The 72089-nt window shown below is 42.5% G+C and overlaps 4 protein-coding genes across 10 annotated transcripts in view; 2 read left to right on the top strand and 2 right to left on the bottom strand.

Moving 5' to 3' along the window:
• Positions 1-21703: 21703 nt before the first annotated feature.
• Positions 21704-26499, bottom strand: LOC110487826 (uncharacterized). Its single transcript, XM_021559742.3, has 2 exons — positions 26122-26499; positions 21704-25585 (listed from the first exon to the last, which is right to left on the bottom strand). The coding sequence occupies exons 1-2, from the start codon at positions 26297-26299 to the stop codon at positions 23997-23999; spliced, it is 1767 nt and encodes a 588-aa protein (XP_021415417.3). The 5' UTR covers positions 26300-26499; the 3' UTR covers positions 21704-23996.
• A 5871-nt stretch (positions 26500-32370) lies between these two features.
• On the top strand, positions 32371-46138 carry LOC110487827 (uncharacterized protein C6orf62 homolog). Its single transcript, XM_036971288.2, has 5 exons — positions 32371-34625; positions 34780-34956; positions 38555-38680; positions 38979-39113; positions 43669-46138. The coding sequence occupies exons 1-5, from the start codon at positions 34497-34499 to the stop codon at positions 43792-43794; spliced, it is 693 nt and encodes a 230-aa protein (XP_036827183.2). The 5' UTR covers positions 32371-34496; the 3' UTR covers positions 43795-46138.
• A 6130-nt stretch (positions 46139-52268) lies between these two features.
• tdp2b (tyrosyl-DNA phosphodiesterase 2b) lies at positions 52269-60271 on the top strand. Of its 6 annotated transcripts, none has more exons than XM_036971295.2 (7): positions 52269-52538; positions 53523-53653; positions 54022-54237; positions 55448-55539; positions 58518-58636; positions 58738-58908; positions 59372-60271. In XM_036971295.2, the coding sequence occupies exons 2-7, from the start codon at positions 53553-53555 to the stop codon at positions 59651-59653; spliced, it is 981 nt and encodes a 326-aa protein (XP_036827190.1). In that variant the 5' UTR covers positions 52269-52538; positions 53523-53552; the 3' UTR covers positions 59654-60271. The 6 variants fall into 6 exon arrangements, 5 of the variants coding, with proteins under 5 accessions (XP_036827190.1, XP_021422849.1, XP_036827191.1 ...); XM_021567174.3 differs by lacking the exon at positions 52269-52538 and adding an exon at positions 52723-52983; XM_036971296.2 differs by lacking the exon at positions 52269-52538 and adding an exon at positions 52727-53365.
• Positions 60272-68065: 7794 nt separating this feature from the next.
• The window catches only part of LOC110487823 (transmembrane protein 64), a 35347-nt gene continuing 31323 nt past the window's right edge, over positions 68066-72089 (bottom strand). Inside the window, exon 3 of one of the 2 annotated variants that reach the window (XM_021559739.3) lies at positions 68066-69924. In XM_021559739.3, coding sequence (XP_021415414.3) covers positions 69736-69924 — 189 coding nt within the window. In that variant the 3' untranslated portion in view covers positions 68066-69735. The other variant, XM_021559740.3, reaches the window with a different exon arrangement.

The raw sequence follows: 72089 nt of genomic DNA, 5'->3' as shown, positions 1-72089 counted from the left end.
TCTGTCAGAGATACAAACCAGAGACAGATCCTGACCAAATACAGGCTCAGCGACCAACAATTGGCTACGGAAAAAAGGAGACACAAAAAGACATGGCTGCCCATAGAGCAGCGTCTATGCGGTCACTGAACGACAGGGGAGGAAGAGATGCACTGCCTCCTCTACTGTGAGAAATACTCCCAAATAAGATTATATTGTTTAAAGAAAATATCTCAATCATTTCCCAACTTCTCTGCATTTAATAATAACATAAACCTAGGATTTATTCTGGATGAGGGAGAAACAGCTAATATTACTGACAGACATGTACAATATATGATTACCGTATCCAGAGGGACATCCCATGACCATTAATTCCCTGAAGAATTTACATTGTTTATAACTGACAGTAATACACAGTGGAACCATCATGTTGTTGTATATAACTGACAGTAATACACAGTGGAACCATCATCATGTTGTTGTATATAACTGACAGTAATACACAGTGGAACCATCATCATGTTGTATATAACTGACAGTAATACACAGTGGAACCATCATCATGTGGTATATAACTGACAGTAATACACAGTGGAACCATCATCATGTTGTTGTATATAACTGACAGTAATACACAGTGGAACCATCATCATGTTGTTGTATATAACTGACAGTAATACACAGTGGAACCATCATCATGTTGTATATAACTGAGAGTAATACACAGTGGAACCATCATGTTGTTGTATATAACTGACAGTAATACACAGTGGAACCATCATCATGTTGTTGTATATAACTGACAGTAATACACAGTGGAACCATCATCATGTTGTTGTATATAACTGACAGTAATACACAGTGGAACCATCATCATGTTGTTGTATATAACTGACAGTAATACACAGTGGAACCATCATCATGTTGTATATAACTGACAGTAATACACAGTGGAACCATCATCATGTTGTATATAACTGAGAGTAATACACAGTGGAACCATCATCATGTTGTTGTATATAACTGACAGTAATACACAGTGGAACCATCATCATGTTGTTGTATATAACTGACAGTAATACACAGTGGAACCATCATCATGTTGTATATAACTGACAGTAATACATAGTGGAACCATCATCATGTTGTATATAACTGACAGTAATACACAGTGGAACCATCATCATGTTGTTGTATATAACTGACAGTAATACACAGTGGAACCATCATCATGTTGTATATAACTGACAGTAATACACAGTGGAACCATCATCATGTTGTATATAACTGACAGTAATACATAGTGGAACCATCATCATGTTGTATATAACTGACAGTAATACACAGTGGAACCATCATCATGTTGTTGTATATAACTGACAGTAATACATAGTGGAACCATCATCATGTTGTATATAACTGAGAGTAATACACAGTGGAACCATCATGTTGTTGTATATAACTGACAGTAATACACAGTGGAACCATCATCATGTTGTTGTATATAACTGACAGTAATACACAGTGGAACCATCATCATGGTGTATATAACTGACAGTAATACACAGTGGAACCATCATCATGTTGTATATAACTGAGAGTAATACACAGTGGAACCATCATGTTGTTGTATATAACTGACAGTAATACACAGTGGAACCATCATCATGTTGTTGTATATAACTGACAGTAATACACAGTGGAACCATCATCATGTTGTATATAACTGACAGTAATACACAGTGGAACCATCATCATGTTGTATATAACTGAGAGTAATACACAGTGGAACCATCATCATGTTGTTGTATATAACTGACAGTAATACACAGTGGAACCATCATCATGTTGTTGTATATAACTGACAGTAATACACAGTGGAACCATCATCATGTTGTATATAACTGACAGTAATACACAGTGGAACCATCATCATGTTGTAAATAACTGACAGTAATACACAGTGGAACCATCATCATGTTGTATATAACTGAGAGTAATACACAGTGGAACCATCATCATGTTGTTGTATATAACTGACAGTAATACACAGTGGAACCATCATCATGTTGTTGTATATAACTGACAGTAATACACAGTGGAACCATCATCATGTTGTATATAACTGACAGTAATACACAGTGGAACCATCATCATGTTGTTGTATATAACTGACAGTAATACACAGTGGAACCATCATCATGTTGTTGTATATAACTGACAGTAATACACAGTGGAACCATCATCATGTTGTATATAACTGACAGTAATACACAGTGGAACCATCATCATGTTGTATATAACTGACAGTAATACACAGTGGAACCATCATCATGTTGTATATAACTGAGAGTAATACACAGTGGAACCATCATCATGTTGTTGTATATAACTGACAGTAATACACAGTGGAACCATCATCATGTTGTATATAACTGAGAGTAATACACAGTGGAAACATCATGTTGTTGTATATAACTGACAGTAACACACAGTGGAACCATCATCATGTTGTTGTATATAACTGACAGTAATACACAGTGGAACCATCATCATGTTGTTGTATATAACTGACAGTAATACACAGTGGAACCATCATCATGTTGTATATAACTGACAGTAATACACAGTGGAACCATCATCATGTTGTATATAACTGAGAGTAATACACAGTGGAACCATCATCATGTTGTTGTATATAACTGACAGTAATACACAGTGGAACCATCATCATGTTGTTGTATATAACTGACAGTAATACACAGTGGAACCATCATCATGTTGTATATAACTGACAGTAATACATAGTGGAACCATCATCATGTTGTATATAACTGACAGTAATACACAGTGGAACCATCATCATGTTGTTGTATATAACTGACAGTAATACACAGTGGAACCATCATCATGTTGTATATAACTGACAGTAATACACAGTGGAACCATCATCATGTTGTGTATAACTGACAGTAATACATAGTGGAACCATCATCATGTTGTATATAACTGACAGTAATACACAGTGGAACCATCATGTTGTTGTATATAACAGACAGTAATACACAGTGGAACCATCATCATGTTGTATATAACTGACAGTAATACACAGTGGAACCATCATCATGTTGTATATAACTGACAGTAATACATAGTGGAACCATCATCATGTTGTATATAACTGACAGTAATACATAGTGGAACCATCATCATGTTGTTGTATATAACTGACAGTAATACACAGTGGAACCATCATCATGTTGTTGTATATAACTGACAGTAATACACAGTGGAACCATCATCATGTTGTTGTATATAACTGACAGTAATACACAGTGGAACCATCATCATGTTGTATATAACTGAGAGTAATACACAGTGGAACCATCATGTTGTCGTATATAACTGACAGTAATACACAGTGGAACCATCATCATGTTGTTGTATATAACTGACAGTAATACACAGTGGAACCATCATCATGTTGTATATAACTGACAGTAATACACAGTGGAACCATCATCATGTTGTATATAACTGAGAGTAATACACAGTGGAACCATCATCATGTTGTTGTATATAACTGACAGTAATACACAGTGGAACCATCATCATGTTGTTGTATATAACTGACAGTAATACACAGTGGAACCATCATCATGTTGTATATAACTGACAGTAATACACAGTGGAACCATCATCATGTTGTTGTATATAACTGACAGTAATACACAGTGGAACCATCATCATGTTGTATATAACTGACAGTAATACACAGTGGAACCATCATCATGTTGTATATAACTGACAGTAATACATAGTGGAACCATCATCATGTTGTATATAACTGACAGTAATACATAGTGGAACCATCATCATGTTGTATATAACTGACAGTAATACACAGTGGAACCATCATCATGTTGTTGTATATAACTGACAGTAATACACAGTGGAACCATCATCATGTTGTATATAACTGACAGTAATACACAGTGGAACCATCATCATGTTGTATATAACTGACAGTAATACATAGTGGAACCATCATCATGTTGTATATAACTGACAGTAATACACAGTGGAACCATCATCATGTTGTTGTATATAACTGACAGTAATACATAGTGGAACCATCATCATGTTGTATATAACTGAGAGTAATACACAGTGGAACCATCATGTTGTTGTATATAACTGACAGTAATACACAGTGGAACCATCATCATGTTGTTGTATATAACTGACAGTAATACACAGTGGAACCATCATCATGGTGTATATAACTGACAGTAATACACAGTGGAACCATCATCATGTTGTATATAACTGAGAGTAATACACAGTGGAACCATCATGTTGTTGTATATAACTGACAGTAATACACAGTGGAACCATCATCATGTTGTTGTATATAACTGACAGTAATACACAGTGGAACCATCATCATGTTGTATATAACTGACAGTAATACACAGTGGAACCATCATCATGTTGTATATAACTGAGAGTAATACACAGTGGAACCATCATCATGTTGTTGTATATAACTGACAGTAATACACAGTGGAACCATCATCATGTTGTTGTATATAACTGACAGTAATACACAGTGGAACCATCATCATGTTGTATATAACTGACAGTAATACACAGTGGAACCATCATCATGTTGTAAATAACTGACAGTAATACACAGTGGAACCATCATCATGTTGTATATAACTGAGAGTAATACACAGTGGAACCATCATCATGTTGTTGTATATAACTGACAGTAATACACAGTGGAACCATCATCATGTTGTTGTATATAACTGACAGTAATACACAGTGGAACCATCATCATGTTGTATATAACTGACAGTAATACACAGTGGAACCATCATCATGTTGTTGTATATAACTGACAGTAATACACAGTGGAACCATCATCATGTTGTTGTATATAACTGACAGTAATACACAGTGGAACCATCATCATGTTGTATATAACTGACAGTAATACACAGTGGAACCATCATCATGTTGTATATAACTGACAGTAATACACAGTGGAACCATCATCATGTTGTATATAACTGAGAGTAATACACAGTGGAACCATCATCATGTTGTTGTATATAACTGACAGTAATACACAGTGGAACCATCATCATGTTGTATATAACTGAGAGTAATACACAGTGGAAACATCATGTTGTTGTATATAACTGACAGTAACACACAGTGGAACCATCATCATGTTGTTGTATATAACTGACAGTAATACACAGTGGAACCATCATCATGTTGTTGTATATAACTGACAGTAATACACAGTGGAACCATCATCATGTTGTATATAACTGACAGTAATACACAGTGGAACCATCATCATGTTGTATATAACTGAGAGTAATACACAGTGGAACCATCATCATGTTGTTGTATATAACTGACAGTAATACACAGTGGAACCATCATCATGTTGTTGTATATAACTGACAGTAATACACAGTGGAACCATCATCATGTTGTATATAACTGACAGTAATACATAGTGGAACCATCATCATGTTGTATATAACTGACAGTAATACACAGTGGAACCATCATCATGTTGTTGTATATAACTGACAGTAATACACAGTGGAACCATCATCATGTTGTATATAACTGACAGTAATACACAGTGGAACCATCATCATGTTGTGTATAACTGACAGTAATACATAGTGGAACCATCATCATGTTGTATATAACTGACAGTAATACACAGTGGAACCATCATGTTGTTGTATATAACTGACAGTAATACACAGTGGAACCATCATCATGTTGTATATAACTGACAGTAATACACAGTGGAACCATCATCATGTTGTATATAACTGACAGTAATACATAGTGGAACCATCATCATGTTGTATATAACTGACAGTAATACATAGTGGAACCATCATCATGTTGTTGTATATAACTGACAGTAATACACAGTGGAACCATCATCATGTTGTTGTATATAACTGACAGTAATACACAGTGGAACCATCATCATGTTGTTGTATATAACTGACAGTAATACACAGTGGAACCATCATCATGTTGTATATAACTGAGAGTAATACACAGTGGAACCATCATGTTGTTGTATATAACTGACAGTAATACACAGTGGAACCATCATCATGTTGTTGTATATAACTGACAGTAATACACAGTGGAACCATCATCATGTTGTATATAACTGACAGTAATACACAGTGGAACCATCATCATGTTGTATATAACTGAGAGTAATACACAGTGGAACCATCATCATGTTGTTGTATATAACTGACAGTAATACACAGTGGAACCATCATCATGTTGTTGTATATAACTGACAGTAATACACAGTGGAACCATCATCATGTTGTATATAACTGACAGTAATACACAGTGGAACCATCATCATGTTGTAAATAACTGACAGTAATACACAGTGGAACCATCATCATGTTGTATATAACTGAGAGTAATACACAGTGGAACCATCATCATGTTGTTGTATATAACTGACAGTAATACATAGTGGAACCATCATCATGTTGTTGTATATAACTGACAGTAATACACAGTGGAACCATCATCATGTTGTATATAACTGACAGTAATACACAGTGGAACCATCATCATGTTGTTGTATATAACTGACAGTAATACACAGTGGAACCATCATCATGTTGTTGTATATAACTGACAATAATACACAGTGGAACCATCATCATGTTGTTGTATATAACTGACAGTAATACACAGTGGAACCATCATCATGTTGTATATAACTGACAGTAATACACAGTGGAACCATCATCATGTTGTATATAACTGACAGTAATACACAGTGGAACCATCATCATGTTGTATATAACTGAGAGTAATACACAGTGGAACCATCATCATGTTGTTGTATATAACTGACAGTAATACACAGTGGAACCATCATCATGTTGTATATAACTGAGAGTAATACACAGTGGAAACATCATGTTGTTGTATATAACTGACAGTAACACACAGTGGAACCATCATCATGTTGTTGTATATAACTGACAGTAATACACAGTGGAACCATCATCATGTTGTTGTATATAACTGACAGTAATACACAGTGGAACCATCATCATGTTGTATATAACTGACAGTAATACACAGTGGAACCATCATCATGTTGTATATAACTGAGAGTAATACACAGTGGAACCATCATCATGTTGTTGTATATAACTGACAGTAATACACAGTGGAACCATCATCATGTTGTTGTATATAACTGACAGTAATACACAGTGGAACCATCATCATGTTGTATATAACTGACAGTAATACATAGTGGAACCATCATCATGTTGTATATAACTGACAGTAATACACAGTGGAACCATCATCATGTTGTTGTATATAACTGACAGTAATACACAGTGGAACCATCATCATGTTGTATATAACTGACAGTAATACACAGTGGAACCATCATCATGTTGTGTATAACTGACAGTAATACATAGTGGAACCATCATCATGTTGTATATAACTGACAGTAATACACAGTGGAACCATCATGTTGTTGTATATAACTGACAGTAATACACAGTGGAACCATCATCATGTTGTATATAACTGACAGTAATACACAGTGGAACCATCATCATGTTGTATATAACTGACAGTAATACATAGTGGAACCATCATCATGTTGTATATAACTGACAGTAATACATAGTGGAACCATCATCATGTTGTTGTATATAACTGACAGTAATACACAGTGGAACCATCATCATGTTGTTGTATATAACTGACAGTAATACACAGTGGAACCATCATCATGTTGTTGTATATAACTGACAGTAATACACAGTGGAACCATCATCATGTTGTATATAACTGAGAGTAATACACAGTGGAACCATCATGTTGTTGTATATAACTGACAGTAATACACAGTGGAACCATCATCATGTTGTTGTATATAACTGACAGTAATACACAGTGGAACCATCATCATGTTGTATATAACTGACAGTAATACACAGTGGAACCATCATCATGTTGTATATAACTGAGAGTAATACACAGTGGAACCATCATCATGTTGTTGTATATAACTGACAGTAATACACAGTGGAACCATCATCATGTTGTTGTATATAACTGACAGTAATACACAGTGGAACCATCATCATGTTGTATATAACTGACAGTAATACACAGTGGAACCATCATCATGTTGTAAATAACTGACAGTAATACACAGTGGAACCATCATCATGTTGTATATAACTGAGAGTAATACACAGTGGAACCATCATCATGTTGTTGTATATAACTGACAGTAATACATAGTGGAACCATCATCATGTTGTTGTATATAACTGACAGTAATACACAGTGGAACCATCATCATGTTGTATATAACTGACAGTAATACACAGTGGAACCATCATCATGTTGTTGTATATAACTGACAGTAATACACAGTGGAACCATCATCATGTTGTTGTATATAACTGACAATAATACACAGTGGAACCATCATCATGTTGTATATAACTGACAGTAATACACAGTGGAACCATCATCATGTTGTATATAACTGACAGTAATACACAGTGGAACCATCATCATGTTGTATATAACTGAGAGTAATACATAGTGGAACCATCATCATGTTGTTGTATATAACTGACAGTAATACACAGTGGAACCATCATCATGTTGTATATAACTGACAGTAATACATAGTGGAACCATCATCATGTTGTATATAACTGACAGTAATACACAGTGGAACCATCATCATGTTGTTGTATATAACTGACAGTAATACACAGTGGAACCATCATCATGTTGTATATAACTGACAGTAATACACAGTGGAACCATCATCATGTTGTATATAACTGACAGTAATACATAGTGGAACCATCATCATGTTGTATATAACTGACAGTAATACACAGTGGAACCATCATCATGTTGTTGTATATAACTGACAGTAATACATAGTGGAACCATCATCATGTTGTATATAACTGAGAGTAATACACAGTGGAACCATCATGTTGTTGTATATAACTGACAGTAATACACAGTGGAACCATCATCATGTTGTATGTAACTGAGAGTAATACACAGTGGAACCATCATGTTGTTGTATATAACTGACAGTAATACACAGTGGAACCATCATCATGTTGTTGTATATAACTGACAGTAATACACAGTGGAACCATCATCATGTTGTATATAACTGACAGTAATACACAGTGGAACCATCATCATGTTGTAAATAACTGACAGTAATACACAGTGGAACCATCATCATGTTGTATATAACTGAGAGTAATACACAGTGGAACCATCATCATGTTGTTGTATATAACTGACAGTAATACACAGTGGAACCATCATCATGTTGTTGTATATAACTGACAGTAATACACAGTGGAACCATCATCATGTTGTATATAACTGACAGTAATACACAGTGGAACCATCATCATGTTGTTGTATATAACTGACAGTAATACACAGTGGAACCATCATCATGTTGTATATAACTGACAGTAATACACAGTGGAACCATCATCATGTTGTATATAACTGACAGTAATACATAGTGGAACCATCATCATGTTGTATATAACTGACAGTAATACATAGTGGAACCATCATCATGTTGTTGTATATAACTGACAGTAATACACAGTGGAACCATCATCATGTTGTTGTATATAACTGACAGTAATACACAGTGGAACCATCATCATGTTGTTGTATATAACTGACAGTAATACACAGTGGAACCATCATCATGTTGTATATAACTGAGAGTAATACACAGTGGAACCATCATCATGTTGTTGTATATAACTGACAGTAACACACAGTGGAACCATCATCATGTTGTTGTATATAACTGACAGTAATACACAGTGGAACCATCATCATGTTGTGGTATATGACTGACAGTAATACACAGTGGAACCATCATGTTGTTGTATATAACTGACAGTAATACACAGTGGAACCATCATCATGTTGTTGTATATAACTGACAGTAATACACAGTGGAACCATCATCATGTTGTATATAACTGACAGTAATACACAGTGGAACCATCATCATGTTGTATATAACTGAGAGTAATACACAGTGGAACCATCATCATGTTGTTGTATATAACTGACAGTAATACACAGTGGAACCATCATCATGTTGTTGTATATAACTGACAGTAATACACAGTGGAACCATCATCATGTTGTATATAACTGACAGTAATACACAGTGGAACCATCATCATGTTGTAAATAACTGACAGTAATACACAGTGGAACCATCATCATGTTGTATATAACTGAGAGTAATACACAGTGGAACCATCATCATGTTGTTGTATATAACTGACAGTAATACACAGTGGAACCATCATCATGTTGTTGTATATAACTGACAGTAATACACAGTGGAACCATCATCATGTTGTATATAACTGACAGTAATACACAGTGGAACCATCATCATGTTGTTGTATATAACTGACAGTAATACACAGTGGAACCATCATCATGTTGTTGTATATAACTGACAGTAATACACAGTGGAACCATCATCATGTTGTATATAACTGACAGTAATACACAGTGGAACCATCATCATGTTGTATATAACTGACAGTAATACACAGTGGAACCATCATCATGTTGTATATAACTGAGAGTAATACACAGTGGAACCATCATCATGTTGTTGTATATAACTGACAGTAATACACAGTGGAACCATCATCATGTTGTATATAACTGAGAGTAATACACAGTGGAAACATCATGTTGTTGTATATAACTGACAGTAACACACAGTGGAACCATCATCATGTTGTTGTATATAACTGACAGTAATACACAGTGGAACCATCATCATGTTGTTGTATATAACTGACAGTAATACACAGTGGAACCATCATCATGTTGTATATAACTGACAGTAATACACAGTGGAACCATCATCATGTTGTATATAACTGAGAGTAATACACAGTGGAACCATCATCATGTTGTTGTATATAACTGACAGTAATACACAGTGGAACCATCATCATGTTGTTGTATATAACTGACAGTAATACACAGTGGAACCATCATCATGTTGTATATAACTGACAGTAATACATAGTGGAACCATCATCATGTTGTATATAACTGACAGTAATACACAGTGGAACCATCATCATGTTGTTGTATATAACTGACAGTAATACACAGTGGAACCATCATCATGTTGTATATAACTGACAGTAATACACAGTGGAACCATCATCATGTTGTGTATAACTGACAGTAATACATAGTGGAACCATCATCATGTTGTATATAACTGACAGTAATACACAGTGGAACCATCATGTTGTTGTATATAACTGACAGTAATACACAGTGGAACCATCATCATGTTGTATATAACTGACAGTAATACACAGTGGAACCATCATCATGTTGTATATAACTGACAGTAATACATAGTGGAACCATCATCATGTTGTATATAACTGACAGTAATACATAGTGGAACCATCATCATGTTGTTGTATATAACTGACAGTAATACACAGTGGAACCATCATCATGTTGTTGTATATAACTGACAGTAATACACAGTGGAACCATCATCATGTTGTTGTATATAACTGACAGTAATACACAGTGGAACCATCATCATGTTGTATATAACTGAGAGTAATACACAGTGGAACCATCATGTTGTTGTATATAACTGACAGTAATACACAGTGGAACCATCATCATGTTGTTGTATATAACTGACAGTAATACACAGTGGAACCATCATCATGTTGTATATAACTGACAGTAATACACAGTGGAACCATCATCATGTTGTAAATAACTGACAGTAATACACAGTGGAACCATCATCATGTTGTATATAACTGAGAGTAATACACAGTGGAACCATCATCATGTTGTTGTATATAACTGACAGTAATACATAGTGGAACCATCATCATGTTGTTGTATATAACTGACAGTAATACACAGTGGAACCATCATCATGTTGTATATAACTGACAGTAATACACAGTGGAACCATCATCATGTTGTTGTATATAACTGACAGTAATACACAGTGGAACCATCATCATGTTGTTGTATATAACTGACAATAATACACAGTGGAACCATCATCATGTTGTTGTATATAACTGACAGTAATACACAGTGGAACCATCATCATGTTGTATATAACTGACAGTAATACACAGTGGAACCATCATCATGTTGTATATAACTGACAGTAATACACAGTGGAACCATCATCATGTTGTATATAACTGAGAGTAATACACAGTGGAACCATCATCATGTTGTTGTATATAACTGACAGTAATACACAGTGGAACCATCATCATGTTGTATATAACTGAGAGTAATACACAGTGGAAACATCATGTTGTTGTATATAACTGACAGTAACACACAGTGGAACCATCATCATGTTGTTGTATATAACTGACAGTAATACACAGTGGAACCATCATCATGTTGTTGTATATAACTGACAGTAATACACAGTGGAACCATCATCATGTTGTATATAACTGACAGTAATACACAGTGGAACCATCATCATGTTGTATATAACTGAGAGTAATACACAGTGGAACCATCATCATGTTGTTGTATATAACTGACAGTAATACACAGTGGAACCATCATCATGTTGTTGTATATAACTGACAGTAATACACAGTGGAACCATCATCATGTTGTATATAACTGACAGTAATACATAGTGGAACCATCATCATGTTGTATATAACTGACAGTAATACACAGTGGAACCATCATCATGTTGTTGTATATAACTGACAGTAATACACAGTGGAACCATCATCATGTTGTATATAACTGACAGTAATACACAGTGGAACCATCATCATGTTGTGTATAACTGACAGTAATACATAGTGGAACCATCATCATGTTGTATATAACTGACAGTAATACACAGTGGAACCATCATGTTGTTGTATATAACTGACAGTAATACACAGTGGAACCATCATCATGTTGTATATAACTGACAGTAATACACAGTGGAACCATCATCATGTTGTATATAACTGACAGTAATACATAGTGGAACCATCATCATGTTGTATATAACTGACAGTAATACATAGTGGAACCATCATCATGTTGTTGTATATAACTGACAGTAATACACAGTGGAACCATCATCATGTTGTTGTATATAACTGACAGTAATACACAGTGGAACCATCATCATGTTGTTGTATATAACTGACAGTAATACACAGTGGAACCATCATCATGTTGTATATAACTGAGAGTAATACACAGTGGAACCATCATGTTGTTGTATATAACTGACAGTAATACACAGTGGAACCATCATCATGTTGTTGTATATAACTGACAGTAATACACAGTGGAACCATCATCATGTTGTATATAACTGACAGTAATACACAGTGGAACCATCATCATGTTGTATATAACTGAGAGTAATACACAGTGGAACCATCATCATGTTGTTGTATATAACTGACAGTAATACACAGTGGAACCATCATCATGTTGTTGTATATAACTGACAGTAATACACAGTGGAACCATCATCATGTTGTATATAACTGACAGTAATACACAGTGGAACCATCATCATGTTGTAAATAACTGACAGTAATACACAGTGGAACCATCATCATGTTGTATATAACTGAGAGTAATACACAGTGGAACCATCATCATGTTGTTGTATATAACTGACAGTAATACATAGTGGAACCATCATCATGTTGTTGTATATAACTGACAGTAATACACAGTGGAACCATCATCATGTTGTATATAACTGACAGTAATACACAGTGGAACCATCATCATGTTGTTGTATATAACTGACAGTAATACACAGTGGAACCATCATCATGTTGTTGTATATAACTGACAATAATACACAGTGGAACCATCATCATGTTGTATATAACTGACAGTAATACACAGTGGAACCATCATCATGTTGTATATAACTGACAGTAATACACAGTGGAACCATCATCATGTTGTATATAACTGAGAGTAATACATAGTGGAACCATCATCATGTTGTTGTATATAACTGACAGTAATACACAGTGGAACCATCATCATGTTGTATATAACTGACAGTAATACATAGTGGAACCATCATCATGTTGTATATAACTGACAGTAATACACAGTGGAACCATCATCATGTTGTTGTATATAACTGACAGTAATACACAGTGGAACCATCATCATGTTGTATATAACTGACAGTAATACACAGTGGAACCATCATCATGTTGTATATAACTGACAGTAATACATAGTGGAACCATCATCATGTTGTATATAACTGACAGTAATACACAGTGGAACCATCATCATGTTGTTGTATATAACTGACAGTAATACATAGTGGAACCATCATCATGTTGTATATAACTGAGAGTAATACACAGTGGAACCATCATGTTGTTGTATATAACTGACAGTAATACACAGTGGAACCATCATCATGTTGTATGTAACTGAGAGTAATACACAGTGGAACCATCATGTTGTTGTATATAACTGACAGTAATACACAGTGGAACCATCATCATGTTGTTGTATATAACTGACAGTAATACACAGTGGAACCATCATCATGTTGTATATAACTGACAGTAATACACAGTGGAACCATCATCATGTTGTAAATAACTGACAGTAATACACAGTGGAACCATCATCATGTTGTATATAACTGAGAGTAATACACAGTGGAACCATCATCATGTTGTTGTATATAACTGACAGTAATACACAGTGGAACCATCATCATGTTGTTGTATATAACTGACAGTAATACACAGTGGAACCATCATCATGTTGTATATAACTGACAGTAATACACAGTGGAACCATCATCATGTTGTTGTATATAACTGACAGTAATACACAGTGGAACCATCATCATGTTGTATATAACTGACAGTAATACACAGTGGAACCATCATCATGTTGTATATAACTGACAGTAATACATAGTGGAACCATCATCATGTTGTATATAACTGACAGTAATACATAGTGGAACCATCATCATGTTGTTGTATATAACTGACAGTAATACACAGTGGAACCATCATCATGTTGTTGTATATAACTGACAGTAATACACAGTGGAACCATCATCATGTTGTTGTATATAACTGACAGTAATACACAGTGGAACCATCATCATGTTGTATATAACTGAGAGTAATACACAGTGGAACCATCATCATGTTGTTGTATATAACTGACAGTAACACACAGTGGAACCATCATCATGTTGTTGTATATAACTGACAGTAATACACAGTGGAACCATCATCATGTTGTGGTATATGACTGACAGTAATACACAGTGGAACCATCATCATGTTGTGGTATATAACTGACAGTAATACACAGTGGAACCATCATCATGTTGTATATAACTGACAGTAATACACAGTGGAACCATCATCATGTTGTTGTATATAACTGACAGTAATACACAGTGGAACCATCATCATGTTGTGTATAACTGACAGTAATACACAGTGGAACCATCATCATGTTGTATATAACTAACAGTAATACACAGTGGAACCATCATCATGTTGTTGTATATAACTGACAGTAATACACAGTGGAACCATCATCATGTTGTTGTATATAACTGACAGTAATACACAGTGGAACCATCATGTTGTTGTATATAACTGACAGTAATACTCAGTGGAACCATCATCATGTTGTATATAACTGACAGTAATACACAGTGGAACCATCATCATGTTGTATATAACTGACAGTAATACGCAGTGGAACCATCATCATGTTGTATATAACTGACAGTAATACACAGTGGAACCATCATCATGTTGTTGTATATAACTGACAGTAATACACAGTGGAACCATCATCATGTTGTTGTATATAACTGACAGTAATACACAGTGGAACCATCATCATGTTGTATATAACTGATTGTATATAACTGACAGTAATACACAGTGGAACCATCATCATGTTGTTGTATATAACTGACAGTAATACACAGTGGAACCTTCATCATGTTGTATATAACTGACAGTAATACACAGTGGAACCATCATCATGTTGTATATAACTGACAGTAATACACAGTGGAACCATCATCATGTTGTTGTATATAACTGACAGTAATGCACAGTGGAACCATCATGTTGTTGTATATAACTGACAGTAATACACAGTGGAACCATCATCATGTTGTATATAACTGACAGTAATACACAGTGGAACCATCATCATGTTGTATATAACTGACAGTAATACATAGTGGAACCATCATCATGTTGTTGTATATAACTGACAGTAATACACAGTGGAACCATCATCATGTTGGTGTATATAACTGACAGTAATACACAGTGGAACCATCATCATGTTGTGTATAACTGACAGTAATACACAGTGGAACCATCATCATGTTGTGGTATATAACTGACAGTAATACACAGTGGAACCATCATCATGTTGTTGTATATAACTGACAGTAATACACAGTGGAACCATCATCATGTTGTATATAACTGACAGTAATACACAGTGGAACCATCATCATGTTGTATATAACTGACAGTAATACACAGTGGAACCATCATGTTGTTGTATATAACTGACAGTAATACACAGTGGAACCATCATCATGTTGTATATAACTGACAGTAATACACAGTGGAACCATCATCATGTTGTATATAACTGACAGTAATACATAGTGGAACCATCATCATGTTGTATATAACTGACAGTAATACACAGTGGAACCATCATCATGTTGTTGTATATAACTGACAGTAATACACAGTGGAACCATCATCATGTTGTTGTATATAACTGACAGTAATACACAGTGGAACCATCATCATGTTGTATATAACTGACAGTAATACATAGTGGAACCATCATCATGTTGTTGTATATAACTGACAGTAATACACAGTGGAACCATCATCATGTTGTTGTATATAACTGACAGTAATACACAGTGGAACCATCATCATGTTGTTGTATATAACTGACAGTAATACACAGTGGAACCATCATCATGTTGTTGTATATAACTGACAGTAATACACAGTGGAACCATCATCATGTTGTTGTATATAACTGACAGTAATACATAGTGGAACCATCATCATCTTGTTGTATATAACTGACAGTAATACACAGTGGAACCATCATCATGTTATTGTATATAACTGACAGTAATACACAGTGGAACCATCATCATGTTGTATATAACTGACAGTAATACACAGTGGAACCATCATCATGTTGTAAATAACTGACAGTAATACACAGTGGAACCATCATGTTGTTGTATATAACTGACAGTAATACATAGTGGAACCATCATCATGTTGTTGTATATAACTGACAGTAATACACAGTGGAACCATCATCATGTTGTTGTATATAACTGACAGTAATACACAGTGGAACCATCATCATGTTGTTGTATATAACTGACAGTAATACACAGTGGAACCATCATCATGTTGTTGTATATAACTGACAGTAGTACACAGTGGAACCATCATCATGTTGTATATAACTGACAGTAATACACAGTGGAACCATCATCATGTTGTATATAACTGACAGTAATACACAGTGGAACCATCATCATGTTGTTGTATATAACTGACAGTAATACACAGTGGAACCATCATCATGTTGTATATAACTGACAGTAATACACAGTGGAACCATCATCATGTTGTATATAACTGACAGTAATACACAGTGGAACCATCATCATGTTGTATATAACTGACAGTAATACACAGTGGAACCATCATCATGTTGTTGTATATAACTGACAGTAATACACAGTGGAACCATCATCATGTTGTATATAACTGACAGTAATACACAGTGGAACCATCATCATGTTGTATATAACTGACAGTAATACACAGTGGAACCATCATCATGTTGTTGTATATAACTGACAGTAATACACAGTGGAACAATCATCATGTTGTTGTATATAACTGACAGTAATACACAGTGGAACCATCATCATGTTGTTGTATATAACTGACAGTAATACACAGTGGAACCATTATCATGTTGTTGTATATAACTGACAGTAATACACAGTGGAACCATCATCATGTTGTTGTATATAACTGACAGTAATACACAGTGGAACCATCATCATGTTGTTGTATATAACTGACAGTAATACACAGTGGAACCATCATCATGTTGTATATAACTGACAGTGAAACACAGTGGAACCATCATCATGTTGTTGTATATAACTGACAGTAATACACAGTGGAACCCTCATCATGTTGTATATAACTGACAGTAATACACAGTGGAACCATCATCATGTTGTTGTATATAACTGACAGTAATACACAGTGGAACCATCATCATGTTGTTGTATATAACTGACAGTAATACACAGTGGAACCATCATCATGTTGTTGTATATAACTGACAGTGAAACACAGTGGAACCATCATCATGTTGTATATAACTGACAGTAATACACAGTGGAACCATCATCATGTTGTTGTATATAACTGACAGTAATACACAGTGGAACCATCATCATGTTGTATATAACTGACAGTAATACACAGTGGAACCATCATCATGTTGTATATAACTGACAGTAATACACAGTGGAACCATCATCATGTTGTTGTATATAACTGACAGTAACACACAGTGGGACCATCATCATGTTGTATATAACTGACAATAATACACAGTGGGACCATCATCATGTTGTTGAGCCGTTAAATTCTACAACCACCTAAAATGAAGTGATTCCCAAACCTTCCATAACAAAGCCATCACCTAAAGAGAGATGAACCTGGAGAAGAGTCCCCTAAGCAAGCTGGTCCTGGGGCTCTGTTCACAAACACAAACACACCCTACAGAGCCCCAGGACAGCAGCACAATTAGACCCAACCAAATCATGAGTAAACTAAAAGATAATTACTTGACACATTGGAAAGAATTTACAAAAAACAGAGAAACCTGGAATGCTATTTGGCCTTAAACAGAGAGTAGAACAGTGGCAGAATACCTGACCACTGTGACTGACCCAAACATAAAGAAATCTTGTACAGACTCAGTGAGCATAGCCTTGTTATTGAGAAAGGTCGCCGTAGGCAGACATGGCTCTCAAGAGACTATAGGCTATGTGCTCACTGCCCACAAAATGAGGTGGAAACTGAGCTGCACTTCCTAACCTCCTGCCCAATGTATGACCATATTAGAGAGACATATTTCCCTCAGATTACACAGATCCACAAAGAATTCGAAAACAAATCCAATTTTGATAAACTCCCATATCTACTGGGTGAATTACCACAGTGTGACATCACAGCAGCAAGATGTGTGACCTGCTGTCACAAGAAAAAGGCAACCAGTGAAGAACACACACCTTCATAAGTACAACTGTCTCTATTATCTTGGAACTTGTGTGAGTGGAAAGTTTACTGTTGTATTTTTGGGTTTATTATCTATTTCACATGCTTTGGCAATGTTAGCATGTGTCCTCTACCAATAAAGCTCTGTAATTGAATTGAGAGTGTAGAGAACGAGAGAGAGCACACAGAGGTAGCAGAGTAGAGAGGGAGAGAGAGAGAGAGAGAGAGAGAGAAGGGAGAACAGAGAGTTGAGGGTGAGAAAGAGCGATAGCAGAGAGAAAGCCTCAACCGTGTTTTCCTAGCTTGTTACATGACTTTGGGGAAGAGAGGGGGGGGGACACAGTGGGAAGCCAAACCTTTGATGAATTATGTTCAATGTTCACCAGTGAGTCTGCTATTGAATGTTGATATTTCCACGTCTCTATTTGTCTTTGGTTTTAATGTGTTATTTTAGTAACCAGTGTTTTGCATGGCTTCGGTGATGTTCATGTCAATTAAAGTGTTCCAGTACATCACAGTAGGCTACAATACAGTACAGAACAAGGTAACTTTATTAGTCCTCTCCGGGGAACATTCAGTCAGGCAGGACTGGTTCTATGGTAAATACAACATTTAATATTATTAAACAAGAACTATACTGACTAACGTTTACAGAGGGCCATTTCCTGCAGAACAGATGTTTGTATCTGAACATGAGCAATGTAAACTTAAAGAGTTGTGGTGCCCTCTGGTGAAAATAACACCTCTGCCTGCCAGCTTCATCAATAGTCCATTTTGAATACCTCTGGATGACAAAATACAGAAATCTCAACTGATTGAACTCCAACCCACCTGCTCAGTGACTTTGGCGCCATCTTCTGGATAAAACAAGGACAGGCACAGCATAGAGAGTTCTCTTTTGTAAATGTAATACCGATCAAATTCACTAGGGGGACATCCACTATCCTTGGATTGTCTCAGCACCATATATACTATACCTTTATTTAACTAGGCAAGTCAGTTAAAGAACAAATTCTTATTTACAATGAAAGTCTAGGAACAGTGGAGGTTAACTGCCTGTTCAGGGGCAGAACGACAGATTTTTACCATGTCAGCTCTGGGATTCGATAAAAGCAACCTTTCGGTTACTAGTCCAACACTCTAAACACTAGGCTACCTGCCATCCCATGTAAGGAACGGAGCAGTATGATCTAGAACAGTAGATGTGTAAATGTGTAGAACTGCAGAAAATATAAGTTCAACCCTGCAAAGTTCTCTCTGCAAACAAGAGGGAACCAAGAGGGACGGGAACAGTTTGTTGTGAACATGAAGCTCGTACCCATGGAAACCACGAGGCGGATGTGGGATATCCCCCAACGGTGGGAGAGGAGTTAAACAGTTTGGGAATCCCTGAAACCCCGATACGGAAAATATGGTTTTCCACATAAGGACGACATCTAGTCTGACAAATGTGTTGGTTTGTAATAGGGCTTTCCATCTTGTTACTGAAGAAAATGACACCAGGTTTGTAATAGGGCTTTCCTTCTTGTTACTGAAGAAAATGACACCAGGTTTGTAATAGGGCTTTCCATCTTGTTACTGAAGAAAATGACACCAGGTTTGTAATAGGGCTTTCCATCTTGTTACTGAAGAAAATGACACCAGGTTTGTAATAGGGCTTTCCATCTTGTTACTGAAGAAAATGACACCAGGTTTGTAATAGGGCTTTCCATCGTGTTACTGAAGAAAATGACACCAGGTTTGTAATAGGGCTTTCCATCGTGTTACTGAAGAAAATGACACCAAGTTTGTAATAGGGCTTTCCATCTTCTTACTGAAGAAAATGACACCAGGTTTGTAATAGGGCTTTCCATCGTGTTACTGAAGAAAATGACACCAGGTTTGTAATAGGGCTTTCCATCGTGTTACTGAAGAAAATGACACCAGGTTTGTAATAGGGCTTTCCATCTTTTTACTGAAGAAAATGACACCAGGTTTGTAATAGGGCTTTCCATCGTGTTACTGAAGAAAATGACACCAGGTTTGTAATAGGGCTTTCCATCGTGTTACTGAAGAAAATGACACCAAGTTTGTAATAGGGCTTTCCATCTTCTTACTGAAGAAAATGACACCAGGTTTGTAATAGGGCTTTCCATCGTGTTACTGAAGAAAATGACACCAGGTTTGTAATAGGGCTTTCCATCGTGTTACTGAAGAAAATGACACCAGGTTTGTAATAGGGCTTTCCATCTTTTTACTGAAGAAAATGACACCAGGTTTGTAATAGGGCTTTCCATCTTTTTACTGAAGAAAATGACACCAAGTTTGGCACATTGAACAAAAAGAGGAATAGGTAAATACATATATTAGTTTAGTTTGTGGTCACGTAAACATTACAAAGTTAAACATGTTTTCACAGTGTTAAAATTCCAGCAAATCATATTAGCCTTGGACCAATGAGTTTCCAAACCCCTCCTGGATGTGACCGTCACAACGGCTGTGGAAACGTTTCCAAACCCCTCCTGGTTGTGACCTTCACAACGGCTGTGGAAACGTTTCCAAACCCCTCCTGGATGTGACCGTCACAACGGCTGTGGAAACGTTTCCAAACCCCTCCTGGATGTGACCGTCACAACGGCTGTGGAAACGTTTCCAAACCCCTCCTGGATGTGACCGTCACAACGGCTGTGGAAACGTTTCCAAACCCCTCCTGGATGTGACCGTCACAACGGCTGTGGAAACGTTTCCAAACCCCTCCTGGATGTGACCGTCACAACGGCTGTGGAAACGTTTCCAAACCCCTCCTGGATGTGACCTTCACAACGGCTGTGGAAACATTTCCAAGCTGATACACCCATTAAAAACATTTACAAATGCAGTACCAGTCAAAAGTTTAGACACACCTACTCAATCAAGGGGTTTGTCTTTATTTTTTTACTATTTTTGTAACTGTAGAATAGTAGTGAAGACATCAGAACTATGAAATAACACATGGAATAGACAAAAAAGTGATAAACAAATTAAAATATATTTTATATTTGAGATTCTTCAAAGTGGCCACATTTTGCCTTGATGACAGCCCTGCGCACTCTTGGCATTCTCTCAACCAGCATTCAAGGCACACTTAACCAGCATGGCTACCACAGCATTCTGCAGCGATACGCCATCCCACCTGGCTTGCGCTTAGTGGGAATATAATTTGGCTTAGTGGGACTAACATTTGTTTTTCAACAGGACAATGACCCAACACACCTCCAGGCTGTGTAAGGGTTATTTGACCAAGAAGGAGAGTGATGGAGTGCTGCATCAGATGACCTGGCCTCCACAATCTCCCGACCTCAACCCAATTGAGATGGTTTGGGATGAGTTGGACCGCAGAGTGAAGGAAAAGCAGCCAAAAAGTGCTCAGCATATGTGGGAACTCCTTCAAGACTTTTGGAAAAGCATTCCAGGTGAAGCTGGTTGAGAGAATGCCAAGAGTGTGCAAAGCTGTCATCAAGGCAAAGGGTGGCTATTTTGAAGAATCTCAAATATAAAACATATTTTGATTTGTTTATCACTTTTTTTGGTTACTACATGATTCCATGTGTTATTTCATAGTTGTGATGTCGTCATTATTATTCTACAATGTAGAAAATAGTAAAAATAAAGAAAAACCCTGGAATGAGTAGGTGTCCAGATTTCTCGTACTGTTCATACTGTATGTATGTATACTGCCTTTCAAAAGTTTGGGGTCACTTAGAAATGTCATTGTTTTTGAAACAAAATCAAATGTTTTGTCCATTAAAATAACATCAAATTGATCAGAAATACAGTGAAGAAATTGTTAATGTTGTAAATGAATATTGTAGCAGGAAACGGCAGATTTTTTATGGAACATCTACATAGGAGTACAGAGGCCCATTATCAGCAACCATCACTCCTGTGTTCCAATGGCACGTTGTGTTAGCTAATCCAAGTCTATCATTTTAAAAGGCTAGTTGATCCTTAGAAAACCCTTTAGCAGTTATGTTAGTTGCTATGAAACTGTTGTCCTGATTAAAGAAGCAATAAAACTGGCCTTCTTTAGACTAGTTGAGTATCTGGAGCATCAGCATTTGTGTGTTCGATTACAGGCTCAAAATGGCCAGAAACAAAGACCTTTCTTCTGAAACTCGTCAGTCTATTCTTGTTCTGAGAAATGAAGGCTATTCCATGCGAGAAATTGCCAATAAACTGGAGAATTTCTAAATGACCCCAAACTTTTAAAAGGTAGTATGTACGTGTATATATATATATATATATATATATATATCTGTTGTGTCAGATGAGTTGCACATCTATTGTTGAACCTTAATCAAGGTGTTAGAGTATACCATATATTCCTTCATAGATTCTATGTCCTAACGGTTGTTCTACATCTGCCACCAAAAAGACACTATAAAGCCACAATGGTGTAATGATGTTCTTCTGGTTCTGGTTTGACAGACACGTCATTTAAAGGCCACCGTCGTAATGGTGAATCGTGTTCAAGTGATATTTAAGACTAGCAAAACCTGTAAAGCATCTCCCACACAGTTTACAGCGGTAGGGTTTCTCTCCGGTGTGAATCCGCTGGTGAACTTTCAGGTTGCCTTGGGTGCTGAAGCCCCGTCCACACACAGTGCACGTGAAAGGTCTCTCCCCTGTGTGAACCAGCTTATGTCTGGCCAGATGGTAAGTGTCTTTAAAGCATTTGCCACACTCTATGCAACCATATGGCTTCTCCTCCGTGTGAGTTGACTGGTGCTGTTCAAGGTGTTCCCTCTGGTCGAAGCCTTTCCCACAGTCCTTACACTGGTAGGATTTCTCCCCTGTGTGGAACAGCGTGTGTTTGGTCAGGTATTGCTTGGTAGGGAAGCCTTTGTCACATTCTTTGCATTGGAATAGTTTCTCTCCAGTGTGAATCCTCAAGTGCACCTTCATATATCCCTTAGATCGGAAGCATTTACCACATTCTCTGCATTTGAACGGTCTCTCGCCTGTGTGAGTGCGCATGTGTAGTTTCAGATTATGATTGTAAGGGAAACACTTGCCACAAACATGACAAGTAGGTTTGGCTGCAGGTTGAAGTTGAGGAGTGGGCATCCCTTTAGTGAAGGTTTGCCGGTGAGCAGTAGGCCTAGGTTTTGGTTCAGTGAGGGTTTGCCGGTGAGCAGTAGGCCTAGGTTTTGGTTCAGTGAGGGTTTGAGGGTGAGCACTGGGCCTGGGTTTTGGTTCAGTGAGGGTTTGAGGGTGAGCACTGTGCCAAGGTTTTGGGTCAGTGAAGATTTGAGGGTGAGCACCGGGCCAAGGTTTTGGTTCAGTGAGGGTTTGAGGGTGAGCATTGTGCCAAGCTTTTGATTCAGTGTGGGTTTGAGAGTGAGGAGTAGTTCTCTCTTTAGTGTGGGTTTGAGAGTGAGGAGTAGTTCTCTCTTTAGTGTGGGTTTGCACGTGGACTGTCAGATTTTCTTTTGAGTCCAAGACTCCTTCACACACACCACAACGGTATTGTTCAGCATGCTTTGTGTGTGTTCTTTGCACATGGTTAACTAAAAAACCCATACGAACAAAAGTCCTCCCACACAGCTTGCAGCAATAAGGAGAAGCATCTTCAACAACGCTTGTTCCTTTCTTCGCCTGTTTTCTTTGTGATTTCCGTGGCTTTGACCCCGGCGGTAGCTCCATGCTCTCGCCATCGGTGTCCCTCCCACTGTTTTCACTCTGAGCTGCAGGACTGGATGGTTCTGATACTATGTAGTCTATATAGTCTTCATCACCGGGCTCTGTCTGTATCCCTCCAGTTGTGTTATTGAATGGCGAACCTCCGTCTCTACTCCCCACAGTGTGGGATGCATGACGTGTGTTCACGCCCTCACAGTCACTCACCACACAGACAGTTATGAAGTCTTTGGTATCAGACTCTTGAAGCAGCTCTTCCTCCTGTTCATCTTTAATCTGTGTGGGCTCTGGGACCTGCTGCCCCATACGGGGACACTCTTGTTCACAGTGCTGCTGCTCAGGGGGAACCTCCTCTTTAGAGACTGTGAAGGTGAGCTGTTGGGGGTCTAAATTAGAACAAAGAAGATAAATACAAAAATTAAGTAGTGTTATCATTAAATATATAGTTAGACGTTTGTAATCTAAAATTATACCCATAGTTCTCATAAACACGAGCAGTTGCTGTTTACATAGCTTGCTACATGTTTAGCAAACTAGCTAGCTACTTTACGGTGGGATACATTCATCAAGTTGTGCTAGCATAGTTAGCATGGCTAGCATAGCTAGAATAGTTAGCATGGCAGGCATAGCTAGAATAGTTAGCATGGCAGGCATAGCTAGAATAGTTAGCATGGCAGGCATAGCTAGAATAGTTAGCATGGCAGGCATAGCTAGAATAGTTAGCATGGCTAGAATAGTTAGCATGGCTAGAATAGTTAGCATAGCTAGCTAACGTTAGGTAGATAGTAAATTAGCTAGCTATCTAGCCAAGTTGCGACTGGTGAATGGATGTGAATCGGTTGTCGATAATACTAAGGGAGAGAGGCAGGCCATCATTATCTCATTCCTTATCAGATTGATATAGCTAGCTAGGGCAACATACCTAAGTGTAAATGTGGTTTGAAATCCAGCATCAGTCGTAACCGTTCGTTGTCCTCCTTGTAACGGGAGATTTCGTCCTGATAGTCTGTTATCGTTCTCTCTACTGCCGATGTTATCTCCCTCGCCGCCGCAGTCAGCCGTTCACTGAGATACGCGTTGAACAACTCCAGTTTAGACATTTTGAGATTTTATTTATTTTTTTATTAAAACGTTATGAAATTCGATAGCTTTAAGTTGTTCTTCTGCTCAATGTGATGTGATTTTATTCCCTTGTTGTGCCCATTGATGTATATAAAATAACTGTAGACCGCATTTCGAAGATGAACGACCAGCATCTTCCACTTCCGCTACTCGTTTGCGTAGTCTCTTACGTAATCACGTTTCACAGTGGCCACGTCCCTCAACTGGGTTATGAACTCAGAATCTGCCTTTGGCTTCCAGTCAAATTAGACTCAAATTTGACTTGTTAAAGTCTTGCTCATACTCTTATTAAATGAAATACCATGACTGTCTTCTCTTTAGGTTTGGTTTGCTGAGCTAGATGCTGGTAGGCTATAGCCCCCGATAGGCCAACAGCCCAACATCTAATTTCAGGGAAAAGTCCACAATGGAACTAATATTAAATGTGGGTAATGATACATTTGCGATAGAGCTGTGAGCACAATCACAATTGATATCAACTAAATTCAATCAACTAAACATGTTCCTTAGTAATTGCATAATAACACAAGGCTACAACAACAAAATGAGTTACAGGCTATATTTATTATATCCGTTTCCCAGCACCACACAAGTGGCACAAATTAATTTGCAATGACTCCAGTCATATTGTCATTTCAATATACATTTATTGTATCAAACGTATAGGCTACAGTAGTCTACAATGGCCTATAAATGAATAGAATACCTGATCGATTATTCTATTATTCTACACATGTAATGTCAGTTCCATTGGGTCTTTTCCCCATCTAAAAGAACCACACAAAGGAGTTCCAGAACTTTCATTTCAACTGATCATAAAGCGCTTCTCTTGATACCCTGTTCTTAAAGCAGTCAACATTAGAATGCAGTTTCAAACCAACTCCAAGCAAATGTATTGTATGTAATGAGTTCTAGTTGCGCCCAGTCGTATTCCACTGCTTTGACTCCGTTATTTATTGATCTGCATCAGTTCTTATCAAATGGGGTTGGAAATGCAGTAGGTCTCTCCATAATGACTCAGCAACAGTCTGCCTCACTGCCATAACAGGCAGGAATATGTATGTCACCCACCTGATAGGGCCTGTGATTGGCTGACCACCTAGTCCCTAAAACAGAGGTGTGATGTGCCCCACTGCACAGGGTGAGAAAAATGGTCAGAGTGGGGTGTTCTCTCATTTGTGTCTAGAAGTAGCTAGCAAGCTAGCCAATTAGCTTGGGTGCTAGAACTGTTGGATCAACCCTACTCCTCGGCCATAGTGTCCAGTGTGTCATAGTGTCCTCGGCCATAGTGTCCAGTGTGTCATAGTGTCCTCGGTCATAGTGTCCAGTGTGTCATAGTGTCCTCGGCCATAGTGTCCAGTGTGTCATAGTGTCCTCGGCCATAGTGTCCAGTGTGTCATAGTGTCCTCGGCCATAGTGTCCAGTGTGCACTCTGAATTTACAAAGGGAAAACCTGACAACACTCTGAATTGATGAATGCCCACAGCGCACTCTGGCATCTCCACATTGACTTTACGAACACACAGGGCATCATTTGATAGAATGTTTCCAAAATGGAAATGATTGTGTGTCGGTCCGGACCATGCGATTCACAACCCATCTATCTACCTACCTCATCCCCATACTGTATTTATTTATCTTGCTTCTTTGCACCCCAGTATCTCTACTTGCACATTCATCTTCTGCACATCTACCATTCCAGTGTTTAATTGCTATTTTGTAATTACTTCGCCACCGTGGCCTATTTATTCCCTTATCTTACCTCATTTGCACTCACTGTATATAGACTTTTTGTTTTCTTTTGTTCTACTGTAATATTGACTGTATGTTTGTTTATTCCATGTGTAACTCTGTGTTGTTGTTTGTGTCGCACTGCTTTGCTTTATCTTGGCCAGGTCGCAGTTGTAAATGAGAACTTGCTCTCAACCAGCCTACCTGGTTAAATAAAGGTGTTCTCAACCAGCCTACCTGGTTAAATAAAGGTGTTCTCAACCAGCCTACCTGGTTAAATAAAGGTGTTCTCAACCAGCCTACCTGGTTAAATAAAGGTGTTCTCAACTAGCCTACCTGGTTAAATAAAGGTGTTCTCAACTAGCCTACCTGGTTAAATAAAGGTGTTCTCAACTAGCCTACCTGGTTAAATAAAGGTGTTCTCAACCAGCCTACCTGGTTAAATAAAGGTGTTCTCAACCAGCCTACCTGGTTAAATAAAGGTGTTCTCAACTAGCCTACCTGGTTAAATAAAGGTGTTCTCAACCAGCCTACCTGGTTAAATAAAGGTGTTCTCAACTAGCCTACCTGGTTAAATAAAGGTGTTCTCAACTAGCCTACCTGGTTAAATAAAGGTGTTCTCAACTAGCCTACCTGGTTAAATAAAGGTGTTCTCAACTAGCCTACCTGGTTAAATAAAGGTGTTCTCAACTAGTCTACCTGGTTAAATAAAGGTGTTCTCAACCAGCCTACCTGGTTAAATAAAGGTGTTCTCAACTAGCCTACCTGGTTAAATAAAGGTGTTCTCAACTGGCCTACCTGGTTAAATAAAGGTGTTCTCAACCAGCCTACCTGGTTAAATAAAGGTGTTCTCAACTGGCCTACCTGGTTAAATAAAGGTGTTCTCAACTAGCCTACCTGGTTAAATAAAGGTGTTCTCAACTAGCCTACCTGGTTAAATAAAGGTGTTCTCAACTGGCCTACCTGGTTAAATAAAGGTGTTCTCAACTGGCCTACCTGGTTAAATAAAGGTGTTCTCAACTAGCCTACCTGGTTAAATAAAGGTGTTCTCAACTAGCCTACCTGGTTAAATAAAGGTGTTCTCAACTAGCCTACCTGGTTAAATAAAGGTGTTCTCAACTGGCCTACCTGGTTAAATAAAGGTGTTCTCAACTAGCCTACCTGGTTAAATAAAGGTGTTCTCAACTAGCCTACCTGGTTAAATAAAGGTATTCTCAACTAGCCTACCTGGTTAAATAAAGGTGTTCTCAACTAGCCTACCTGGTTAAATAAAGGTGTTCTCAACTAGCCTACCTGGTTAAATAAAGGTGTTCTCAACTGGCCTACCTGGTTAAATAAAGGTGTTCTCAACTAGCCTACCTGGTTAAATAAAGGTGTTCTCAACTGGCCTACCTGGTTAAATAAAGGTGTTCTCAACCAGCCTACCTGGTTAAATAAAGGTGTTCTCAACTAGCCTACCTGGTTAAATAAAGGTGTTCTCAACTGGCCTACCTGGTTAAATAAAGGTGTTCTCAACCAGCCTACCTGGTTAAATAAAGGTGTTCTCAACTAGCCTACCTGGTTAAATAAAGGTGTTCTCAACTGGCCTACCTGGTTAAATAAAGGTGTTCTCAACTAGCCTCCCTGGTTAAATAAAGGTGTTCTCAACTAGCCTCCCTGGTTAAATAAAGGTGTTCTCAACTGGCCTACCTGGTTAAATAAAGGTGTTCTCAACTAGTCTACCTGGTTAAATAAAGGTGTTCTCAACTAGCCTACCTGGTTAAATAAAGGTGTTCTCAACTAGCCTACCTGGTTAAATAAAGGTGTTCTCAACTAGCCTCCCTGGTTAAATAAAGGTGTTCTCAACTAGCCTACCTGGTTAAATAAAGGTGTTCTCAACTAGCCTACCTGGTTAAATAAAGGTGTTCTCAACCAGCCTACCTGGTTAAATAAAGGTGTTCTCAACTAGCCTACCTGGTTAAATAAAGGTGTTCTCAACCAGCCTACCTGGTTAAATAAAGGTGTTCTCAACCTGCCTACCTGGTTAAATAAAGGTGTTCTCAACTAGCCTACCTGGTTAAATAAAGGTGTTCTCAACCTGCCTACCTGGTTAAATAAAGGTGTTCTCAACTAGCCTACCTGGTTAAATAAAGGTGTTCTCAACTAGTCTACCTGGTTAAATAAAGGTGTTCTCAACTAGTCTACCTGGTTAAATAAAGGTGTTCTCAACTAGCCTACCTGGTTAAATAAAGGTGTTCTCAACCTGCCTACCTGGTTAAATAAAGGTGTTCTCAACTAGCCTACCTGGTTAAATAAAGGTGTTCTCAACTAGCCTACCTGGTTAAATAAAGGTGTTCTCAACTAGCCTCCCTGGTTAAATAAAGGTGTTCTCAACTAGCCTACCTGGTTAAATAAAGGTGTTCTCAACTAGCCTACCTGGTTAAATAAAGGTGTTCTCAACTAGCCTCCCTGGTTAAATAAAGGTGTTCTCAACTAGCCTACCTGGTTAAATAAAGGTGTTCTCAACTAGCCTACCTGGTTAAATAAAGGTGTTCTCAACCAGCCTACCTGGTTAAATAAAGGTGTTCTCAACTAGCCTACCTGGTTAAATAAAGGTGTTCTCAACCAGCCTACCTGGTTAAATAAAGGTGTTCTCAACCTGCCTACCTGGTTAAATAAAGGTGTTCTCAACTAGCCTACCTGGTTAAATAAAGGTGTTCTCAACCTGCCTACCTGGTTAAATAAAGGTGTTCTCAACTAGCCTACCTGGTTAAATAAAGGTGTTCTCAACTAGTCTACCTGGTTAAATAAAGGTGTTCTCAACCTGCCTACCTGGTTAAATAAAGGTGTTCTCAACTAGCCTACCTGGTTAAATAAAGGTGTTCTCAACTAGTCTACCTGGTTAAATAAAGGTGTTCTCAACTAGTCTACCTGGTTAAATAAAGGTGTTCTCAACTAGCCTACCTGGTTAAATAAAGGTGTTCTCAACTAGCCTACCTGGTTAAATAAAGGTGTTCTCAACTAGTCTACCTGGTTAAATAAAGGTGTTCTCAACTAGTCTACCTGGTTAAATAAAGGTGTTCTCAACCTGCCTACCTGGTTAAATAAAGGTGTTCTCAACTAGCCTACCTGGTTAAATAAAGGTGTTCTCAACTAGTCTACCTGGTTAAATAAAGGTGTTCTCAACTAGTCTACCTGGTTAAATAAAGGTGTTCTCAACTAGCCTACCTGGTTAAATAAAGGTGTTCTCAACTAGCCTACCTGGTTAAATAAAGGTGTTCTCAACTAGTCTACCTGGTTAAATAAAGGTGTTCTCAACTAGCCTACCTGGTTAAATAAAGGTGTTCTCAACTAGCCTACCTGGTTAAATAAAGGTGTTCTCAACTAGCCTACCTGGTTAAATAAAGGTGTTCTCAACTAGCCTACCTGGTTAAATAAAGGTGTTCTCAACTAGCCTACCTGGTTAAATAAAGGTGTTCTCAACTAGTCTACCTGGTTAAATAAAGGTGTTCTCAACCAGCCTACCTGGTTAAATAAAGGAGAAATAAAAAATAACAACACTGTTTCACAACTCCCTCCCTACAGTTCTCAAAAATTGAATATACATTTATTTTAGGCAACAGTCATATACAACAAAATACACAATGTGGACCCAGAGGATATTACTTGAAAGTATGAATTAAAACACTTATTTCCAAAGTGGTCCTCAATAGTAAAAACAATAACACACATAATGATTAAAAGACAAGACAAAATTACACACAACCATAAACACATTCATTTATATTGGCATCCTAAAAATAGACACTATTCACTGCACGTCTGCCTAACCTTAAAAATCAACGATATTAATTTCACATTAAAACAATGTATTAACTGCACATCATACCGATCCTTCAAAACAACGCCCCTGACCAGCAGTAGGGGGCACAAGAGGCAGTGGAGTGGTTTCTGTTAGACAACCTTGTTCAAATGAAAGAACTTTGCCTGCTTTTTAAAGCTATTTGTACTTTTTAATACTCCAGACCTTACCGATGGTCCTTCCCTAGTACTCATCATTACTCCAGGTCTTACTAATGACCATTGTGAGTGTACCAGTCTGAGTTTGAGCTTCTAAACCCATTTATATTCATTATTTTTTTTCTATGCTTGTAAACAACTTTTAAGCATTACAAAACTTATAATTGATCAAATAAAACTCACGTAGTCAAATATGCCATTAATCTTAAAAAAATAAAATAATTGTCGACCAAATTCGACATCCTCTCATTATCAAACCTCCATATAAAAAGTCCTTGCTTGAAACAACGAAAAGACGCCACCTGCTGGAGGGAGATATATTCTCCGCGGTGTTGGGCCTCTCTCTCTCCGTCTCCGGTAATATCTCTGTGTGGCTGTCTGACGCAGTTCAGACATTTTGGGTAGATTATTCAACCACACCGGGCCGAAGACTAACAAGAAACTGAACAAAAGACGTTTTTTACAACAACAACAACAAACATCGTTCAATATGGGTCCACCAGGAGACAACCCACGTCGCGTGTCCTCTGAAAGAACGGAGGATTTCAGTTGGTTTGTCCATTTATCTTGACATGGCATGCAAAGGGTTAGTTTTGGTGGCTGTGACGACTGAAGAGAAAACGCAGATAAATAGCTAACACCTCCCCACAAAAATCAGCGTGTGAAAGATATTTATGACTGCGTTTATTGGTGTCGGGTAAATAAAATCAAGTTGGTTCTCTCGACGGGAATCCTTAACATCATGATGATATTGGAAGGAAATGTTCATGTAAAATGACAGGATACAACAGTTAAATCTGTTCCGATATTAAATAGCAAACCAGTCGGAAATGTAAAATGGTTAGATGTCTCTCAGCTGGCTGGCTAACCGCACCACATACAGGCCTCAATTACTCCAAGTAACAAACATATATGATGTAGCTAACTAGTTAATCCACTAACTAGTTAGTGTATGCATACTATATAACTCATGTTATCTAGTCAGCTAAAAAAAATACTGCCGTCACGATGAGTATAGACAAAGGCAAGGCTCCAAGCCAGTTCAATGGAAGTAAACGAGGCACCAGGCCAGTTCAATGGCAGTAAACGAGGCGCCAGTTCAATGGAAGTAAACGAGGCACCAGGCCAGTTCAATGGCAGTAAACGAGGCGCCAGTTCAATGGCAGTAAACGAGGCGCCAGTTCAATGGAAGTAAACGAGGCACCAGGCCAGTTCAATGGCAGTAAACGAGGCCCCGGGCCAGTTCAATGGAAGTAAACGAGGCACCAGGCCAGTTCAATGGAAGTAAACGAGGCCCCGGGCCAGTTCAATGGCAGTAAACAAGGCCCCGGGCCAGTTCAATGGCAGTAAACAAGGCCCCAGGCCAGTTCAATGGAAGTAAACGAGGCCCCAGGCCAGTTCAATAGCAGTAAACGAGGCCCCAGGCCAGTTCAATAGCAGTAAACAAGGCCCCGGGCCAGTTCAATGGCAGTAAACAAGGCCCCGGGCCAGTTCAATGGAAGTAAACGAGGCCCCGGGCCAGTTCAATGGCAGTAAACAAGGCCCCGGGCCCGTTCAATAGCAGTAAACAAGGCCCCAGGCCAGTTCAATGGAAGTAAACGAGGCCCCAGGCCAGTTCAATAGCAGTAAACGAGGCCCCAGGCCAGTTCAATAGCAGTAAACAAGGCCCCAGGCCAGTTCAATGGCAGTAAACAAAGCCCCGGGCCAGTTCAATGGCAGTAAACAAGGCCCCAGGCCAGTTCAATGGCAGTAAACAAGGCCCCGGGCCCGTTCAATAGCAGTAAACGACGCCAAGGCCCCGGAGATGTCAGGTTATTTTGGTAAACGTCAATGTTGTAAACTCAAACCTGGTGCCAACATCTGGTGTTACTTTCCATGATGGTTGTCTGTACCCCCCCAGTCTGCCAGTATTACGCTCATAACGCGTCAGTCATGGACGAAGCTTTGAGTTTGACAAGACGACAGTATGAATTGTGTCTGCTAGTTGTGAGTAGTAGCCTTGTATTTCAGTAGTGAGAAGTAGTGTTGGTATGTTTCTTGTTGTTGAAATAGCTATTCTTTCTGTTAGTAGTTTGTTGTCATTAACAGGAAGGAGAAAGGTGCACCTAAATACGATTTGTTCATGTTATCACTAGGCCAATGACGTGTTGAATTAAAGTTTAATTTGGCCTGTATTCGAATGTCATGCTTTTAATCACATGGCTTCTTGAATAACTCATGAAACAAATGCAGCGAAATATTAAGAACCCCTTCCACCCATGTACAACTTTCATAGTTTGATATTTCATGAATTCCCCCTTCAGTTAGTAGGCATTTCAAAAGAGAATAATTTGATTTCTCGTTTCTGAAAGGGATGGTAGCTACATCTCAAAAGCAAAATAGACAACTCGAAAGTATAGGCAAAATATTCTGTAAAAGAGAAGACACTAGCATCAAAATCTAATAATGGGAGACCCAATCTCGAGAAGAAACCAAACTAGGAATCGACTCCGTGCTCAGATTCAGAAGAAAAGGGAATCTTTGGCTGACCAGTTTGACTTCAAGATCTACATAGCCTTTGTTTTCAAAGACAAAGTAAGTATTATAGAGAAGTACCCTATGGACCCTGCCCAAAAGTAGTGCACTACATAGGGAATAGGGTGCCATAGGGCCCTGCCCAAAAGTAGTGCACTATAGAAGAAGTCTGCATTGTTATTCTCATCCATTCCCTCTCTTTCTGCTCCTTCAGAAGAAGAAGTCTGCACTGTTCGAGGTAGCTGAAGTGGTACCAGTGATGACCAACAACTATGAAGACAATATCCTGAAAGGTGTGCAGGCTTCCAGCTACTCCCTCCAGAGTTCCATGGAACTTCTGCAGAAAGATGTCGTGCAGTTGCACGCCCCACGCTACCAATCAATGCGCAGGGTAAGTCAAAAACTGCATTCCTTCCATTGGGATAACCTAAAAACCACACCCACAGAGAGAGTTGGGCATTCCTCCTTATTGTTGTTAAGGAAATGTCAACAATGAAGGTTCCTAATTTCTACCTAGTATGACTCACACTGGAGCCTTTCAGCTAGCAGGCCCACACTGGGGCCTTTCAGCTAGCAGGCCCACACTGGGGCCTTTCAGCTAGTATGGCCCACACTGGGGCCTTTCAGCTAGTAGACTCACACTGGAGCCTTTCAGCCAGCAGGCCCACACTAGGGCCTTTCAGCTAGTAGACCCACACTGGGGCCTGTCAGCCAGCGGACCCACACTGGGGCCTTTCAGCCAGCGGGCCCACACTGGAGCCTTTCAGCTAGTAGACCCACACTGGGGCCTTTCAGCTAGTAGACCCACACTGGGGCCTGTCAGCCAGCGGACCCACACTGGGGCCTTTCAGCCAGCGGGCCCACACTGGAGCCTTTCAGCTAGTAGACCCACACTGGGGCCTGTCAGCCAGCAGACTCACACTGGAGCCTTTCAGCTAGTAGACCCACACTGGGGCCTTTCAGCCAGCGGGCCCACACTGGAGCCTTTCAGCTAGTAGACCCACACTGGGGCCTTTCAGCTAGTATGGCCCACACTGGGGCCTTTCAGCCAGCAGACCCACACTGGGGCCTTTCAGCCAGCAGACCCACACTGGAGCCTTTCAGCCAGCAGACCCACACTGGGGCCTTTCAGCCAGCGGGCCCACACTGGGGCCTTTCAGCTAGCAGGCCCACACTGGGGCCTTTCAGCTAGCAGGCCCACACTGGGGCCTTTCAGCTAGTATGGCCCACACTAGGGCCTTTCAGCTAGCAGGCCCACACTGGGGCCTTTCAGCTAGTAGACCCACACTGGGGCCTGTCAGCCAGCAGGCCCACACTGGAGCCTTTCAGCTAGCAGGCCCACACTGGGGCCTTTCAGCTAGCAGGCCCACACTGGGGCCTTTCAGCTAGTATGGCCCACACTGGAGCCTTTCAGCTAGCAGGCCCACACTGGGGCCTTTCAGCTAGTAGACCCACACTGGGGCCTGTCAGCCAGCAGGCCCACACTGGGGCCTTTCAGCTAGTATGGCCCACACTGGGGCCTTTCAGCTAGTATGGCCCACACTGGAGCCTTTCAGCTAGCAGACCCACACTGGGGCCTTTCAGCTAGCAGGCCCACACTGGGGCCTTTCAGCTAGCAGGCCCACACTGGGGCCTTTCAGCTAGCAGGCCCACACTGGGGCCTTTCAGCTAGTAGACCCACACTAGGGCCTTTCAGCTAGCAGGCCCACACTGGGGCCTTTCAGCTAGTAGACCCACACTGGGGCCTGTCAGCCAGCAGACCCACACTGGTGCCTTTCAGCTAGCAGGCCCACACTGGGGCCTTTCAGCTAGTAGACCCACACTGGGGCCTGTCAGCCAGCAGACCCACACTGGTGCCTTTCAGCCAGCGGGCCCACACTGGAGCCTTTCAGCTAGTAGACCCACACTGGGGCCTTTCAGCCAGCGGGCCCACACTGGAGCCTTTCAGCTAGCAGGCCCACATTAGGGCCTTTCAGCTAGTATGGCCCACACTGGGGCCTATCAGCTAGCAGGCCCACACTGGGGCCTTTCTGCTAGTATGGCCCACACTGGGGCCTTTCTGCTAGTAGACCCACACTGGGGCCTTTCAGCTAGCAGGCCCACACTGGGGCCTTTCAGCCAGCAGACCCACACTGGGGCCTTTCAGCCAGCGGGCCCACACTGGAGCCTTTCAGCTAGTAGACCCACACTGGGGCCTTTCAGCTAGTATGGCCCACACTGGGGCCTTTCAGCTAGTATGGCCCACACTGGGGCCTTTCAGCTAGCAGGCCCACACTGGAGCCTTTCAGCTAGCGGGCCCACACTGGAGCCTTTCAGCTAGCGGGCCCACACTGGAGCCTTTCAGCTAGCAGACCCACACTGGGGCCTTTCAGCTAGCGGGCCCACACTGGAGCCTTTCAGCTAGCGGGCCCACACTGGAGCCTTTCAGCTAGCGGGCCCACACTGGAGCCTTTCAGCTAGCAGACCCACACTGGGGCCTTTCAGCTAGCGGGCCCACACTGGAGCCTTTCAGCTAGCAGGCCCACATTGTCCATTGTCCTTGGGTAAACACTGACAGTGACCTGTTGTTTATTGATGCCCACAGACATAATGTGTTGTTTATTGATGCCCACAGACATAATGTGTTGTTTATTGATGCACACAGACATAATGTGTTGTTTATTGATGCACACAGACATAATGTGTTGTTTATTGATGCACACAGACATAATGTGTTGTTTATTGATGCCCACAGACATAATGTGTTGTTTATTGATGCACACAGACATAATGTGTTGTTTATTGATGCCCACAGATATAATGTGTTGTTTATTGATGCTCACAGACATAATGTGTTGTTTATTGATGCTCACAGACATAATGTGTTGTTTATTGATGCCCACAGACATAATGTGTTGTTTATTGATGCCCACAGACATAATGTGTTGTTTATTGATGCCCACAGACATAATGTGTTGTTTATTGATGCCCACAGACATAATGTGTTGTTTATTGATGCTCACAGACATAATGTGTTGTTTATTGATGCACACAGACATAATGTGTTGTTTATTGATGCCCACAGACATAATGTGTTGTTTATTGATGCTCACAGACATAATGTGTTGTTTATTGATGCTCACAGACATAATGTGTTGTTTATTGATGCTCACAGACATAATGTGTTGTTTATTGATGCTCACAGACATAATGTGTTGTTTATTGATGCTCACAGACATAATGTGTTGTTTATTGATGCCCACAGACATAATGTGTTGTTTATTGATGCCCACAGACATAATGTGTTGTTTATTGATGCCCACAGACATAATGTGTTGTTTATTGATGCCCACAGACATAATGTGTTGTTTATTGATGCTCACAGACATAATGTGTTGTTTATTGATGCACACAGACATAATGTGTTGTTTATTGATGCCCACAGACATAATGTGTTGTTTATTGATGCCCACAGACATAATGTGTTGTTTATTGATGCCCACAGACATAATGTGTTGTTTATTGATGCTCACAGACATAATGTGTTGTTTATTGATGCACACAGACATAATGTGTTGTTTATTGATGCACACAGACATAATGTGTTGTTTATTGATGCTCACAGACATAATGTGTTGTTTATTGATGCCCACAGACATAATGTGTTGTTTATTGATGCTCACAGACATAATGTGTTGTTTATTGATGCACACAGACATAATGTGTTGTTTATTGATGCACACAGACATAATGTGTTGTTTATTGATGCTCACAGACATAATGTGTTGTTTATTGATGCCCACAGACATAATGTGTTGTTTATTGATGCTCACAGACATAATGTGTTGTTTATTGATGCACACAGACATAATGTGTTGTTTATTGATGCCCACAGACATAATGTGTTGTTTATTGATGCCCACAGACATAATGTGTTGTTTATTGATGCTCACAGACATAATGTGTTGTTTATTGACTGTCTCGTTCCTCGGTTGTTGTTGTTGTTGCAGGATGTCATAGGATGCACCCAGGAGATGGACTTCATCCTGTGGCCGCGCAACGACATAGAGAAGATAGTCTGTCTCTTGTTCTCTAGATGGAAGGGGGCTGAGAACGAACCCTTCAGGCCTGTTCAGGTAAAACGTTTAGCTTCCTTCACCAAATGGCTACACACCTGGGTCCTATTCACTAGATCACACTGTAGGAAAAAGGTTTGAGAGAGAGTGTTTATTGGATAAAATCAGGTAGTCCTTCCCTGTTTTGGTTTATTAGCTGTTTTGTGTGTTCCTCGTGAATATGCCCCTGAAATCAAATTATATTCAACTAATATTCTGTACTGTTCCGTTGATGTCACGGTGAACGTAGTGGAGCCTATTGAACTTGAGCTGTTTTTACAAAGTGTTGTATCCCATATCCTGTTTTGTTTATCCACAGGCCAAGTTTGAGTTTCATCATGGAGACTACGAGAAGCAGTTGTTGCATGCTGTCGGCCGGAGGGACAAGGCTGGAATGGTTATGAACAACCCAACTCAGTCGGTCTTCCTCTTTATGGACCGACAGCTCTTACAGGTCAGTCCGTTCACACAGCACCGCTGAGCTTACCACCCACGGGGCTCTGGTCAATAGGGTGTATCTTTCGACCAATAGGCAAAATGATAATTGTGTAGATACTCCTATAAGAACCAATGGTCCATCCCTCACCGTCAAAAGTTGTTACGAGTTTTAACCCTTTGTAGGAGAACGCTGTTCATTGGCTACAGCTCAGCGTTCAACACCATACTGCCCTCACAGCTCATCACTACGCTAAGGACCCTGGGACTAAACCCAATCTAAATCAATGGAGGCCAGAGGAAAAAGTGGTCCAAAAAATCTGGAAAATGGCATTGAGTTGTGCTGTGGCACCGGCGCACTGAGTGTATACTGAGCGTACACTGAGCGTACACTGAGCGTTTTTATTTTCAAAGCCTTTTACATTTCATTCCGTGTGTTAATTTGTCTTTTTGCGTCCTCGGGGAAACAACTCAGACCACCACAACGTGAAGTCGATGCTAGAAAGCGGCTCTGTCAAGACCTCAGTGATAATTATCCGATGTATTACGTTGCGAAATCCTACTTTTGGGATATAACGTGTTTTTACGATGACCACTATCATTCCTGTCCCTCAAGAACTTCTAATGCTTCATGCCGATGACTAACTTCCTGTCACTTCTGTAATCAGGAAGTACTTTGAGAGACACCCTAGATCCACTCCCAATTTGCATACTGTTCCCAACAGATTCACAGATGATGCAATCTCTATTGCACTCCACACTGCCCTTTCCCACCTGGACAGAAGGAACACCTATGTGAGAATGCTGTTCATTGACTACAGCTCAGCGTTTAACACCATAGTACCCTCAAAGCTTATCACTAAGCTAAGGATCCTGGGACTGAACATCTCCCTCTGCAATTGGATCCTGGACTTCCTGACGGGCCGCCCCCCAGGAGGTAAGGATAGGTAACAACACATATGCCACCCTGACCCTCAACTGGGGGGCCCCTTAGTCCCCTCCTGTACTCTGTTCACCCACAATTGCGTGGCCATGCACGATTACAACACCATCAAGATTGCTGACGACATGACGATGGTAGGCCTGATCACCTGCCACAATGTGTCAGCTGACAGGGAGGAGGTCCGTGACCTGGCAGTGTGGTGCCAGAACAACCATCTCTCCTTTAAAGTAGTCGAAACACACGCAGTTGTAAAGAACGCCGGATGTTCTTCCCCCTCAGGAGGTTGAAAAAGTTTAACTACCCAAGCCATAGACTGTTCTCTCTCTGCTTCCACAAGCAGTACCGGTGCCAACAGACTCTTGAACAGCTTCCATCCCTAACCAGTAAGACAGATTAAATAGCTAACCAAATAGCTACAAGGACTATCTGAGTCTATTTGACTATTCTCTGTCTCTATGCACACAAACACTCACTCCATCATCTGATCACTCACACAAACACTCACTCCATCATCTCCATCGTCTGATCACTCACATAAACACTCACTCCATCATCTGATCACTCACACACAGTGGTGGAAAAAGTACCCAATTGTCATTCTTGAGTAAAAGCGAAGAGAACTTATTTACATACAGTTGAAGTCTGAAGTTTACATCCACTTAGGTTGGAGTCATTAAAACTAGATTTTCAACCACTCCACACATTTCATGTTAACAAACTATAGTTTTGGTAAGTCGGTTAGGAGATCTACTTTGTGCATGACACACGTCATTTTTCCAACTATTGTTTACAGACAGATTATTTCACTTATAATTCACTGAATCACAATTCCAGTGGGTTAGAAGTTTACATACACTAAGTTGACTGTGCCTTTAAACAGCTTGGAAAATTCCAGAAAATGATGTCATGGCTTTAGGAGCTTCTGATAGGCTAATTGACATCATTTTAGTCAATTGGAGGTGTACCTGTGGATGTATTTCAAGGCCTACCTTCAAACTCAGTGCCTCTTTGCGTTACATCATGGGAAAATCAAAAGAAATCAGCCAAGACCTCAGAAAACAAAGTGTAGACCTCCACAAGTCTGGTTCATCCTTGGGAGCCATTGTTAAATGCTTGAAGGTACCATGTTCATCTGTACAAACAATAGTACGCAAGTATAAACACCATGAGACCACGCAGCCGTCATACCGCTCAGGAAGGAGACGCGTTCTGTCTCCTAGAGATGAACGTACTTTGGTACGAAAAGTGCAAATCAATTCCAGAACAACAGCAAAGGACCTTTTGAAGATGCTGGAGGAAACAGGTACAAAGGTATCTATATCCACAGTAAAACGAGTCCTATATATCGATATAACCTGAAAGGCCGCTTAGCAAGGAAGAAGCCACTGCTCCAAAACCGCCATAAAAAAGCCAGACTACGGTTTGCAACTGCACGTGGGAACAAAGATTGTACTTTTTGGAGAAATGTCCTCTGGTCTGATGACACAAAAATATAATTGTTTGATCATAATGACCATCGTTATGTTTGGAGGAAAAAGGGGGATGCTATGTAGGGAATAGGGTGCCATCTGTTTAGGGAATAGGGTGCCATCTTTTTGGGACGTAGAGAAGCAGACAGACCACTCATTTGTGTTTTCATGTGTGTTTGTGTCTGACTTCAGACTCCCCCTTAATTCAAACATAATGCCACTCAACCAAGTGCAGCCACACAATGGCTTTGGGGAAGCTAATAGCCAATTGAGTTGTAGTACTCCGTTGGGAGCCATTGATTCAATGAGGTGATCATTCAGACAATGTTGCTAAACCACGGCGTAGTACCTTTTTTATTTCTACAGGGTTAGACAGTTGCTCCAGGAGACGTGTAGCTCCAGGCGACGTGTAGCTCCAGGAGACGTGTAGCTCCAGGAGACGTGTAGCTCCAGGAGACGTGTAGCTCCAGGAGACGTGTAGCTCCAGGAGACGTGTAGCTCCAGGAGACGTGTAGCTCCAGGAGACGTGTAGCTCCAGGAGACGTGTAGCTCCAGGAGACGTGTAGCTCCAGGAGACGTGTAGCTCCAGGCGACGTGTAGCTCCAGGCGACGTGTAGCTCCAGGCGACGTGTAGCTCCAGGCGACGTGTAGCTCCAGGAGACGTGTAGCTCCAGGAGACGTGTAGCTTCAGGAGACGTGTAGCTCCAGGCGACGTGTAGACGTGTAGCTCCAGGAGACGTGTAGCTCCAGGAGACGTGTAGCTCATGGAGACGTGTAGCTCCAGGCGACGTGTAGACGTGTAGCTCCAGGCGACGTGTAGCTCCAGGAGACGTGTAGCTCCAGGAGACGTGTAGCTCCAGGAGACGTGTAGCTCCAGGAGACGTGTAGCTCCAGGAGACGTGTAGCTCCAGGAGACGTGTAGCTCCAGGAGACGTGTAGCTCCAGGAGACGTGTAGCTCCAGGAGACGTGTAGCTCCAGGAGACGTGTAGCTCCAGGAGACGTGTAGCTCCAGGCGACGTGTAGCTCCAGGCGACGTGTAGCTCCAGGCGACGTGTAGCTCCAGGCGACGTGTAGCTCCAGGAGACGTGTAGCTCCAGGAGACGTGTAGCTTCAGGAGACGTGTAGCTCCAGGCGACGTGTAGACGTGTAGCTCCAGGAGACGTGTAGCTCCAGGAGACGTGTAGCTCATGGAGACGTGTAGCTCCAGGCGACGTGTAGACGTGTAGCTCCAGGCGACGTGTAGCTCCAGGAGACGTGTAGCTCCAGGAGACGTGTAGCTCCAGGCGACGTGTAGCTCCAGGAGACGTGTAGCTCCAGGAGACGTGTAGCTCCAGGAGACGTGTAGCTCCAGGCGACGTGTAGCTCCAGGCGACGTGTAGCTCCAGGAGACGTGTAGCTCCAGGAGACGTGTAGCTCCAGGAGACGTGTAGCTCCAGGAGACGTGTAGCTCCAGGCGACGTGTAGCTCCAGGCGACGTGTAGCTCCAGGCGACGTGTAGCTCCAGGCGACGTGTAGCTCCAGGAGACGTGTAGCTTCAGGAGACGTGTAGCTCCAGGCGACGTGTAGACGTGTAGCTCCAGGAGACGTGTAGCTCCAGGAGACGTGTAGCTCATGGAGACGTGTAGCTCCAGGCGACGTGTAGACGTGTAGCTCCAGGCGACGTGTAGCTCATGGAGACGTGTAGCTCATGGAGACGTGTAGCTCCAGGCGACGTGTAGCTCCAGGCGACGTGTAGCTCCAGGCGACGTGTAGCTCCAGGAGACGTGTAGCTCCAGGAGACGTGTAGCTCCAGGCGACGTGTAGCTCCAGGCGACGTGTAGCTCCAGGAAACGTGTAGCTCCAGGCGACGTGTAGACGTGTAGCTCCAGGAGACGTGTAGCTCCAGGAGACGTGTAGCTCCCGGCTAACATTCCTTCTCTTTGTGGCAGACTCCCCTCAATGCTAACCTGTCACCACTGCACTAGTCACACAATGGCTTTGGTAAAGCTGAGCGCTCTAACGTAGGTGGTAGAGAATCATTCTTCCTGTCATGGGGCGATGATGTCTTACCCACAGAAATATAATGTATAAGTGGAGTTACTAATTGTTACTAGATTTTATTTCTGTGGTCTAAACTGTCTCTTCCATGTTTTCTCTTGTCATCCCTTCTCTCCCCTTTCAGACTCCTAAAACCAAGGCCACAGTTTTTAAGTTGTGCAGCCTTTGCCTGTACCTGCCCCAGGACCAGCTAACGTGCTGGGGCGTTGGCGACATCGAAGACCATCTCCTCCCGTACATGCCTGACTAGGGCCAGCCGGCCTCCATGGCTTTCACCCACAACACAAGGAAGATTGACCCACAAGCCACCGAAGCAAGTTGATGTCTCTCTCTCATCCACCACACATCCTTCCTTTTGAATAGAATTGAACTGGTGCTTGGATCTCCATTTTTGTTGTTAAACACTTGTTCATTCATTAATTTCCGTCCTCCTGAAGCACATTTGTTTTTCCTTACCAAGCTTCCTCCTCCGATCAGTTTCGGCTTGGTTTTCCCTTTTATCCTCCATCTTGTTTATTTTGAACCTACACAAACATTGATTTTGAGTGGTTGGTTATTCCCTGAAGGAACTCTTTATGTTGCTACCAAGCAGGAACAAAAGCCACACAGGCTTTCATGACGTTCAGTCTCTGCTGGACACATTGTAACCCAAAGATTGTAAAAGCTTCTGTCATTTGAAAGATGTGTTTTTAAAGAGGAAAAGATGCCCAGGGGGGTTCTAGAATGACATCTATGATGTGTTTTTAAAGAGGAAAAGATGCCCAGAGGGGTTCTAGAATGACATCTATGATGTGTTTTTAAAGAGGAAAAGATGCCCAGAGGGGTTCTAGAACGACATCTATGATGTGTTTTTAAAGAGGAAAAGATGCCCAGAGGGGTTCTAGAATGACATCTATGATGTGTTTTTAAAGAGGAAAAGATGCCCAGAGGGGTTCTAGAATGACATCTATGATGTGTTTTTAAAGAGGAAAAGATGCCCAGGGGGGTTCTAGAACGACATCTATGATGTGTTTTTAAAGAGGAAAAGATGCCATGGGGGGTTCTAGAACGACATCTATGATGTGTTTTTAAAGAGGAAAAGATGCCCAGGGGGGTTCTAGAACGACATCTATGATGTGTTTTTAAAGAGGAAAAGATGCCCAGAGGGGTTCTAGAATGACATCTATGATGTGTTTTTAAAGAGGAAAAGATGCCCAGAGGGGTTCTAGAATGACATCTATGATGTGTTTTTAAAGAGGAAAAGATGCCCAGGGGGGTTCTAGAACGACATCTATGATGTGTTTTTAAAGAGGAAAAGATGCCCAGGGGGGTTCTAGAACGACATCTATGATGTGTTTTTAAAGAGGAAAAGATGCCCAGGGGGGTTCTAGAACGACATCTATGATGTGTTTTTAAAGAGGAAAAGATGCCCAGAGGGGTTCTAGAATGACATCTATGATGTGTTTTTAAAGAGGAAAAGATGCCCAGAGGGGATCTAGAATGACATCTATGATGTGTTTTTAAAGAGGAAAAGATGCCCAGAGGGGTTCTAGAGTGACATCTATGATGTGTTTTTAAAGAGGAAAAGATGCCCAGGGGGGTTCTAGAACGACATCTATGATGTGTTTTTAAAGAGGAAAAGATGCCCAGAGGGGTTCTAGAACGACATCTATGATGTGTTTTTAAAGAGGAAAAGATGCCCAGAGGGGTTCTAGAACGACATCTATGATGTGTTTTTAAAGAGGAAAAGATGCCCAGGGGGGTTCTAGAATGACATCTATGATGTGTTTTTAAAGAGGAAAAGATGCCCAGAGGGGTTCTAGAATGACATCTATGATGTGTTTTTAACGAGGAAAAGATGCCCAGGGGGGTTCTAGAATGACATCTATGATGTGTTTTTAAAGAGGAAAAGATGCCCAGGGGGGTTCTAGAATGACATCTATGATGTGTTTTTAAAGAGGAAAAGATGCCCAGAGGGGTTCTAGAACGACATCTATGATGGGTTTTTAAAGAGGAAAAGATGCCCAGAGGGGTTCTAGAATGACATCTATGATGTGTTTTTAAAGAGGAAAAGATGCCCAGAGGGGTTCTAGAATGACATCTATGATGTGTTTTTAAAGAGGAAAAGATGCCCAGAGGGGTTCTAGAGTGACATCTATGATGTGTTTTTAAAGAGGAAAAGATGCCCAGGGGGGTTCTAGAACGACATCTATGATGTGTTTTTAAAGAGGAAAAGATGCCCAGAGGGGTTCTAGAATGACATCTATGATGTGTTTTTAAAGAGGAAAAGATGCCCAGGGGGGTTCTAGAACGACATCTATGATGTGTTTTTAAAGAGGAAAAGATGCCCAGAGGGGTTCTAGAACGACATCTATGATGTGTTTTTAAAGAGGAAAAGATGCCCAGAGGGGTTCTAGAATGACATCTATGATGTGTTTTTAAAGAGGAAAAGATGCCCAGAGGGGGTTCTAGAACGACATCTATGATGTGTTTTTAAAGAGGAAAAGATGCCCAGGGGGGGTTCTAGAACGACATCTATGATGTGTTTTTAAAGAGGAAAAGATGCCCAGAGGGGTTCTAGAACGACATCTATGATGTGTTTTTAAATAGGAAAAGATGCCCAGAGGGGTTCTAGAATGACATCTATGATGTGTTTTTAAAGAGGAAAAGATGCCCAGAGGGGGTTCTAGAACGACATCTATGATGTGTTTTTAAAGAGGAAAATATGCCCAGGGGGGGTTCTAGAACGACATCTATGATGTGTTTTTAAAGAGGAAAAGATGCCCAGAGGGGTTCTAGAACGACATCTATGATGTGTTTTTAAAGAGGAAAAGATGCCCAGAGGGGTTCTAGAACCACATCTATGATGTGTTTTTAAAGAGGAAAAGATGCCCAGGGGGGTTCTAGAACGACATCTATGATGTGTTTTTAAAGAGGAAAAGATGCCCAGAGGGGTTCTAGAACGACATCTATGATGTGTTTTTAAAGAGGAAAAGATGCCCAGAGGGGTTCTAGAATGACATCTATGATGTGTTTTTCAAGAGGAAAAGATGCCCAGAGGGGTTCTAGAACGACATCTATGATGTGTTTTTAAAGAGGAAAAGATGCCCAGAGGGGTTCTAGAACGACATCTATGATGTGTTTTTAAAGAGGAAAAGATGCCCAGAGGGGTTCTAGAACGACATCTATGATGTGTTTTTAAAGAGGAAAAGATGCCCAGAGGGGTTCTAGAACGACATCTATGATGTGTTTTTAAAGAGGAAAAGATGCCCAGAGGGGTTCTAGAACGACATCTATGATGTGTTTTTAAAGAGGAAAAGATGCCCAGGGGGGTTCTAGAACGACATCTATGATGTGTTTTTAAAGAGGAAAAGATGCCCAGAGGGGTTCTAGAATGACATCTATGATGTGTTTTTAAAGAGGAAAAGATGCCCAGAGGGGTTCTAGAACGACATATTTTTAAAGATGCATATGAACAGTATTTAAAAATCATTTGGTGTAGGTATTTCTTCTTTGTTTTCCTTTTTAAGAAGCCTCCTTAGTTTGAAGCTGGGTGTTTGTTTTGTTTTTTTAATTGATTTTGGCCGTCATTTGCATTCCTGTGAAATATTCCAGGCAGATTTTTGTTAAGAGCTGGAGTATAGATGAGAACAGTTGGGAGGGAGTTTTGAGACCAGTGTTGTGAATCGCATGGTGCGGACAGACACACAGTGTCGATGTTGGTTAGATGTTAACACGCAAGCCGTTCAAGCTACTGAAATCTGATGTTTTTTTTTCCCCCCCAAGTGGGTTGGCAAGGGTGAATGCTGGAACTGGTGTTAAAAAGATAATGTACCTAACAATGGAACAGATTGTGGAGTTGAAATGAATGTGATCGCCAGATTTATGTTCCTTAATTTGACAAACAACAGTATCCTAAGAGTACTAATTGATGCGGTGCTTATAAAATGGGTGTGTTTAAAAATAAAATAATAATAATAATGTTTTGCAAGCTTGCTTTGCCGGGGGAAATAAGGCACAGTCTGTACATTTCAAGGCAGGTCAATGTGTTCACCTGAAGGCAGGTCAATGTGTTCTCCTGAAGGCAGGTCAATGTGTTCTCCTGAAGGCAGGTCAATGTGTTCACCTGAAGGCAGGTCAATGTGTTCACCTGAAGGCAGGTCAATGTGTTCTCCTGAAGGCAGGTCAATGTGTTCTCCTGAAGGCAGGTCAATGTGTTCACCTGAAGGCAGGTCAATGTGTTCACCTGAAGGCAGGTCAACCTGAAGGCAGGTCAATGTGTTCACCTGAAGGCAGGTCAATGTGTTCTCCTGAAGGCAGGTCAATGTGTTCTCCTGAAGGCAGGTCAATGTGTTCACCTGAAGGCAGGTCAATGTGTTCACCTGAAGGCAGGTCAACCTGAAGGCAGGTCAATGTGTTCACCTGAAGGCAGGTCAATGTGTTCACCTGAAGGCAGGTCAACCTGAAGGCAGGTCAATGTGTTCTCCTGAAGGCAGGTCAATGTGTTCTCCTGAAGGCAGGTCAATGTGTTCACCTGAAGGCAGGTCAATGTGTTCACCTGAAGGCAGGTCAACCTGAAGGCAGGTCAATTTGTTCTCCTGAAGGCAGGTCAATGTGTTCACCTGAAGGCAGGTCAATGTGTTCACCTGAAGGCAGGTCAACCTGAAGGCAGGTCAATGTGTTCTCCTGAAGGCAGGTCAATGTGTTCTCCTGAAGGCAGGTCAATGTGTTCACCTGAAGGCAGGTCAATGTGTTCACCTGAAGGCAGGTCAATGTGTTCACCTGAAGGCAGGTCAATGTGTTCACCTGAAGGCAGGTCAATGTGTTCACCTGAAGGCAGGTCAATGTGTTCACCTGAAGGCAGGTCAATGTGTTCACCTGAAGGCAGGTCAATGTGTTCACCTGAAGGCAGGTCAATGTGTTCACCTGAAGGCAGGTCAATGTGTTCTCCTGAAGGCAGGTCAATGTGTTCACCTGAAGGCAGGTCAATGTGTTCACCTGAAGGCAGGTCAATGTGTTCTCCTGAAGGCAGGTCAATGTGTTCACCTGAAGGCAGGTCAACGTGTTCACCTGAAGGCAGGTCAATGTGTTCACCTGAAGGCAGGTCAACCTGAAGGCAGGTCAATGTGTTCTCCTGAAGGCAGGTCAACCTGAAGGCAGGTCAATGTGTTCTCCTGAAGGCAGGTCAACCTGAAGGCAGGTCAATGTGTTCACCTGAAGGCAGGTCAATGTGTTCACCTGAAGGCAGGTCAACCTGAAGGCAGGTCAATGTGTTCTCCTGAAGGCAGGTCAATGTGTTCACCTGAAGGCAGGTCAATGTGTTCACCTGAAGGCAGGTCAACCTGAAGGCAGGTCAATGTGTTCTCCTGAAGGCAGGTCAATGTGTTCACCTGAAGGCAGGTCAATGTGTTCACCTGAAGGCAGGTCAACCTGAAGGCAGGTCAATGTGTTCTCCTGAAGGCAGGTCAATGTGTTCTCCTGAAGGCAGGTCAATGTGTTCACCTGAAGGCAGGTCAATGTGTTCACCTGAAGGCAGGTCAATGTGTTCACCTGAAGGCAGGTCAATGTGTTCACCTGAAGGCAGGTCAATGTGTTCACCTGAAGGCAGGTCAATGTGTTCACCTGAAGGCAGGTCAATGTGTTCACCTGAAGGCAGGTCAATGTGTTCACCTGAAGGCAGGTCAATGTGTTCTCCTGAAGGCAGGTCAATGTGTTCACCTGAAGGCAGGTCAACGTGTTCACCTGAAGGCAGGTCAATGTGTTCTCCTGAAGGCAGGTCAACCTGAAGGCAGGTCAATGTGTTCTCCTGAAGGCAGGTCAACCTGAAGGCAGGTCAATGTGTTCTCCTGAAGGCAGGTCAACCTGAAGGCAGGTCAATGTGTTCACCTGAAGGCAGGTCAATGTGTTCACCTGAAGGCAGGTCAATGTGTTCACCTGAAGGCAGGTCAATGTGTTCTCCTGAAGGCAGGTCAATGTGTTCACCTGAAGGCAGGTCAATGTGTTCACCTGAAGGCAGGTCAATGTGTTCACCTGAAGGCAGGTCAATGTGTTCACCTGAAGGCAGGTCAATGTGTTCACCTGAAGGCAGGTCAATGTGTTCACCTGAAGGCAGGTCAATGTGTTCTCCTGAAGGCAGGTCAATGTGTCACCTGAAGGCAGGTCAACCTGAAGGCAGGTCAATGTGTTCACCTGAAGGCAGGTCAACGTGTTCTCCTGAAGGCAGGTCAATGTGTTCACCTGAAGGCAGGTCAATGTGTTCACCTGAAGGCAGGTCAATGTGTTCACCTGAAGGCAGGTCAATGTGTTCACCTGAAGGCAGGTCAATGTGTTCACCTGAAGGCACGTCAATGTGTCACCTGAAGGCAGGTCAATGTGTTCACCTGAAGGCAGGTCAATGTGTTCTCCTGAAGGCAGGTCAACCTGAAGGCAGGTCAATGTGTTCACCTGAAGGCAGGTCAACGTGTTCTCCTGAAGGCAGGTCAATGTGTTCACCTGAAGGCAGGTCAATGTGTTCACCTGAAGGCAGGTCAACGTGTTCACCTGAAGGCAGGTCAATGTGTTCTCCTGAAGGCAGGTCAACGTGTTCTCCTGAGTTGATTCTTTATTTTGAAATGAATCTAGAAAACAACACTGCTGAACATATCCCAATACAATGCCAACTTAAAGTATTTCCTGGTGTTTTATTTATACAAAGTGTGTAGATATATATTTACTGCACAATTAGATACACAAAATAATCATCTTTCTTCACCCCTCCACAGACTTGCTGACTAACACAGTGGCACAGTAGCAGTGTGACAATTCCTGATTGGCTGACAGTGGCTCCGGGGTGAAGTTTCCCCCTAGCAACATGATCTAAGGTTCAGCTTCCGCTCCCCCAATCCTAACCTTTGGTGGGGAAATGCAAAACTGACCCAAGGTCAGCGTTTTGGGAAAGCACCCACCCTACATCAAGTAGCTACCAAGGTGCTTTTGAGTGTCTTTTGTGCGATGAGTTTTCCCAGAGGCTTTGCCAGTGAGGTCGACAGTAGCGAATGCCAGGGGTCCGTCCTTGCTTCAACACTGTGGCTGTGATCAGCACGTCTTCACCCACCTCGGCAGCCTTCATGTACCTGTCGGGAAACTGGTTCCATTCAGTGGCTGTGATCAGCACGTCCTGTTGAGGTCTGATTTTTATCTTTAGCTATTTTTTTTTATGTAAAAAAATAAAACACCTTAACTCGATCCAACCCCTGAGTGTCCAACATATGCCAACATTTTTGTTTTAACTACTTCAAAGTTAGAGAAAACATATTTAACGACGCTGTACGCAATTTAATTCTCAATCGCATTAGTGGAACCAAACTTCCCTCAAAACAGTCTGCTTCTCCGGGTCGCTGATTGGTCAGTTCACGTTGCTGCTAACCCTTGTATTATATTGGCTAGCTTCGCGAGGTGCGCTTGGCTAGCTTCACGAGGACGTGAAGTCTTTGCCCATCTAAGTGATGTTAGGATATATAAGTTATCCCGTATGAGCTTTTGTGCCGACTACATTATGTTGTTACAGGTGTCAAGATTATGGGCAAGTGACAGCAGTGTGTCGGAGGACCGTTCCAAGGTGTGAGAAGTGTGCAGAAGGGCATGGGATGGAGGAATGTGTAGTATTGGGGAAAGTAGTGGTATGTGTTAACTGCAGGGGTGCCCATGTGGCTGGGGATCAGAAATGTCCCGTGTGAGAGAGGCAGGTTGAGGTTTCCAGGGTTAGAGTAGTGCAGAAGTTGTCATATGCTGAGGCAGTGAAGAAAGCAGAGGAAGGGATCCTGAGAGGACTGGTGTGAGTAGTAGATCTGTACCAGTACAGAGGGAGGGATCCTGAGAGGAGTGGTGTGACTAGTAGATCTGTACCAGTACAGAGGGAGGGATCCTGAGAGGACTGGTGTGACTAGTAGATCTGTACCAGTACAGAGGGAGGGATCCTGAGAGGACTGGTGTGACTAGTAGATCTGTACCAGTACAGAGGGAGGGATCCTGAGAGGACTGGTGTGACTAGTAGATCTGTACCAGTACAGAGGGAGGGATCCTGAGAGGACTGGTGTGACTAGTAGATCTGTACCAGTACATAGGGAGGGATCCTGAGAGGAGTGGTATGAGTAGTAGATCTGTACCAGTACATAGGGAGGGATCCTGAGAGGAGTGGTGTGACTAGTAGATCTGTACCAGTACATAGGGAGGGATCCTGAGAGGAGTGGTATGAGTAGTAGATCTGTACCAGTACATAGGGAGGGATCCTGAGAGGACTGGTGTGACTAGTAGATCTGTACCAGTACATAGGGAGGGATCCTGAGAGGAGTGGTGTGACTAGTAGATCTGTACCAGTACAGAGGGAGGGATCCTGAGAGGACTGGTGTGACTAGTAGATCTGTACCAGTACATAGGGAGGGATCCTGAGAGGAGGGGTGTGAGTAGTAGATCTGTACCAGTACAGAGGGAGGGATCCTGAGAGGACTGGTGTGACTAGTAGATCTGTACCAGTACAGAGGGGGGGATCCTGAGAGGAGGGGTGTGAGTAGTAGATCTGTACCAGTACAGAGGGAGGGATCCTGAGAGGACTGGTGTGACTAGTAGATCTGTACCAGTACAGAGGGAGGGATCCTGAGAGGACTGGTGTGACTAGTAGATCTGTACCAGTACAGAGGGAGGGATCCTGAGAGGAGGGGTGTGAGTAGTAGATCTGTACCAGTACAGAGGGAGGGATCCTGAGAGGAGGGGTGTGACTAGTAGATCTGTACCAGTACAGAGGGAGGGATCCTGAGAGGACTGGTGTGACTAGTAGATCTGTACCAGTACAGAGGGAGGGATCCTGAGAGGACTGATGTGAGTAGTAGATCTGTACCAGTACAGAGGGATAAACCAACAAGTGATATATGTTTCAGTAAGATTGGGCTTTCTAGCATTTATAGCAATGGTTATCAACTGTACTGCAGGGATGAAACGGAAGTCACAGACAATTGAGGATGTGGTGGCAGCTGCAGAGAGGTATGTGATGGCAGAAGAGTTACACAGTGTGTTGAGTGGTGGTGTCCCATCCTTTCAGGCTGTTGGCCTGAGGTAGGACTAAATAGGTGCAAATAGTGGAGTGGGTTTTTAGTGAGTGTAGGGTTAGATGGTATTTGTTTTATTTAAAAATAAAGCAAAGTAATAAGGAAGTTGTACTCCAGTCAGGTAGGTGGCGGTAATGCAACATTCATTGGCTGTCAACTGCTGTTAAACCTCAAATAAGAAGAAAAAAATGATTCTGCTTCGCTTCTAAAACAAGATTACGTGTCGCTGTAAAATTGATAAAACCATGAGTAATATCTCCAAGTCCGTGTCGACTTTAGAAGAAACGAGGACTGGTCTGTGTGATGAGTTTGTGTCCGTAACAGGATCCGATAGCGCCGTGGCTCAATGTTACCTTGCTGAAAATGACTGGGAAATGGAGGTATAGCTAATTATCCTGCTTCAATCAGTCCATTTGATTAGTTAACATTAGAGGACTACACAACTTTGGAACACAGACCCCTTTTTCTGTCTGCAATGACAGAAGAGTCCAATTCAACATAAAAGTTGGTCAGAAATTATATTGCCTTAAAAACAGTTTCTAATATATAGAGTAAAATAAGTTTTTCCATCCGTTGTCGGATCGAGGCTACGCCGTGAGATATGTCTCGGGGAAAATGTAACCAACCCAGGGGTTGGGAGATGACCACGCACTTAATTAGACCACCAACTGAGAAATGGAGAATTTCAATACTGCTGTTTGTTCATCAGCATGCTAAGCTAACTAATGCTATAGCAGCACATTGGATTCGACAACACTTCCGGTAGCTGCTCATCCCAACGTTAGGGCGTCTTATTTCCATGGAATCCAACGCGTTGGACATTTAACTTCACGTAATTAACTATCACTTTAGTTTTAAGGTCTGGAGGAAAAAACCATTAACCCTCTCTATACTGCATGTATGTTGTGTTACCTTTCAGAGAGCTCTGAACTCATTTTTCGAGGCTGACATGGAGGCAGTTTTTACAGTGGAAGATTCACCAAAGAAGGACATCAGCCCCCCTAAAGTTAAAAGACGGAAATTGGACAAACCACAGGGGAAAATAGACTGGTATGTATTGTGATATATATTCATGCGTTGACCTGTCTACAATATCAATATTTATTTAGTCATTTTGGTAAGTGTAAAATAAACTGTGGGCCTCTTTAACCATTATTTAACAAGTTATTTACAGTGCTGGTCTAGATATTTTCTGTAATCCAGTGTTTCCCAGTCCTGGTCCTGAGGGCCCAAAGGGGGTGCACATTTTAGTTACTGCCTTATCAATTACCCTCAACACTTTTTATTCAAATAATCAAAGGCTTGATGATGAGTTGAATCAAGTGTGTTAGTGCTAGTGCAAAAAACGAAATGTGCACCCCCTTTGGGCCCTCGGGACTGGGAAACACTGCCCTAATCTGTCCTTGCAAATCCTGCAGCATTGACCTGACCACAGAAGAGCCTGCCTGTTCCAGCAGCAGCAGCGCCAAGTCAACCAACTCCTCCAAGTCAGTGGAACCCAAAGCTGAAGTTAAAACCTCGGGCTCTGAGGAGCAGGATGGCGGCAAACTGTCGCTGATCTCTTGGAATGTAGATGGTCTGGACACCGTGAACCTGGGAGAGCGTGCTAGAGGCCTCTGTTCCTATCTGGCCCTGTGAGTCGCTGTTGGTTAGCTGTCTTTAGTCAGCCGTTATGGGACCATATCAAATACTTTCCTTAACATCCTCACTCTTAACCCGGCCCGGGGGTTTAGGGAACAGCCGGCCCGGGGTTTTAGGGAACAGCCGGCCCGGGGTTTTAGGGAACAGCCGGCCCGGGGCTTTAGGGAACAGCCGGCCCGGGGCTTTAGGGAACAGCCGGCCCGGGGCTTTAGGGAACAGCCGGCCCGGGGCTTTAGGGAACAGCCGGCCCGGGGCTTTAGGGAACAGCCGGCCCGGGGCTTTAGGGAACAGCCGGCCCGGGGCTTTAGGGAACAGCCGGCCCGTGGTTTAGGAACAGCCGGCCTAGTGTTTTATGGAACAGTCGGCCCGGGGTTTAGGGAACAGCCGGCCCGGGGTTTAGGGAACAGCCGGCCCGGGGTTTAGGGAACAGCCGGCCCGGGGCTTTAGGGAACAGCCGGCCCGGGGCTTTAGGGAACAGCCGGCCCGGGGCTTTAGGGAACAGCCGGCCCGGGGCTTTAGGGAACAGCCGGCCCGGGGCTTTAGGGAACAGCCGGCCCAGGGTTTAGGGAACAGCTGAGGTTTAGGGAACAGCCGGCCCGGGGTTTAGGGAACAGCCGGCCCAGGGTTTAGGGAACAGCCGGCCTGTGGTTTAGGAACAGCCGGCCTAGTGTTTTATGGAACAGCCGGCCCGGGGTTTAGGGAACAGCCGGCCCAGGGTTTAGGGAACAGCCGGCCCAGGGTTTAGGGAACAGCTGAGGTTTAGGGAACAGCCGGCCTAGTGTTTTATGGAACAGTCGGCCCGGGGTTTAGGGAACAGCCGGCCCGGTGTTTAGGGAACAGCTGGCCCGGGGTTTAGGGAACAGCCGGCCCGGGGTTTAGGGAACAGCCGGCCCGGGGTTTAGGGAACAGCCGGCCCGGGGTTTAGGGAACAGCCGGCCCGGGGCTTTGGGAACAGGGGCTCTGGCTTTTGGGTCTATGTAGAATACACACAACCTATGTGAAAGGCAAGGCTAACATCCTTCCTCTAAACTCAAGGAAATGTCTCTGGGTTAGCCTACACTTCAGGCAGATCCAAAACGTCACGGGGGAATTATGGGACAAAATTCACAGAAACGTCTTTTGCATTTGACATGGACACTAGTTGTGGATATGATGGGTCTGTCTGTTAACATACTTTAACGTCGTTCTCTCCTCTCCTTTAAGGTACACCCCTGACGTGGTGTTTCTGCAGGAACTCATTGAACCATATGTTCAGTACCTCAAGAAGCGAGCCGTCAGCTACACCATCATTGAGGGTATGGTGTGACAGTTTTACCATATCAAGATAACACCTACATTCCCATCGATGCATGCGCAATTAGTCACAGAAAGGGGGGATACCTTGTCAGTTGTTCAACTGAAATGTGTCTTCTGCATTTAACCCAACCCCTCTGAATCAGAGAGGTGAGGGGAGCTGTCTTAACCCAACCCCTCTGAATCAGAGAGGTGAGGGGAGCTGCCTTGATCAACATCCACGTCTTCGGCGCCCGGGGAACAGTGGGTTTAACCTTTCTGATCTCCCCATCCCGGATCCGGGTTCGTGAATACAGACTCAAGCTCATTACCATAACGCAACGTTAACTATTCATGAAAATCGCAAATGAAATGAAATAAATATGCTAGCTCTCAAGCTTAGCCTTTTGTTAACAACACTGTCATCTCAGATTTTCAAAATATGCTTCTCAACCATTGCAAAACAAGCATTTGTGTAACAGTATTGATGGCTAACGTAGCATTTAGCATTAGCATTCAGCTGGCAACATTTACACAAAAAAACAGAAAAGCATTCAAAAAAATCATTTACCTTTGAAGAACTTCAGATGTTTTCAATGAGACTCTCAGATAGCAAATGTTCAGTTTTTCCTGAAAGATTATTTGTTTAGGACAAATCGCTCCGTTTTCTGCGTCACGTTTAGCTATGAAAAAACCCCTGTATCCAGGATTGTGTAAATCTATCAGCAAGCTCATTAGCATAACACAACGTTAACTGTTTATGAAAATCGCAAATGAAATGAAATAAATATGCCATCTCTCAAGCTTAGCCTTTTGTAAACAACACTGTCATCTCAGATTTTCAAAATATGCTTCTCAACCATAGGAAAACAATAATTTGTGTAAAAGTAGCTAGCTAGAGTTAGCATTTCGCGTTAGCATTTAGCGTTAGCATTAGCGTTAGCATCCAGCACGCAACATTAACAAAAACATAAAAGCCTTCAAATAAAATCATTTACCTTTGAAGAACTTCTGATGTTTTCAATGAGGATACTCTCAGATAGCAGATGCTCAGTTTTTCCAAAAAGATTCCTTGTGTATTAGAAATAGCTCCGTTTTATACATCACATTTGGCTACCAAAAAAAATCCATAAATTCAGTCCTCAAAACGCAAACTTTTTTCCAAATTAACTCCATAATATCGACTGAAAACATGGCAAACGTTGTTTAGAATCAATCATCAAGGTGTTTTTCACATATCTCTTCATTGATACATCGTTCTTGGACACATGCTTTCTCCCCTGAATCAAATGGTAAAGTAGAAGCAGCTGGCAATTGCGCACCGAATTCGACGCAGGACACCAGGCGGACACTTGGAAAATGTAGTCTCTTATGGTCAATCTTCCAATGATATGCCTACAAATACGTCACAATGCTGCTAAGACCTTGGGCGAACGACAGAAAGTGTAGGCTCATTCGTTGCGCAATCACAGCCATATAAGGAGAGAATGGAAAACAGAGCTTCAGAAATTCTGCTAATTCCTGGGTGATGCATCATCTTGGTTTCGCCTGTAGAATGAGTTCTGGGGCACTTACAGACAAAATCTTTGCAGATTCTGAAACTTCAGAGTGTTTTCTTTCCAAAACTGTCAAGAATATGCATAGTCGAGCATCTTTTCGTGACAAAATATCGCGCTTAAAACGGGAACGTTTTTTATCCAAAAATGAAATAGCGCCCCTAGAGCTCTAACAGGTTAATTAACTGCCTTGCTCAGGGGAACACTGGGTTTAACTGCCTTGCCCAGGGGAACAGTGGGCTAACTGCCTTGCCCAGGGGAACAGTGGGCTAACTGCCTTGCCCAGGGGAACAGTGGGCTAACTGCCTTGCCCAGGGGAACAGTGGGTTAACTGCCTTGCCCAGGGGAACAGTGGGCTAACTGCCTTGCCCAGGGGAACAGTGGGCTAACTGCCTTGCCCAGGGGAACAGTGGGCTAACTGCCTTGCCCAGGGGAACAGTGGGCTAACTGCCTTGCCCAGGGGAACAGTGGGCTAACTGCCTTGCCCAGGGGAACAGTGGGTTAACTGCCTTGCCCAGGGGAACAGTGGGTTAACTGCCTTGCCCAGGGGAACAGTGGGCTAACTGCCTTGCCCAGGGGAACAGTGGGCTAACTGCCTTGCCCAGGGGAACAGTGGGCTAACTGCCTTGCCCAGGGGAACAGTGGGCTAACTGCCTTGCCCAGGGGAACAGTGGGCTAACTGCCTTGCCCAGGGGAACAGTGGGCTAACTGCCTTGCCCAGGGGAACAGTGGGCTAACTGCCTTGCCCAGGGGAACAGTGGGCTAACTGCCTTGCTCAGGGGAACAGTGGGTTAAACTACCTTGTTCACGGGCAGAACGACAGATTTTTACCTTGTCAGCTCGGGGATTCGATCCAGCATCCTTTCAGTTGTTGGCCCAACACTAACCACTTGGCTGCTTGCCGGGCAAGTTGGATGCTGAAACAGAACCCGTGTCTTATGTATTTTTATGCCAAGGTAATGGGTTCGATTCCTGCTGAGGAATGTAATGTTGCTTTGAATAAGTATCTGCTAAATGGCACATACAGTGGGGCAAAACAGTATTTAGTCAGCCACCAGTTGTGCAAGTTCTCCCACTTAAAAAGATGAGAGAGGCCTGTAATTTTCATCATGGGTACACTTCAACTATGACAGACAAAATGAGGGAAAAAAATCCAGAAAATCACATTGTAGGATTTTTTATGAATTTATTTGCAAATTATGGTGGGGCATTGGAATGAACATGAGCCAGCATCCCTGTGGAGCGCTTTGGACACCTTGTAGAGTCCATCCCAGACAATTTGAGGCTGTTCTGAGGGCAAAAGGAGGGGGTGCAACTCAATATTAGGAAGTTGTCCCTAATATTTTGTAGAATCTCTTGTGAGATATATATATATATATATATATATATATATATATATATATAAATTATGCCATGACAAACACATTTTACTTCCTCAATGTCAGGAGGCAAGGAGGGGTACTTCACTGGTTTGATGCTGAAGAAGTCCAGAGTCAAACTCCTGAATAGTGACATCATCAGTTACCCGACCACTCAGATGATGAGGAACCTGCTCGTTGCTCAAGTAGGTCCACACTGATTTTAAAACCCCAGGAGTCTCAACGGGTCATTGTCTTTATTACTACACAGCTTATCGTAGCGCTGTGCGTGTCCATTCGTCCTCAGGTGACGTTCAGGGACCAGGAGCTGTGTGTGATGACGTCCCACTTTGAGAGCTGTAAGGGACAGGCAGAGGAGAGGATGAAACAGCTGAGTGTGGTGCTGAAGAGGATGAGGGAGGCTCCCACTAACGTGACTGTCCTATTTGGAGGGGACACTAACCTGAGGGACGCCGAGGTTAGGTCTCTCTGTGTGTTAACCTGAAACCATTCTTTCTCATCGATATCACATTTATTTATAAAGCCCTTCTTACATCAGCTGATATCTCAAAGTGCTGTACAGAAACCCAGCCTAAAACAGCAAGCAATGCAGATGTAGAAGCACGCTGGCTAGGAAAAACTCACTAGAAAGGTCAAAACCTAGGAAGAAACCTAGAGAGGAACCAGGCTCTGAGGGGTGGCCAGTCCTCTTCTGGCTGTGCCGGGTGGAGATTATAACAGAACATGGCCAAGATGTTCAAATGTTCATAAATGACCAGCAGGGTCAAATAATAATAATCACAGTGGTTGTCGAGGGTGCAGCAAGTCAGCACCTCAGGAGTAAATGTCAGTTGGCTTTTCATAGCCGATCATTGAGAGTATCTCTATCAATATCTCAAAAAGGAATCTGTCAACCCTTGATAACTTTATTTCTGTCTCAGGTGACCAAGGTTGGAGGTCTGCCCGGTGGGGTGTGTGACGTGTGGGAGCAGCTGGGGAAGCAGGAGCACTGCAGGTACACCTGGGACACCAAGGCCAACAGCAACAAGAGTGTACCGTATGTCAGCAGGTGTCGGTTTGACCGCGTCTACCTCCGACCGGCCAAGGAGGGCCCCGGGTCCCGGATGACCCCAGACCACATGGCCCTGGTGGGTTTAGAGAAGCTGGACTGTGGTCGCTACACCAGTGATCACTGGGGAATCTACTGCAGCTTTATCCTTTAGCTTCTGAGACTTAAGGGTCCTGTCCCAAATTGATCCCTGTAGTGCACTGCTTTTGACCAGGAACCAATATGAGACGGGGAACATGTTTGCGTGTCCCAGCAGAGGCTAGAGTCTGAAGAGGTTAACTTTCCTAACGGACAGTTAAAAAGGTTATAGTTGCTCTAATATTGGATCGGTAGCAAGCACAGTCTCTGTATGGCCACTGACGGCAGGATCAGAGACGGCTGGCTCACCTTTATTGTAGTGCCTTGAGCTGAGGACAGGAAGGTTTCAATCTTGCCTTGGTCACCTCACGCCTAACACACCCTCAGAATGGAAATGTTGAATGTCCTAAATGCCTCCCTATTTTAGTGCACTACTTTAGACCAGAGACCATAAAACTGGTGAAAATGAGTGCACTATATAGGGAATAGGGGTGTCATTTTGGACAGCAGCTGTGCGGATCTTATCCCAGTGTTTAAATGCTTTATGCTCTCGTCTCCTAATAGGCTTTGGCTCTCAGTTTTTTATTTCAATATGTGTTTGGTTTTAATAGCAGAAGTCTTACATGTGATGATGATTTCCCTCAAATCTGTTTTTAGTCCTGGACATTGAAAAAAATACATTCTGGAAATAAAAGGCTTGTTTTTCTTCACCAGAGAGGCTTCTAATGACATCGTTTAAACACCTAGGGAGTGACGTTGCGCAAATTATCAAGTCAAAATGCTTAGCAATTTCCATGACAAAGGTTAGTTTAGGAGACATCTTTTCCCGTCTCACTGCCTTCTGTCAGAATTTGATTGGCCAATTTTTTTATTTTTTTTTAAAGGAAGAAAGAGGACATGTCACGAGGCTCTGCTAAAAAGCTTTTTCTTCAAGTTGGTGTCCTTGCCAACGATCCTCAGCCTACACAGCATGTTCTCTCCTCCTGGTCTCAGATTAGATCAGATTTCATTTTTGGTCCTTGCTGAAATGTCAAGCACGGAAACAGAATTAGATGAATTGCTATTTAGAGTCAAAACAAATGACCCTCGTAGCATTTTGCTACGCTACAGCAACATGGACGGAGCAAACTGTTACATTTATATATAATGCACATATTTTACCCAGTTACTGTTAACTCAAGGAAATTAGTCGATTGAAAACAATTAATTTGACCCTAATCTATAGCTTTCACATGACGGAGAAAACAGTTCTGTTTTTCACAGATACCTTTAAATAAAAGGTAGGGGCGTGGATCATAACCAGTCAGTATCTGGTGTGACATCTCCCCTTCACATACAGTTGATCAGGTTGTGTTGTCCCACTCCTCCTCAATGTCGGTGGGAACGAGGTTTAATGGCTTCCATTCAGTAGACTTGCTTTGCTTCTTTAATATGTGTCCTGCCAACCCCAGGTCAAGACATGCTGACCTCTCCAATTATATATATATTTAAATGAAACCTTTTATTTAACTTTTCCAATGTGCTGCCAGTGCTCAGACCATAGATATATAATTAGTAGAATGGACTCAGCTATTCTAATTGTATAGTTCAGATGTTTGGCTAGCTGGCAGCTGTTTTCCTGGATGTTCCTTCACCCAGAGGCTGCGTCCCAAGTAGCACCATATTCCCTATATTGTGCACTAACTTTGAACAGGGACTATAGGGTACATTTATCTAGGGAATAAGGTGCCCTTTGGCACACTCACGTTGGATCTTCTCTGGTCATCATGACCTGTTTCTACAGGTACTGGGAGGGTGACAGTAGATATGTTGGTCTGTCTGATGATGACGTGTCCCTACAGGTCTCAAACAGCAGGAGGTGCAAGGCAGGTTGTTAGCCTGGATCCCAGATCTCCATGTGCGGTCTAGCCAACTTCAATGTAGCCTGGGTACCAGTCTGTTTGTGCCACCTTGTCAACCGTCTTGACGTGAAAGACAGCATGAAGTAGGCAAAAGCACAAACAGATCTGGGATCCAGGCTAACTCCAATGGTCACCATAGATAGGAGTTGGAAAGACGGCGTAAACAGATCTGGGATCCAGGCTATGACGTTACAGCCCCAGACAGGGTATGCATGATTCTGCCCGTTAATATCGTTCAGTTCAATCAACATCAATACAGCCCTGTCTTCACATTTTTGCTAAATTCAGGGTGGAGGATATTCTCTCTCCAGAAACAGTGAAGAACTCATTCTGGTATACACACACAGTGCATTCAGACCCCTTGACTTTCTCCACACTTCCACCCTTATTCTAAGATATTATATTATTTATTGTATTATTATTATTATTGTATTATATTAAATTTGTTCCTCAGTCATTAATCATTTGTTCTTAACTGACTTGCCTAGTTAAATAAAGGATTGTTTATTTTCTGTATAATAATAAAAATGTTACACACGATACACCAGAATGACAAAGCGATAACAGGTTTTTCGACATTTCCAAAAATGTATAAAAAAATAAAACATCAATTTCTTATTTACATCAGTATTCAGACCCTTTGCTATGAGACTCAAAATTGAGCTCAGGTGCATCCTGTTTCCATTGATCATCCTTGAGATGTTTCTACAACTTGATTGGAGTCCACCTGTGGTAAATTCTATTGATTGGACATGATTTGGAAAGACACACACCTGTCCTCAGAGACCGGATTGTGTCGAGGCTCAGATCTAGTGAAGGGTACCATACAATGTCTGCAGCATTGAAGGTCCCCAAGAATACAGTGGCCTCCATCATTCTTAAATGAAAGAAGTTTGGAACCACCAAGACTCTTCCTAGAGCTGCCCGCCTGGCCAAACTGAGCAATCTGGGGAGAAGGGCCTTGGTCAGGGAGGTGACCAAGAATCCTATGGCCACTGACAGAGCTCCAGAGATCCTCTGTGGAGATGGTTGTCCTTCTGGAAGTTTCTCCCATCTCTGCAGCACTCCACCAATCAGGCCTTTCTGGTAAAGTGGCCAGACGGAAGCCACTCCTCAGTAAAAGGCACATGACAGCCCACTTGGAGTTTGCCAAAAGGCACCTAGAGACTATGAGAAACAAGATTCTCTGGTTTGATGAAACCAAGATTGAACTATTTGGCCTGAATGCCAAGCGTCACGTCAGGAGGAAACCTGGCACCATCTCTACGGTGAAGCATGGTGGTGGCAGCATTATGCTGTGGGGATGTTTTTCAGAGGCAGGGACTGAAAGACTAGTCAGGATTGAGGCAAAGGTGAACGGAGCAAAGTACAGAGAGATCCTTGATGAAAACCTGCTCCAGAGCGCTCAGGACCTCAGACTGGGGCAAAGGTTCACCATCCAACAGGACAACGACCCTAAGCACACAGCCAAGACAACACAGGACTGGCTTCGGGACAAGTCTCAATGTACTTCAGTGGCCTAGCCAGAGCCTGGACTTGAACCCGATTGAACAACTCTGGAGAGACCTGAAAATAGCTGTGCAGCAACACTCCCCATCCAACTTGACAGAGCTTGAGAGGATCTGAAGACAAGAATGGGATAATCTCCACAAATACAGGTGTGCCAAGCTTGTAGCGTCCTACTCGAGAAGACTTGAGGCTTTAAATCGCTGCCAAAGGTGCTTTAACAAAGTACTGAGTGAAGGGTCTGAATACTTATGTAAATGTTATATTTCAGAAGCAAAAAATATATACATTTGCAAAAATGTCTAAAAACCTGTTTTTGCTCGTCATTATGGGGTATTGTGTGTAGATTGATGAGGAAAAAAACGAATTTAATCTATTTTATAATAAGGCTGTAACGTGTCAAGGGGTGTGGATACTTTCAAATACAATGTATTCAACAGCTTTTTGAGACAGACAACCACACTCTGAAGCTGCTTCCAAAACCAGAGAAGAAGAATGAGAAAAGATGGAATGGGTGGATGGAAGAGAGTGCCTGGTGTGTGTGTGTGTGTAGATGTGGTATCTGTGGTTATATCCCTGTATGCAAATCAAATTTTATTAGTCACATGTGCTGAATACAACAACAGGTGTAATAGACCTTACAGTGAAATGTTTACTTACGAGCCCTTAACCCAAAATGAAATTTAAAAAATATGGATAAATAAAAGTAACAAGTAATTAAAGAGCAGCGAGACTATTTACAGGGGGGTACTGGTACAGAGTCAATGTGCTGTGCGGGGGGCACCGGTTAGTGGAGATAATATGTACATGTAGGTAGACAGAAAAATGATTTTGCATAGATAAGAGTGTAGCAGTGGTGTAAATGAGGGGGCAATACAAATAGTCTGGATAGGCATTTGATTATTTGTAGCCCGTCAGGAAGTCCAGGATCCAGTTGCAGAGGGAGGTGTTTAGTCCCAGGGTCCTTAGCTTAGTGATGAGCTTGGAGGGCACTAATGGTGTTGAACGCTGAGCTGTAGCCAATGAACAGCATTCTATTTCAAGGCCTACCTTCAAACTCAGTGCCTCTTTGCTTGACATCATGGGAAAATCAAAAAAAATCAGCCAAGACCTCAGAAAAGAATTGTAGACCTCCACAAGTCTGGTTCATCCTTGGGAGCAATTTCCAAATGCCTGAAGGTACAACGTTCATCTGTACAAACAATAGTACGCAAGTATAAACACCATGGGACCACGCAGCCGTCATACCGCTCAGGAAAGAGACGTGTTCTGTCTCCTAGAGATGAACGTACTTTGGTGTGAAAAGTGCAAATCAATCCCAGAACAGCAGCAAAGGACCTTGTGAAGATGCTGGAGGAAACAGGTACAAAAGTATCTATATCCACAGTAAAACGAATGGTTAAATCAGACCATAATGTACTCGGGGCTCCTTGGCAGAACAGAACAACATTCCCTGCTGAGAATGTCTCTCCTTTCCATCTGTTCCGGTCAGAACTGCAGAGCTGCTAAAATGATCCCGGAGCAGACAGCCAGGCCAGAGCAGGAGTGTTGCTAGTGGACAGACAGGCCAAAGAAGGAGTGTTGCTATTGGACAGCCAGGCCAAAGAAGGAGTGTTGCTATTGGACAGCCAGGCCAAAGAAGGAGTGTTGCTATTGGACAGCCAGGCCAAAGAAGGAGTGTTGCTATTGGACAGCCAGGCCAAAGAAGGAGTGTTGCTATTGGACAGCCAGGCCAAAGAAGGAGTGTTGCTATTGGACAGCCAGGCCAAAGAGGAGTGTTGCTATTGGACAGCCAGGCCAAAGAAGGAGTGTTGCTATTGGACAGCCAGGCCAAAGAAGGAGTGATGCTATTGGACAGCCAGGCCAGAGCAGGAGTGTTGCTATTGGACAGCCAGGCCAAAGCAGGAGTGTTGCTATTGGACAGCCAGGCCAAAGCAGGAGTGTTCCTATTGGACAGCCAGGCCAAAGCAGGAGTGTTCCTATTGGACAGCCAGGCCAAAGCAGGAGTGTTCCTATTGGACAGCCAGGCCAAAGCAGGATTGTTCCTATTGGACAGCCAGGCCAAAGCAGGAGTGTTGCTATTGGACAGCCAGGCCAAAGCAGGAGTATTGCTATTGGACAGCCAGGCCAAAGCAGAAGTGTTGCTATTGGTCGGTCAGCCAGGACAGGACCACCAGGCTAAAGCAGAACTGTTCCTATTGGTCAGCCAGGACAGGACCACCAGGCTAAAGCAGAACTGTTCCTATTGGTCAGCCAGGCTAAAGCATAACTGTTCCTATTGGCCAGGCAGGACAGGATCCCCATGTCAAACCCAGACCTGGGTCCTATTCAAAACCAATGTTTCTTATTGAACAAGTTCAATTTAGTGGAAAGGAGGTGCCTAATGAACACGAGTCAGAACTGATAGCAATGACAGTCTCTAATTGTGCCTTATAGTTTAAGATAAAGAGAATTCAACTACAGACTGAAACTTATCCCAAAAAGTCCCTGCAAATCGACATAAAAACAAATTAACCAAAAAAAACCTGTGTAATATTAAGAGATGGATGGAACATGGAAACAGAACACAACAAACTCCTAGTTTTCACATTCATACTATTAGCACTGTGCTTCTACACCTGCATTGCTTGCTGTTTGGGGTTTCAGGCTGGGTTTCTGTACAGCACTTTGAGATATCAGCTGATGTACCAAGGGCTGATAAATACATCTGATTTTAAATTTGATGACAGACAGGGTTACATCCCAAATGGCATCCTATTCCCTATATAGTGCACTACTTTAGACCAGAGCCCTATGGAACCCTATTCCCTATATAGTGCACTACTTTAGACCAGAGCCCTATGGAACCCTATTCCCTATATAGTGTACTACTTTAGACCAGAGCCCTATGGCAACCTATATAGTGCACTACTTTAGACCAGTAAACCATAGATCATTAAACCATACATCGTCATTCTGCCTGTCGTACGGCGTCATTCTGCCTGTCGAACGGCGTCATTCTGCCTGTCGTACGGCGTCATTCTGCCTGTCGAACGGCGTCATTCTGCCTGTCGAACGGCGTCATTCTGCCTGTCGTACGGCGTCATTCTGCCTGTCGTACGGCGTCATTCTGCCTGTCGTACGGCGTCATTCTGCCTGTCGAACGGCGTCATTCTGCCTGTCGTACGGCGTCATTCTGCCTGTCGTACGGCGTCATTCTGCCTGTCGTACGGCGTCATTCTGCCTGTCGTACGGCGTCATTCTGCCTGTCGTACGGCGTCATTCTGCCTGTCGTACGGCGTCATTCTGCCTGTCGAACGGCGTCATTCTGCCTGTCGAACGGCGTCATTCTGCCTGTCGTACGGCGTCATTCTGCCTGTCGTACGGCGTCATTCTGCCTGTCGTACGGCGTCATTCTGCCTGTTGTAGTGGACCTGACAGTAAAAAAAAGTAGTGGTAGTTTTTGTCAATATAGCATGTCTCGATGGACTAAGGCAGGTTATGGCATGTCTCTATGGACTAAGGCAGGTTATGGCATGTCTCTATGGACTAAGGCAGGTTATGGCATGTCTCTATGGACTAAGGCAGGTTATGGCATGTCTCTATGGACTAAGGCAGGTTATGGCATGTCTCTATGGACTAAGGCAGGTTATGGCATGTCTCTATGGACTAAGGCAGGTTATGGCATGTCTCTATGGACTAAGGCAGGTTATGGCAAGGTGTCAAATACTAGGCAGGGTTTATCAGGGTTTATCATACTAGGCAGGGTTTATCAGGGTTTATCATACTAGGCAGGGTTTGTCATACTAGGCAGGGTATAGCAGGGTTTATCATACTAGGCAGGGTATAGCAAGGTTTATCATACTAGGCAGGTTATAGCAGGGTTTATCATACTAGGCAGGTTATAGCAGGGTTTATCATACTAGGCAGGGTTTATCATACTAGGCAGGGTATAGCAGGGTTTAATTTGCAAATAAATTCATTAAAAATCCTACAATGTGATTTCCTGGATTTTTTTTCCTAATTTTGTCTGTCATAGTTGAAGTGTACCTAAGATGAAAATTACAGGCCTCTCTCATCTTTTTAAGTGGGAGAACTTGCACAATTGGTGGCTGACTACTTTTTTGCCCCACTGTATATCTCACTGGTCATCCCCAAAGCCAACACCTCCTTTGGCCGCCTTTCCTTCCAGTTCTCTGCTGACAGTGACTGGAGCGAATGGCAAACATCGCTGAAGCTGGAGACTTACATTTCCCTCACTGACTTTAAACATCAGCTATCTGAGCAGCTAACCGATCGCTGCAGCTGTACATAGTCCATCTGTAAATAGCCCATCCGATCTACCTACCTCATCCCATATTGTTTTTAATTTACTTTTTTGCACACCAGTATTTCAACTTGCACATCATCATCTGCTCATCTATCACTCCAGTGTTAATTTGTTAAATTGTAATTACTTCGCTACTATGGCCTATTAATTGCCTTAACTCCCTTACTACATTTGCACACACTGTATATAGACATTTCTATTGTGTTATTTACTGTACGTTTGTTTATTCCATGTGTAACTCTGTGTTGTTTGTGTCACACTGCTTTGCTTTATCTTGTCCAGGTCGCAGTTGTAAATGAGAACTTGTTCTTAACTACCCTACCTGGTTAAATAAAGGTGAAATGAAAATAAAATACTAGGTAGGTTTTGCTGGGTTTCCCCAAACTCTGTCCTGCCCCCCCCGGTGCACGTTCAGCTTTTTGCCCTAGCACTACACAGCAGATTCAAATAAATCAACCAATCAACGGGCTCCCAAGTGGTGCAGCTCAGTGCTTGAAGTGTCACTCCAAACACCCTGGTTCGATTCCAGGCTGTATCACAACCGGCCGTCATTGTAATTAAGAAATTGTTCTTAATAACTGACTCGCCTCGTACAAAAAATTATAATAATTACAATAAATACATCTGCATGCTTAGATTATTTGAATCAGCTGTGAAGTGTTATGGCAAGAACCAAGAAGGTGGACCCTGGGGGCCCAGGACTGAGTTTGGGAAACGCTGGCCTAAAGTGAAAGAGAAGAACAAGGAAAAAATGAATTAAAAAAAAACTCAGTGTGCTGTACCATTTATTTATTTCATCATTATGAGTTCAACGCAATGGCCCCTGGTCCCACACTGTAGAAGAGAAGCCATTGGCCCCTGGTCCCACACTGTAGAAGAGAAGCCATTGGCCCCTGGTCCCACACTGTAGAAGAGAAGCCAATGGCCCCTGGTCCCACACTGTAGAAGAGAAGCCAATGGCCCCTGGTCCCACACTGTAGAAGAGAAGCCAATGGCCCCTGGTCCCACACTGTAGAAGAGAAGCCATTGGCCCCTGGTCCCACACTGTAGAAGAGAAGCCAATGGCCCCTGGTCACACACTGTAGAAGAGAAGCCATTGGCCCCTGGTCCCACACTGTAGAAGAGAAGCCAATGGCCCCTGGTCCCACACTGTAGAAGAGAAGCCATTGGCCCCTGGTCCCACACTGTAGAAGAGAAGCCAATGGCCCCTGGTCCCACACTGTAGAAGAGAAGCCAATGGCCCCTGGTCCCACACTGTAGAAGAGAAGCCATTGGCCCCTGGTCCCACACTGTAGAAGAGAAGCCAATGGCCCCTGGTCCCACACTGTAGAAGAGAAGCCAATGGCCCATGGTCCCACACTGTAGAAGAGAAGCCAATGGCACCCTGGTCCCACACTGTAGAAGAGAAGCCATTGGCCCCTGCTCCCACACTGTAGAAGAGAAGCCATTGGCCCCTGCTCCCACACTGTAGAAGAGAAGCCATTGGCCCCTGGTCCCACACTGTAGAAGAGAAGCCAATGGCCCCTGGTCCCACACTGTTGAAGAGAAGCCAATGGCCCCTGGTCCCACACTGTAGAAGAGAAGCCAATGGCCCCTGGTCCCACACTGTAGAAGAGAAGCCAATGGCCCCTGGTCCCACACTGTAGAAGAGAAGCCAATGGCCTCTGGTCCCACACTGTAGAAGAGAAGCCAATGGCCCCTGGTCCCACACTGTAGAAGAGAAGCCAATGGCCCCTGGTCCCACACTGTAGAAGAGAAGCCAATGGCCCCTGGTCCCACACTGTAGAAGAGAAGCCAATGGCCCCTGGTCCCACACTGTAGAAGAGAAGCCAATGGCCCCTGGTCCCACACTGTTGAAGAGAAGCCAATGGCCCCTGGTCCCACACTGTAGAAGAGAAGCCATTGGTCTCGGAGATCTGAATGGTGAGCTGTGTTGTATTGAGAACTCCGGTTAACTCTTCCAACACACCGACAGCATCATCTGGATATGTGTGTAACAAAGTTTAACATTCACCTTCTGCCCCCATTCCTGTCAAGCCGTCTACTCATACAGTTTGACACGTACCTTCGATAAATCCAACATCTGCACCACACAGAACGAACTGCAACTGCCTCTGCAACGCAACGCTGTACAACGCCGTTTCATTGGAAATGAATGTAATTCTGGTGTACCAAAATGCAATGGCGCTGTCGGTGTGTTGGAAGCGTAAGTCCGTGATGAGAACACCACTGTACCTGACTACTAAACACCTGGCACCCCTCAGCTGCACCTACAAGCCCTATAGATCCACACAATCAGCATCCCTATTTGGCAGGTCCTCCTCACTCCAGACTCGTCACCGTGGAAGGCACTCCTATCAGATATCACAAATGCTACACTGGCCAATCAGTGTTCAGTTCGATCCCAGTCGCTCGTGTCCAATCAGGGTTTTGAGACATTTATCAGACCACGTTGATGATCCCACCCCCGGCCGACGCCCTCTTGCTGCAGTACGTGAAGCCGCTGTGATTGGTGGAAGTGCCGTTCATGTGTGATGTCTTCAGCTCCATCTGACAGGCAGCGATGGCCGCATTCAGCTCCACCTGGGCCCGATGGACCACGTAGAACATCAGACCTATACTGATGATGATCTGAGAGAGAGGGAAACAGAACCGTGTTTTAGAACCACTGATGATGAGAGGAGGGAGAGAACCAGAGGACAAAACTATTTAGAACCATGTAATTACTGTAGAACATGAGGCCTATACTGATGATGATCTGAGAGAGGACGAGGCAAGCTACCTGTCAGAAGATCCTATACTGATGAGGATCTGAGAGAGGATGAGGCAAGCTACCTGTCAGAAGATCCCTACTGAGGATCTGAGAGAGGACGAGGCAAGCTACCTGTCAGAAGATCCTATACTGATGAGGATCTGAGAGAGGATGAGGCAAGCTAACTGTCAGAAGATCCCTACTGAGGATCTGAGAGAGGACGAGGCAAGCTACCTGTCAGAAGATCCTATACTGATGAGGATCTGAGAGAGGAGGAGGCAAGCTAACTGTCAGAAGATCCTATACTGATGAGGATCTGAGAGAGGAGGAGGCAAGCTAACTGTCAGAAGATCCTATACTGATGAGGATCTGAGAGAGGAGGAGGCAAGCTACCTGTCAGAAGATCCTATACTGATGATGATCAATGAAAGGTTTAATTTCTTCATCCATCCAACATGTTCTGTTTCTGCCACAGTAGCTGCCTATGGGTCTAGTTGCTGATGAACATGTTGTTCTTCATCGAATGTTCTATTGAAAAAAAAGGTACAAAAAAGGTGTCTGACCTGAAGAACCAAGAACTGGCTTTCTAAACAAACAAACAAAAAGGTATTTGGGGGCAGTGTTGACGGTTTTCAGGACACATATAAAGCCTGGTACTGGACTAAGAGGCACGTTCAATTGAGAATATCTAGTGAGTATACAGTACTTGAGTCCAGGACTAGGTTTAATCTGGGTCTGGGGTTTAATCTGCGTCGAGGCCACCGGCCCCTAGGGACAGACCCCTGGCTCAGCTGCAGACTGAAGGTGCTACACAATGTCTTCAGAAAGAATTCATCCCCCTTCGACTCATTCCACATTTTGTTGTGTTGCAGCCTGAATTCAAAATGGATGAAACAGTTTTCCCCCCCTTCATCCATCTACACACAATACACCATAATGAAAAAGTTTGACATTTTTGCAAACTTTATAGAAAATGAAATACAGAAATATCTCATTTACATAAGTATTCACACCCCTGAGTCAATACTTGGTAGAAGCACTTTTGGCAGTGATTGTAGCTGTAGAGTCAATCTGGGTCTCTCCAAGCCATCCACACCTGGAATGTGCAACATTTGCCCATTGTTCTAAAGGAATCTTCCAGCTCTGTCAAATTGGTTTACTGATCATCGCTAGACAACCATTTTCAGGTCTTACCAGTTTTGTCTTAAATCTGTTTAAAAAAATCTAAACTAGGCCACTCATTCACTGTCTTCTTGGTAAGCAATTCTAGTGTAGATTTGATCTTGTGTTTAAAGGTTATTTGTCCTGCTGAAAGGTGAATTCATCTCCCAGTGTCTGGTGGAAAGCAGACAACCAGGTTTTCTAGGACTTTGTCTGCGCTTAGCTCCACTCTTTCTTTTCTTATCCTGAAAAACTCCCCAGTCCTTAAATGATTAGAAGCATACTAATAACATGATGCAGCCACCACTATGCTTGAAAATATGGAGAGTGTTACTCAGAAATTAGTTGTATTGGATTTGCACCAAACACAACACTTGTATTAAAGGACAAAAAGTTAGTTGCAAACAGGATGTGTTGGAATATTCTGTAGGCTTCCTTTCTTTCCGGTCATTTAGGTTAGTATTGTGGAGTAACTACAATGTTGTTGATCCATCCTCAGTTTTCTCCTGTCACAGCCATTAAACTCTGTAACTGTTTTAAAGTCACCATTACCCTCATGGTGAAATCCCTGAGTGGTTTCCTTCCTCTCCAGCAACTGAGTTAGGAAGGACGCCTGTATCTTTGTAGTGACTGTATCAATACGATACACCATCCAAAGTGTAATTAATAACTTCACCATGCTCAAAGGGATATTCAATGTCTGTTTTTAATTTGTACCCATCTACCAATAGGTGCCCTTCTTTGTGGTTGAATTGGTGTTTGAAATTCACAGCTCGACCGAGGGACCTCACAGACAATTGTATGTCTGGGGTACAAAGAAGTAGTCATTCAAAAATCATGTTAAACACTATTATTGAGGCCTCCCGAGTGGCGTAGCGGTCTA

The sequence above is a fragment of the Oncorhynchus mykiss genome, chromosome 30 (genome assembly GCF_057628025.1).
Source record: "Oncorhynchus mykiss isolate SJ-2025 chromosome 30, ASM5762802v1, whole genome shotgun sequence".
In the NCBI taxonomy this organism is placed as follows: Eukaryota; Metazoa; Chordata; class Actinopteri; order Salmoniformes; family Salmonidae; genus Oncorhynchus; species Oncorhynchus mykiss.
The sequence above is the reverse complement of the archived record's forward strand: the minus strand, read 5'-3'. Positions and strand labels throughout refer to the sequence as shown.

Coding starts and splice junctions, on each gene's coding strand:
- LOC110487826 (XM_021559742.3), bottom strand. CDS start 26,299: ATGTCTAAACTGGAGTTGTTCAACGCGTATCTCAGTGAACGGCTGACT. Junction 25,586..26,121: donor CAAACCACATTTACACTTAG/GTATGTTGCCCT, acceptor GTTCTAATTTAG/ACCCCCAACAGCTCACCTTC.
- tdp2b (XM_021567174.3), top strand. CDS start 52,849: ATGAGTAATATCTCCAAGTCCGTGTCGACTTTAGAAGAAACGAGGACT. Junction 53,654..54,021: donor CCACAGGGGAAAATAGACTG/GTATGTATTGTG, acceptor CAAATCCTGCAG/CATTGACCTGACCACAGAAG. Junction 55,540..58,517: donor CAGCTACACCATCATTGAGG/GTATGGTGTGAC, acceptor CCTCAATGTCAG/GAGGCAAGGAGGGGTACTTC.
- LOC110487827 (XM_036971288.2), top strand. CDS start 34,497: ATGGGAGACCCAATCTCGAGAAGAAACCAAACTAGGAATCGACTCCGT. Junction 38,681..38,978: donor AACCCTTCAGGCCTGTTCAG/GTAAAACGTTTA, acceptor GTTTATCCACAG/GCCAAGTTTGAGTTTCATCA. Junction 39,114..43,668: donor TGGACCGACAGCTCTTACAG/GTCAGTCCGTTC, acceptor CTCCCCTTTCAG/ACTCCTAAAACCAAGGCCAC.